The 71,127-nt window shown below is 49.7% G+C and overlaps 1 protein-coding gene across 1 annotated transcript; it reads right to left on the minus strand.

Moving 5' to 3' along the window:
* Positions 1 to 15,651: 15,651 nt before the first annotated feature.
* Positions 15,652 to 55,023, minus strand: SI (sucrase-isomaltase). Its single transcript, XM_068164274.1, is given in 26 exon segments — positions 15,652 to 17,930; positions 19,177 to 19,347; positions 22,669 to 22,718; positions 24,017 to 24,105; positions 25,052 to 25,176; positions 26,970 to 27,026; positions 28,367 to 28,451; positions 28,972 to 29,126; positions 30,000 to 30,116; positions 31,608 to 31,779; positions 32,427 to 32,464; positions 32,466 to 32,554; positions 33,457 to 33,541; positions 34,043 to 34,156; positions 35,672 to 35,791; positions 35,947 to 36,078; positions 36,833 to 36,958; positions 37,761 to 37,873; positions 38,581 to 38,680; positions 40,047 to 40,218; positions 42,524 to 42,675; positions 43,704 to 43,813; positions 43,899 to 44,019; positions 49,791 to 49,864; positions 52,056 to 52,179; positions 54,944 to 55,023. Coding segments are annotated over 25 exon segments (2,778 nt in total). The 5' UTR covers positions 54,944 to 55,023; the 3' UTR covers positions 15,652 to 17,843.
* Positions 55,024 to 71,127: the final 16,104 nt, after the last annotated feature.

The raw sequence follows: 71,127 nt of genomic DNA on the forward strand, positions 1-71,127 counted from the left end.
GGAGTAAGCAGGAGTAGGAGAGCACAGAAGGGGAAGATCTCCCATTGCATGCTAGCCAAGGATCTCTGGTCAGAGTTGCCCACAGGTTGCAGGAAAGCCCTTGAGTGTAGGGTCAAAACTATTTTCCCAACTCACAGTGAGCTGGAAGAGAATCATTCCCAGGAGTGCCACTGGTTTTCCTGGGATTTGGAAATGCTATGTTAGTATTATCCAAGGACAAGTTGTTTACTGATATTAACACAGGAGAAAAAACTTTCCCTTCCCTGACTCAGATTAGCTTCACCCTTTGGCAATGTCTGAGTCAGCTAAAACTGGCCAGGTTCCTCCCCAGCACCACTCATCCCCAGCAAGTGAGCCAGGGAGGGAGTGCAGCACATTAATCCCAGCCTTCTGAATGAAGTGTCCCAGGCAAACAGCAAACCCACCAGCAGACCAGGACAGAGTGAAATCACACACCCCCAACATAAAATTGCCAGAGCAGCTCAGTTAGGAAGCAAATGAAGCTGTGTTTACAAGCAAGACTACAATCAAAGGATGGAATGCAATGGATGTGTACCAAATATGCAAGATTTACACAGATTTACAATTTACAAACTGCACAAGCACCCCCTGGACAAAGCAGCTTCCCCTCCCTGCTCCCTTCCCTCCCCCTGTACACAGAACCAGAGAAGAAAGGGAAGAAAGCAGAGAGCTGGTTGTTAATGCTCAGCCACAGCAAAGCAGTGCAGCCAAGGTCAGCAAAGCCAGCAGAGGCCAGAGCTGGTATCTGCCTGAGTGAAGGGGTCAAAACCAGAGAGTTAGTTTACAGATCTAACCTCATGCTTGCTGTCTGTCCAATTGGTTACTTACACCTTCTCATTATTTCCCTTCCTGCACCCAGTGGTGATTTTTTGACATTCTACTACTTTCTGTTCAAGATCTGTGGAAAATTTTCTAGGCACAGCCTAAAACTACCACAGGCTCCAGAGCTTTTCCTCTGCCTGTTCTAATCCAGACACCCCAGAACAAAGGATAGGACCGAGGGGTTGGGGTGCCACGAGGAGTGGCGTAGATCACAGAGGAGACAACAGAGGAGAGGAGAGATGTTGCAGCTGCTCCTTCACACCATGTACTGAGTGCTGCAGCCCTTGCAGAGGAGCAGCAAGTGTCATAACAGAGCACATGAATCAAGTATCTGAGAGTGCCTGTTACAAACAGGAGCTGAGGGAGTTAAATGCCTCAGGGAAGCAAGCCCAAAAGGAGCAAACCAAGTGGCTGGGCTTGAGAGAGGCCAGCTCTCAGACGTCCATTAGCTGGCTCCATGTCAGACATCACCCTCACAGGTCACAGTGTGTGACTCTCCATCACTTCCATATTCATGAGACACCAGCCACCAGCCATGCAGGTTTTCAGCAGCAGCTCTTCAGGATTCATGACATCACCCTGGGCTGCTCCTGCCTGGGCTTTGGCTCCAGTACCCAGCACTGACAGGAGGTGACTTTTTTTAATCCAGCTGTTTCAGAGTGAACTGAACCTTGGACAGGAACAAGCCCCAAGCACAGGGAATGAGCAGCTGTTCCATCACCTCCTGCACACATCTCAAGTAATTCACAGAACCACAGAATGGTTAGGGTTGGAAGGGACCTCAAGGATCATCTAGTTCCAAACCACAGAACTGGTTTGGTTGGAAGAGGTCTTTAAGATCATCAAGTCCAACCATTAACCCAGCACTGCCAGCCCTTAACCCTCCAATAAACTATGTCCCTCAGCACCACATCTGCACCTCTTTAAAACCCTTTAAGGGATGGAGACTCTACACTTCCCTGGGCAGCCTGTGCCACCTCCATGGAATTCCAATTCCAGTGGCTGCATCCTGATGAGCAGTTTGCATATCCAGATCTACACGCAAGTGGAATGCTCTCTATGTTACACAGCAGAACCTCCAGCTCAGATCTTCCTATGCCAGCAAGGAAAGCCACAGACCTCTGCCCTGGTGAGATCACACTGGGAACACTGTGTCCAGTTCTGGGCTCCCCAGTTCAAGAGAGACAGGGATCTGCTGGAGAGAGTCCAGCAGAGACCATGGTTATGATTGGGGGACTTGAATATCTCTGCTGTGAAGAAAGCCTAAGAGCCCTGGGGCTGTTTAGTCTGGAGAAGAGAAGGCTGAGAGGGATCTGATCAATGCCTATCCATAGCTGAGGGGTGGGTGTCAAAGATGAAGGTGCCAGGATCTTTTGAGTGTTGCTGGAACACATGAGGAGACACTTCTGTGTGGTGAGGGTGACAGAGCCCTGGAGCAGGCTGCCCAGAGAGGTAGTGGAGTCGCCTTCTCTGGGGACTTTCCAACCCCACCTGCCTGTGCTCCTGTGTGCCCTGCCCTGGGTGTCTCTGCTCTGGCATGGGGGGTTGGACTGGATGATCTCTGGAGATCCCCTCCAACTCCTAACCTGTGATTCTGTGACCTGGAGTGACTTATCCAGACCTTTGCTCTCCTCCTTCCCTGTGCTACATTTAAGAAGCAATTTATGGCAAACAATGTTTTTAAGCAAATACTTTTTGGCCCTCCTGCCTGAATGTCACTTTTATTTGCCTTTCCTGTGCTGAGGGCTCAAGGAAAATGGCTTCAGTTGTTAAAAATATCTTGGAATATGTCAGTGTGGCCTGACCCTGAGGATGGCCTTTGTCTCAGTGGGAGTAAATGGTGCTCTGTATCTGCCTGAAAGGCCTCCTGAGATGATGACAAGGGACCCCCTGGTCAGGGACCATTTCTGAATTGCTTATTCTGTAATTATCATGATGTGCATAGTGCCTCATCTGCATGAAACAGGCAGCTCCAATGGCTCTGGATTGCAGAGCAACCCTAGAATGAGTAAAAAAACCCACTCTTATAGCACAGAATGGAAATGAAAAGATTAATAATTTAAAGTCTGCACAGAGAGTGTAAGTGCAGGCACTGAGGCACACAGCTATGTGCAGCACTGACTAACTACCTCTTTAAGCACTTAACCTTTCCACAGGATCATTTCAAGTGGTTTTACCCCACTGGGTTCTTGTTTGATGCTTCAGTTTCAATCCATCATCATGCAAAACTTCATGGAGTCATAGAATCATTTGGGCTGGAAAAGCCCTTCCAGACCACCCAGTCCAACCATTCTCTAACTCTGACAAGGCTGGGGCTAAGCCATGGCCCTCAGCACCACATCTCTGACCCTCTGAAACCCCTCCAGGGGTGGGGATTCAGCCACCTCCCTGGGCAGCCTGTGCTTGGCTTTGAGAATCCTTTCAGTTTCTTCCGTTTTCCAACCTAAACCTCCCCTGGGACAACTTGAGGCCATTTCCTCTCATCCCTACCACTTGTTACTTAGGAGATGAACCTCCTTTCAGGTAGCTGTAGAGAACCTGACTATTGCAGTACCTACATAGGTGTAATAGCAGTGAAACACCATCCAGCTTGACTTCCCAGAACAACAGAATGTTAGGGTTTGAAGGGACCTCCGGAGATACTGAGTTCACCCCCTTGCCAGAGCAGGGGCACCCAGGGAAGGGCACAAAGGAACACAGCCAGCTGGGGTTGGGAAGTTTCCAGAGAGGGAGACTCCACAACCTCTCTGGGCAGCCTGTTCATCCCCAGAATAACAGGAGCCTGGTATGTTCAGCAGATGCCAAGAGGAATGTACAAACCCTTCCTTACAGGTGGAGCTGCTTTCCAGCATTTCCAGGGTTTGCTGAAGGTAACACAAAAGTTCCACCAGCACCAAACCAGAATTCAAGGCCTGGTCTTGGTGCCCATCACTGGAGCTGGGAGAAGCTTTTATAGACCATGCTGGGTTGCACACCCCTTGGAGAGAAAAGGTGATGAAAGAAGATCTGCCTCAATGGCCATGGTGGTCTAAGGCTGATGGTTGGCCTCAGTGATGCAGAGACCTCTTGCAGCGGAAACAATTCCCTGAGTCTGTGTTTGTATGGTTCTACTCAGCCCAAAGGGGAGGTAGAAATGAGCTGTGTGTGCCAGGGGGAAGACACTTCCCCATGCCATCCCCAACAGTGAGATACTGAGCACTCACTTTTTGCAAGCCAGACCATGCTCCCAGTGTGCTGCCAGATGTTGCCATCCAGCTGCTGTTCCCAGGCTCCAAGGAAAAATCCTATTAGCTGTGTGTGTGTGGCAGCTCCATGAGAAGGAGCACAGCCAAGTGTGCACTGTTTAGTCATTCCAGCATGGAGCAGGCATCTCAGGGCCATGAGTGCCTCCTTAGCACAATACTATCCGCTCCTGCCTGACAGAGACACTGCACCCCCCTCACACACACTGCCAGACAGAAGCCCTTCAGAGTCACTAAGTATACCACTGGAAGTCCTCTGGAGCCATACTACAGGCAAATGGGAGCTGTCTTTCCAATTTCCACACCTGGTAGCAGTGGATTTCCTGTTAGCTGCTGTCAGTGGGAAGTTCTCAGCACTGCTTTAAAAGGCAGTGGCTTCATGGGAGAAGATAACAGAAGCACAGAGCCACAGAATCACAGAAAACATCCTATTGGAACAGACCTCCAAGCTCACCCAGTCCAGACTTTGAACCAGCACTGCAGGCTCAGCACCAAGCCATGTCCCTAAGCACCAGCTCCACACTGCTGGAACACCCCCAAGGATGGGGACTGCAGCACTGCCCTGGGCAGAACATTCCCATGGCTGAGAGCCCTCTCTGGCAAGAAATATTTCCTAGCCCCCAGCCTGAACCTGCCCTGCTGCAGCCTGCAACCATTGCCTCTGCTCCTGGCCCTTGCCACCAAGGAGCAGAGGCTGTCCCCTCCTCACTCCAACCTCCCTGCAGGGAGCTGCAGAGAGCAAGGAGCTCTCCCTCAGCCTCCTCTTCTCCAGCCTCAACACCCCCAGCTCCCTCAGCCCCTCCTCTAGCCCAGGGGCTCCAGGCCCTTCTCCAGCCTGGCTGCCCTGCTCTGCACAGGCTCCAGCCCCTCAATGTCCTTCCTGCAGGGAGGGCCCAGAGCTGAGCACAGCACTCCAGGTGTGGCCTCCCCAGTGCTGAGCACAGGGGGATGGTCACCTCCTGGCCCTGCTGCCCACCCTGCTTCTGACCCAAGCCAGGAGGCCTTTGGCTTTCTTGGCCCCCTGGGCACTGCTGGCTCCTGCTCAGTGAGTGCCAACCAACACCCCCAGGTCCCTCTCCCAGCTGCAGCTTTCCAACCACACCTCCCCAGGGCTGGAGCTGCCCATGGGGTTGTTGTGACCCAGGTGCAGGACCTGGCCCTTGGCCTTGTTGACCTTCACCCAATCAGCCTTGGCCCATGGGGGTCAGCTGTCCAGGTCCTGCTGCAAAGGCTCCCTAGCCTCTAGCAGCTGGGCACAGCCACCCAGCCTGGTGCCACCTGCAGAGTTACTGAGGCTGCCTCAATGCCCTCACCCAGGTCATGGACAAAGGCATTGAAGAGGACAGGTCCCAGTGCTGACCCCTGGGGAACACCACTGGTGGCTGGGTGCCAGCAAGACTTAAGTCCATTCCCCACCACTCTCTAGGCCTGGCCATCAGGCAGTTTTTCCACCAGTGCAGTGGGCACTGAGCTGTTACCAGGAGGCTCTGAAGGAGAATGCTGTGGGAGTGAGACCTAATCTAAGGGAAGAGATCTTGCATTGACCAGCTGGTGGCATGTAGTGCCATGGTCTAGTTGATTAGTTCAGGTTTGGTGATGGGTTGGACTTGATGATCTTGAGAGGTCTCTTCCAACCTCGTTGATTCTGTGACCCTTTAGCCACAGCAGGAGACAGGAGGAAGAACAATCCAAAATGCAAAAGATGGGAGCCTCCTGAGTACTTTTTGCTCTGTGAGATCAGAACTCTGTATAAAATCCACTGTGGCACATTCTCTAACTCAGACAGGGCTGAAACCTGTACCTGCTGTCATCTTCCAGGTAGCCAGGGGACTGTAGAATCTTTGAACAGCTTGGGCTGGAAGGAATCATAGTATCATAGAATCAGTCAGGGTTGGAAGGGACCACAAGGATCATCCAGTTCCAATCCCCCTGCCATGGGCAGGGACACCCCACACTACATCAGCCTGGCCACAGCCTCAGCCAGCCTGGCCTTAAACACCTCCAGGGACAGGGCCCCAACCACCTCCCTGGACAACCCATTCCAGGGCTTCACCACTCTCATGGGGAAGAACCTCCTCCTCACCTCCAGCCTGAATCTCCCCACCTCCAGCTTCATTCCATTCCCCCTAGTCCTAGCACTACCTGAGATCCTGAGCAGTCCCTCCCCAGCCTTCTTGCAGCCCCCTTCAGATGCTGGAAGGCCACAATGAGGTCACCTGGGAGCCTTCTCTTCTCCAGACTGAACAGCCCCAACTCCTTCAGTCTGTCCTCATAGGAGAGGTGCTCCAGCCCTCTGCTCATCCTCCTGGCCCTTCTCTGGACACCTTCCAGCACCTCCACATCCCTCTTGCAATAGAGGCTCCAGAACTGGAGGCAGGACTCCAGGTGGGGTCTCCCCAGAGCTGAGCAGAGGGGGAGAATCACCTCCCTTGCCCTGCTGGCCACACTTCTCCTGCTGCAGCCCAGGCTCTGGTTGGCTTTCTGGGCTGCAAGTGCACACTGAGAGCTCCTGCTGAGCTTCTCCTCCCCCAGCACCCCCAAGTCTCTCTCCTCAGGGCTGCTTTCCAGCCAGTCCCTGCCCAGCCTGGATTTGTGCCTGGGATTGCCTCCACCCAGCTGCAGGACCCTGCCCTTGGTCTTGTTGAACCTCCTGAGGTTGGCTTGTGCCCACCTCTCCAGCCTGTCCAGGTCCCTCTGGATGGATCCCTTCCCTCCAGCTGTCTGCTGTGCCACACAGCTTGGTGTCATCAGCAAACCTGCTGAGGGTGCACTCAGTGCCACTGTCCATGGCAGCCACAAAGATGTTGAACAAGCTTGGTCCCAGGACTGATCCCTGAGGGACTCTGCTTGTCCCTGGCCTCCCCTGGGACATGGAGCCATGGACAGCCACTCTTTGGGTGCAGCCCTCAAGCCAGTTCTGTATCCATCTAGTGGTCACCCCTCACACCCATGTGTCACCAGCCTGGAGCCCAGGCTGTGGTGCAGGACAGGAACCTTAAAATCATCCAGTTCCAACCTCCTTGCCATGGAAAGGGACGCCTCCCACTAGACCAGGTTGCTCAAAACCTCATGGAATCATTTGGGATGGAAAAGATCTTTAAGATCATCCAGTTCAACCAGCAACCCAGCTCCACCATGCCCATTAAGCCACGGCCCTAGGTGCTTTTGAACACCTGTGGGAATGGTGACTTCAGCACCTCCAGGAGTGGTGGCTACAGCATCTCCAGGACTGGGCTGCCTGTTCCAATGCCTTCAGTAAAGACATTTTTCCCACTACCAGGTGTGATACTGCTGGGATTCACTCTGCAGCCTGGAGCCCTGAGTTCTGACGCGAAAGCACCATGGAAACCCTGGCGTTTCATTATTGTTTCACAGAGTTCTGAGTCAGAATCTCTTTCAGGTCAGTCACCTTCTGGTTACCACAGGGAGCTCCTGTGCAGGTGTCTTCCAGCTGCTCACTGGGCAAGGATGTAGTTCACAGAGCTGTCACCCTGAGGGTGCCCACCACATTGTTCTTGATAGGAAGAAAGCTCCCAGCTACTTCTAGCCTTGTGCTTCACCTGGTGTTAAAGGGAGTCTTGGATCCTTCCACTTTCCAAGCATGAGGAGGGTACTGAGATCTGAGCACTGCACATTGCTACAGCAGCACAACCCTGTTTGGAACACAAAGATGAACTAGATGGTGCAGGAGCAGGCAGAGGTCTGCCAGACTTGCTGTTTGAGGGCAGGAAGCAACAAGAGTGAAATTCAAACCCACTTCTGCAGTTTTATTTGCTGTCTCACCCTTTAAAATCAAAAGCAGTCTCTTAGCAGCAGGCAGAGGCTGGGAGGGAATTCACCCTAAACCCCTCCGTGGCCTGGCAACCCATGCAGGGCAGCTGCCATCAGAGCAGGTTCTCCTCCGGCTCAGCTGCCTGGGCTCAGTGCACAAGGGCAAAGAGGATGCCTGTGGGCTGATGAATTATTAGTAACTGGATATAACATGCTTTGGAGGCCCTGCTACCTGCCACTGCAAGGCTCATTTTCTCTCTTTTCCTGCTGGAGTTACGGACCTGGTCTCCAGTGGGCCTGGAAGTGGCTGAGCAGTGGCCTTGGTTCAAGCTCACTTGGGGAGCTGAAGCACAGCTCAGGCTTGTAGAGCACCTCCTCTGGTGCAGCTATAAACCCCTGCAGCATTAGCCATTGGTTGGTGAATCAGTCCTTCATGTCCCTTAGAGCACCTGAGAAGATCTGCTGGCAGCTGAGAAGGCAGCACCCGGCAGGGCACTCCCTGGGCATGCTCCCTGTGCACAGAGCTACCACGGCTGCGCTCCCTGCAGCCCTCTGTTGGCCCAAGCTGGGGGGCTCTGTGCAAGCACCACCAGTGCTTCCCAGTGCAACTCCTGCTCCTTGCTAGCACTCCCAAGTTCTTTGCATGCCAAGAGTAGAGGGAGTGGAATGGCAAAGGCTGTGTTTGGTTACAGCTCCTTGCTCCACAGCTACACCTCTAACCTGACCTTCATTTAATCTCCAGGCTGCATATTTGATCTGCAACCATGGATTCAAAGGCCAGTTTTGCTCTGGCAAATGAAGCTGGATCCCTGATGGGACTTGTGCCAGGGGCAGAAGACAGAACTGATCGTTCTGGAGTTGATCCAGAGCCACTGATTTCCTCAGCCAGTCATTTCTAGTGTCTGCAGTGTTAGAGTTTGTAAGAGTATTGTTTGTCACTCAATTGCTCTCCCATATTCACCTTTCTAAGCACATACCAGCAAATTTAGAGGAGACTGTGATCACAGAATCACAGAATGGCTCAGGTTGGAAAGGACCTCAGAGATCATCTGCTCCAACTTCCCCCACCATGCCCAGGGACACCTCTCAGCTACACTCAGCTGCTCAAGGCCTCAGCCAGCCTGGCCTCAAACACCCCCAGCAAGGAGGCAGCCACAGCCTCCCTGGCCAGCCTGGGCCACACTCTCACCACCCTCACAAGCAACAACTTCTGCCTCAGCTCCACTCTCACCCTGCTCTGGCTCATTCCCCCTTGGCCTGTCTCTAGACACCCTGAGGAAAACTCCCTCTGCAGCCTTCCTGCATGACCCCTTCAGGCACTGGCAGGCAGCCCAGTGGCTGAACACCTCCAGCTCCCTCAGCTTGTTCTTGTAGCTGAGCTGCTCCAGCCCCAAGAGCATTTTTGTGGCCTCCTCTGGCCTCTCTCCATCAGCTCCAGGTCCTTCCTATGTTGAGGGCTCCAGAGCTGGACACAGCACTGCAGGTGAGGTCTCACCAGAGCAAAGTGGCAGAGTCCCCTCTCTCCATCTAGCCATAAAGTAAGCACAATATAGCCATGGTAACCCCCCATGCAGCACAGGCACAGCCAGCAGTGAACCACATCTCCTGAGCACCACAGTGGTGCTTGTGTGTCATGATGCAAATCTAAATGGTACATTGTCAGGTCATCTGCCCTGTCCAAAGCTGCAGGAGCATCTCTTTGCCAAGCAGGGCTGTATCCATCTCAGATATGCAGGTTGATATATTCCAAAGGTCCAAGTTTCAGCTGTCCCCTACAGCCTTTACATGATAGCACAGGAAAATCTTCTACTCAATTGCTCCTGCTCTCCAGGAAACCCTGAGCTTCTGGATCTATTAAAGGCTGGTTTGACCAGAGGTGACTGCAGCTGAACCAGAGGGGCCAGTCGGGTGAAACAGCAGCTTGTGATTAGAATCACAACACTCAGTGCTTTGGGTTAGCAGGGATCTTTAAAGGTCACCATGTCCAATCTGCCTGCAGTGAGCAGGGACATCTTTAGACCTAATGAAGTGATTTTTGATGGCTGCTCTTCCTATTACCCAATCTTTTCTTTTCTGTGCAAGACCATGCAGCTAAACCTGCTGCTTTTTCTATTCCAGCACTCTTTATAAAGTCTTGAGGTATAGCATTAGGGGGTTAAAAACTCACTGGAAAAACTTCCCATTAAAGATCTTATTTCACCTTTTCAATTCACCCTGACGCTGGTCATGTCACTAGACAGGAAGTGAGGATGTTTGGATCAGGTGAGTAGATGTTATATTGCTAAGAACTGATGCTGTCTGGAGAACGTGGAGCTTTCTAAGGAATAAATTCTTCCCCATGAGGGTGGGGAGGCTCTGGAACAGGTTGCTTAGAGATGTGGGACTCTGAGCCTGGAGGTTTTCAAGGCCAGGCTGGATGAGGCCATGAGTAACCTGGTCTGCCAGGAGGTGTTCCTGTACATGGCAGAGAGGTTGGAGTTGGATGATCTCTAAGGTCCCTTCAAACCCAACCCATTCTGTGATGTTATGATTGTGAAAGGGAGAGGGAGGGTTTACAACTCACCAGCCGTTGCAAAGGTCACAAGACTCCACTTGGAGTAACAAGTCCAGCTTTGGAGCATCATGTCCAGCTTTGGAGCCCAAACACAAGAAGGTCATGGAACTGTTAAAGTGGGTCCAGAGGAGGCCATGAAGATGAGCAGAGGGCTGGAGAACCTCTCCTGTGAAGTCAGGCTGGGAGGGCTGTGCAGCTTGGAGGAGAGAAGGCACCAATGAGACCTTGGAGCAGCCTTCCTACTACAGGAAGGCTACAGGACTACAGGAGGGCTGGAGAGGGACTTCTGGCACAGGCATGGAGTGACAGAAAGAGTTGTAATGGTTTCAAACTGGAAGAAGCTGGATGTAGAGTAGGTATTAGGAAGAAATTCTTCCCCATGGGAGTGGTGAAGCACTGAAACAGGTTGTGGAGAAGAGGTGTGGAGGCTCCAAGCCTGAAAGTTTCCAAAGGCTGGATGAGGCCTTGAGCAAGCTGGACTGGTAGGAGGTGTCCCTGCCCATGGCAGGGGCTTGAAACTGGATGATCTTTAAGGTCCCTTCCAAATCAAACCAAACCATTCTGTGATTTTATGATTGTGAAAGGGAGAGGGAAGGTTTCCACCTCAGCACCAGTGTCAGCACACCCTGCTGCTGCCTGCACAGCAGAGTGAAGCAGACACAAAGGATGGCATTCTTCAATGAGTTCCTCTCCAGAAATCACAGCAGAGGGCACTGGGTGTGTAACCTTCCTGCAGTGAAACATCCATGGGTTGGGCACCTTAAATCACAAAGAGAAGTGCAACTCAAGTGACCTCAATCTTTTCACAAGCACTTCAAAACACAGCAACTCAGCAATGCTCTGGGAAAGAGAGTTAGGGTTTGACATGCACCAGCAGTGCAGGGCATGCATACATCACAGCTCCGGTGCTTTGCTGACTCAAGGTGCAGCTTGGCTCTGAGATGGAGCCAAAGCTGTGCCCATCAAAAGCAATTGCTCAGGTCACAAAACCCAGCTCCACCTCCACACAGATCCTGTACCACCAGAGAGGGTTCTGGCTTTCAAGTCTATGCAAAAGCCTCATAAGGAAACAATACCCAGATGAGGTCAATATCCAGATGCTCTCTGTCTAGGGGATGGAGAACTACATTGGCATTAAGCTAGATGGAAAACTCATGTTCAGGTTTAGCTTACAGGCTGTTGTGAGTTTTGAGGGCAAGCAATCTTCCTGCTTGCAAGTTTTAGTACTGGGATAAATTGCTGCTGCAGCACGTCTGGGGTTGCACAAGCAGTAGTACCAGAGAATACATTCAGGATGCAGATTAAGTATTGTACTTTTCCCTCTCAAACTCCCATTTTTCTGTGAACTCCAAGTGTCTCAGCTGTGCAATTTGCCATGCTCCTTCCTGCTGTGGGACCTCTCAGAAGAGAGGAAAAGCTTCCACTGTGTTTCAGCTCAGCCTTGATACACAGAAAAATGCTGATGTTGTCGAGTCTGAAATTGTGCTCTCCTCACAGTGCCCAAGCCCCACGAGGCCTGGCTGGCAGCAGAGGCATCAGGCATCCCTTCCTGTCCTGTCAGCAGTTCCACTTCTGCCTTGACTGGCAGCCCTGCCACAGCTGCCCAACAGAGCATCCACCCAGTCAAGCATGCAAGCAGCTCTGCTATTTCACAGAGTATCACAGAGTCTCACAGTATCACCAAGGTTGGAAGAGACCTCGAGGATCATCGAGTCCAACCTGTCACCACAGACCTCATGACTAGACCATGGCACCAAGTGCCATGTCCAATCCCCTCTTGAACACCTCCAGGGATGGGGACTCCACCACCTCCCTGGGCAGCACATCCCAATGACCAATGACTCTGTGAAGAACCTTCTCCTCACCTCGAGCCTAAACTTTGCTTTATGGCAAGAGCAAAGTTGTTACCAAGGGCTCTAAGGTCATGAAGAGCTAGGAAGAAATCCAGACCCTTGCTTGCTTGTTGCATTGGAAATGCAGGAGCACAGATCCCTTATCTTTAGATCAGACCTTATCTAAGGCAGGCCTGGGTGCTCTTCAGATAGCAGCCTTGGAGCTGAGAAACCAATTGCTAAAAGCAAAGCTTTGTGCACCCACTTTGCATCTTAAAAGCCACTGCTTGCCCTCCTCACTGCCACTGCTTTTGTTTAAGCAGAGGATATAACCAAGACCAACCTAAAGCATTCTGCAATTTTATGATTCTCTCCTTGTGCCTCCCAGGGCCTTGGGAGCTACACAAGAAATGGCCTTGGGAACGTTCTGTGCTCCATGCTTCAGCATGCTGTGGAGGACCTTCACCACATCCTGCTATTGATCTTAGAATCATTTAGGAAAAGTCACTTATGATCATCCAGCCCAACCATTACCCCTACCCCACCGTGGCCATCAAACCATGGCCCACAGTGCCCTGTCTACATGTTTTCTGAACACCTCCAGGGACGCCGACTCCACCCCCTCCCTGGGCAGCCTGTTCCAGTGCCTGGCTGCCCTTGCAGTCAAGGCACTGTCCCTAGCAGCCAATCTAAACCTCTCTGAAGTGCCATGGAAGAAAACTAAAAGGATATTTCTCAGGGAACCTTCCCCATCCACCCCCAGTCAGTGCTCCTGCACCATGCAGTGGTGAACTCAACCCTGCTGGAGCAGCCTCTGGCAGGCAGAGTCACTGCATGGCAAGGGCACAAAAGCCAGCCTTAAGGCATGGACAACACAGGGCACGAGAGAATAGGTTGGCATGAAAAGAGCTCAAGAGAAACAAAATTACTCTGGCTTATGGGCCTGCTCCCACCTTTGGATGCCAAAGGTATTTACCTGAACTGACACTTCAGTTTTTCCTTGCCCAAGCTTGCTGGGGAGCTCTTGAGGTTTAGTGCTACTGGAGCCTTGCACTTTGATAACCATAAAGTTGAGAAGTAGAAATTAATTCATTTCAATTGCCCATTGCAATGGGTGCCCGAGGAAGTGGTGGAGTCACCATCACTGGAGGTGCTCAGGAGGAGACTTGATAGGGTGCTTGGTGCCATGGGTTAGTTGTTTAGGTTGAAGGTCTCTTCCAACCTGGTCTGGTCTATTCTATTCTATTCTATTCTATTCTATTCTATTCTATTCTATTCTATTCTATTCTATTCTATTCTATTCTATTCTATTCTATTCTATTCTTGTTTGAGGTCTTACCTATAGTGATAGGAACCTGATGGAAAGTTGCTGAAAACATTGGGTCTTTTATTTCAATTAAGAGTCTCCAATTACAGTATCACAGTATCACAGTATAACTTAGGTTGGAAAGGACCTCGGGGATCATCGAGTCCAACCTATCAACACAGACCCCATGCCTAGACCATGGCACCAAGTGCCACGTCCAATCCCTTCTTGAACGCCTTCAGGGACGATGACTCAACCACCTCACTGGGCAACCCAACTGACCAATGACTCGCTCGGTGAAGAACTTCCTCCTCACCTCGAGTCTAAGCCTCCCCTGGTGCAGCTTGAGACTGTGTCCTCTTGTTCTGGTGCTGGTTGCCTGGGAGAAGAGGCCAACCCCTTCCTGGCTACAACCTCCTTTCAGGTAGTTGTAGAGAGCAATGAGGTCACCCCTGAGCCTCCTCTTCTGCAGGCTAAGCAACCCCAGCTCCCTCAGCCTCTCCTCACAGGGCTGTGTTCAAGGCCTCTCCCCAGCCTTGTTGCCCTTCTCTGGACACGTTCAAATGTTTCAGATGTCCTTCTTAAACTGAAATTCTTTCACAGCTTTTGGTTTGGGAAAAACAAAACACAACACAATCAAGCAAAAAACCCCAGCAACAAAAAGCCAAGCACCTGAACCCAAACCAACCTAACAACCAAAACTAAACCCCACCAGGATAAAGTCACAAACCTTCAGGATTTCTTGTGGATCAGGACTGGTTCTGTCTGATTATTTGTATGAATTTCAAGTCTATAATATAAGGGGCTGTGTGTGTGTGGCAAATATCTTTCTGGTACACCAATTATCCAACTTGGAGAGATGCCCTTTTCAAGGTTTCAGTGCTCTGGATGCTGACAGGAGTCAGTTTTGGATGTGTGACCCTTTTAAAGCATCACATTTCACTCAGCATTACAAAATGCACAGAATTAAGTCCTAGGGTGGCTTAGGCAGCCAGTACCACAACAAGAGGACACAGTCTCAGGCTGCACCAGGGGAGGTTTAGGTTGGATGTTAGGAAGAAGTTCTATACAGAGAGAGTGATTGCCCATTGGAATGGGCTGCCTGGGGAGGTGGTGGAGTCACCATCATTGGAGGTGTTCAGGAGGAGACTTGATGGGGTGCTTGGTGCCATGGGTTAGTTGTTTAGGTGGGTGGGTTGGATTGGTTGATGGGTTGGACACGATGATCTTGAAGGTCTCTTCCAACCTGGGTTGTTGTTATTATTGGTAGTAGTAGTAGTAGTAGTAGTAGTAGTAGTAGTAGTAGTAGGTGGGAAGGGGCCTCAGAGATCATCTGCCCCAATCATGCATACAATATGCTTCATACTTGTGCTTCAGCTGCCTTTTGTGCTCCCTTTGGCTGACCTGTGTCTGTGACAGGGCAGATAGTCTCTACTTGACTCTGATCTCATCAGGTGCCAACACATGAACATCCATATTCACTTTCCCTGACATACAAATTCCAGTTCCTACCCAGTTCATTGTTTATTATTAGATTAAGAGTTCTAACAGTAGAGCTGAACCATGACTGTTATCATAGAATCACAGAATGGCTCAGGTTTGTGCTCAGTAGAGAATCACAGAATCAGAGCAGCTCAGGCTGGAAGGGAGCTCAGAGCTCATCTGCTCCAAGCTCCCCACCATGCCCAGGGACACCTCTCAGCTACACTCAGCTGCTCAAGGCCTCAGCCAGCATGGCCTGAAACATCATCATCATAGTATCATAGTATCATTCAATGTTGGAAGGGACCACAAGGATCAGCTAGTTCCAACCCCCCTGCCATGGGCAGGGACACCCCACACTAGATCAGCCTGGCCAGAGCCTTATCCAGTCTGGGCTTAAACACCTCCAGGGACAGGGCCTCAACCACCTCCCTGGACAACCCATTCCAGGGTCTCACCACTCTCATGGTGAAGAACCTCCTCCTTACCTCCAGCCTGAATGTCCCCACCTCCAGCTTCATTCCATTCCCCCTAGTCCTATCACTGCCTGAGATCCTGAGCAGTCCCTCCCCAGCCTTCCTGTAGGCCCCCTTCAGATACTGATACAGATACAGATACTGATACAGATACAGATACACCCCCAGCAAGGAGGCAGCCACAGCCTCCCTGGGCAGCCTATAAATTTTATTGTAAATAATAGTGCAGAGTGAAAAGAAGCAGAATGATTAAGCTAAAAATAAACTCTACATTCCCAAATAACTTTGTTTCTGCATTATCAAACTGTCTTCATTTCTGGCTTGACACCACACCTGTGCCCTGCGGCCAGACATTTGCTTCACATCATTGCATTGTAAAACTGAGTACAAAATCCTAGGATATGGACAAAGAACAAAAGATGCAAGCTGAAGGCAAGATAACTGATTGGGCATTCACACCAATTATCCCTAGAACACCCCCTGAGAATTCCACCTATTTAGTTAAGGGCTCCTGACTGCAAGCTCAAACCCACTGCCAGGCTCCTGTGAGGGTGGCACAGGGACACTCAGGCTGGCTGCTGGGGGGTTCCTTCAGCTGATGCAGGTAACTGCAGCAGCCTCCACCTCTGCAGAACCCTGCCCACATCTCTTCTCTGCTAATGGAAGTTAATTCATCTGGCAGCACCAAACCCAAAGTGCCTTTTGACTTCAGCACACCCAGCCCATAGCAGGACCAGGGTTTGGCTCCACAGGAAAAGTCATTTCCAAAGGTCCAAAGTTACCAAAAACATTCCCAGCCAGGCAACAGAGTCAGGACAGTCCAGCAGTTTCTTCAGCTGCTTCAGAGCAGCTGGTGAAGAATTGTGGTCTTCATGCCTAGGACATATGTCCAAGCTGTAAAGTTTAGTTCTGGAGGAGCATGGAGTGGAAGGGACCCTCTGAGGTTCAACCCTGCCAGGAGATGCCACTCTCATAAGTTAACAACCAGGGGGAAATGAAAACCTGTGGTGAAGAACTGCACACCAGAGACTGTGATCTGGAAATCCCTCCTCAGCATGGCTACAACCAGCTAAGTGCTCAGCCCAGCCACAGTTTCTAGGGCAGTGCAGGAACTTTTTCAAACTGAAATCCAGAGGAATTGCTTTGACTTCCAATGTGCCTCAGAGACTCTGAGGGTTAGAGGCAGGGGATAAGCCTTGCAGGCCACGGTGCAGGTGAAGCAGAAGAGGTAGCCAAAGATGTTATTCTGGTGTTACAAAACTAGTACAATTCCTATCCATCTTTCAAACCTGCTACCCTTGTCCTCAATTCATGCTACACTTTGGAAGAGCTCACACAGGTGCCAGCTCACACAGGTGCCAGCTACCTTGATTTTAGTGAAGTAAATAAAATCTGCCAGGCCAGGCCAGCTGATGTCTGTGCCCTCATTGCCTTCACCTCTGACACCTCCCCCAGGCTGGTTTTCCCCTGTAACAGCTGTAGAAACATCTCTGACTCTGGAAACACTTCTGTCTCACTAGTTTAGAGAAATACTTGTTGCTAAGGTCCGGGACACATCCACACCGTTCACATTTTCTTTCTGTTGGATCAGAACCCAGATAAAAAATTGTCCTGCTCTGAGCTGGCCCAGCACCAGTCCTGCTCAGAGCTGGGAGTGCTCAGCTCAGGCTCTGCTCACTCAGGCACTTGCTGAAGCTCAGGGCACCTTGGCACAGCCAGGGGCTGCTGCTAGCAGGGAGAAGCTGAGGGGCAAAGCTCCTGCCAAGGCCTGGGGGGCACAAAGGCTTTCCCTAAGACTTGCTCCTCTGCACACATACCCCAGGTGCAGGAAGGCAGAGGGGGCAGCTGTGGGGAGGAGCAGACAGCAGAGGGGAGCCTCAAGTGCCCCCCAAGGGATTGCAGCCCATGGATGGCATCTTCAGCAGCAAGCTGAGGGATGCCCAGGGTCAAGTTCTTCCTCCTCTTCAGCGACCAGCACGCCAGCAGGGCTCTGTCCATTCTGCCTTTGATACATGAGTTCCTGAATTCAGCTCCAGAATCCAGCTCCTCCATTTGCTTCCCATTTACCACTGCATCCAGTCTGAGACTTGCCTAATGCCTGCCCCCAGCAGCAGGGATGCCATCCTTGCCATCAGGGCTTGGGCTCCACACTGGTTTGTGTCTTTCTGTCACCATTTCATTTTATTATCATTTTTATTGAACTTGGTTCAGTTTTGGTTTGGGTTGGGTTTTGGTGTGTGTTTTGTTTTGTTTTCTAATCCGTCAGTCTCTCACCCTTATTCCATTTTTCTTCCATTTGGGAATGCAAAGGGGGCAGAGAGAGCCCCTGGCAGTCACTTAGTGTCTGGCCACACTCGCTTGCTGAGTCCACTGCACTGTGTAAGACTTTCCCAGTTCAAGCTGAAATCCGCTTAGGTGGGCAACCTGTAAATAGGAAAGAAGAAAGAGTCATTCAATGCCAGATGACATTCATCAGTCAGCAGAGATCCCTGTCCTCAGCACCGCTACGCTGCATGACAGCTCACCAAAGAGCCCTGTTCTGCTTCATTTGGTTTAGTCTCACTTTTGCACACACACACAACTGATGCTCTTGTAGATAAAAAAAGGAACAATTAAGGCTCTAGGGAAGTTGATAAAGGTTTAACCAGGGGGCTTGATTTTGGTTTAAAAATCAAGGCATTAACACTCATGCAAAATATCAGTTGCTTTCCTTCCATATCAAACACAATCACAAAGCTATTGCTCCTCATAGAAACTGAAGGTGGCAACAGAAATATCTGTATAGCCAACACCTGTACTGTGGGTCTGAAAGCAAACCTGGGGCACGGGTCCCATGCAGCCAGGATGAGTGCAGCTGTACTTCTGCTGTGTTTTCATACAATCATCACAAAATGGCTGTAATGGGTTGGGATTTCCCCCCAACACTCAGGTTGGAGAGGACCTTGGAGCTCATCTGCTCCAACTTCCCCCACCATGCCCAGGGACACCTCTCAGCTACACTCAGCTGCTCAAGGCCTCAGCCAGCCTGGCCTCAAACACCCCCAGCAAGGAGGCAGCCACAGCCTCCCTGGCCAGCCTGGGCCACACTCTCACCACCCTCACAAGCAACAACTTCTGCCTCAGCTCCACTCTCACCCTGCTCTGCCTCAGCTCCAAACCATTCCCCTTGGCCTGGCTCCAGACCCCCTCAGCAAAAGTCTCTCTGCAGCCTTCCTGCAGGATGCCTTCAGGTGCTGGCAGGCAGCTCTGAGGTGCCCCTGGAGCCTTCTCCTCTGCAGGCTGCACACCCCCAGCTCCCTCAGCCTGTGCTCACAGCAGAGCTGCTCCAGCCCTTGGAGCATCTTTGTGGCCCCCTCAGGATTCACTCCACAGCTCTGTGTCCTTCTTCTGCTGGGGACCCCAGAACTGGAGGCAGGATTGGAGGTGAGGTCTGAGCAGAGCAGAGTCCAGGGGCAGAATCCCCTCTCCTGCTCTGCTGACCACAATCCTCTGGCTGCAGCCCAGGACACTGCTGCCTCCTGGCCTGATCCAGCTTGCTCTGACTTGTTCATCTGCATGCAGCTGGCACTGGGCCACTTCTCAGTCCCAAGCACTGTCCTTTGCAATGCACAGAATGAAGGTGATGAAGACTGAAAGGTGTTTCCTCCCCATGTTCCTGTTGCTGTTGTACCTTCTGCACGGAGTCATAGGTGATGTTAACTTGGTGATCCTCCACAACATTGTTCTGGCTGACAGTGACTGCTGTGATCTCCTGCTCTGCTCCCAGTATCTTGATCTCTTCGAACTTCAAGTTGTTTGGGTCAGAATAGCCATTGGTTTTTGCAGTTATTTGGAGAGTAGTCTGAAAAACAATAGTGATGGCATTGTGATAACAAAAGCCTGCCAAAATTCCTACTGATTTAACCACTTCCTTTATTTCCATAATCACAGTCTCACAGTCTCACAGTATAACTAAGGTTGGAAGACACCTCAAGGATCATCGAGTCTAACCTATCACCACAGACCTCATGACTAGACCATGGCACCAAGTGCCACATCCAATCCCCTCCTGAACACCTCCAGGGATGGGGACTCCACCACCTCCCTGGGCAGCACATCCCAATGACTAAAGACTCTCTCAGTGAAGAACTTTCTCCTCACCTCGAGTCTAAACCTCCCCTGGTGCAGCCTGAGACTGTGTCCTCTTGTTCTGCTGCTGGTTGTCAGAGAGAAGAGACCAACCCCCACCTGGCTACAACCTCCTTTCAGGTAGTTGGAGAGAGCAATGAGGTCTCCCCTGATCCTCCTCTTCTCCAGGCTAAGCAACCCCAGCTCCCTCAGCCTCTCCTCACAGGGCTGTGCTCAAGGCCTCTCCCCAGCCTTGTTGCCCTTCTCTGGACACCTTCAAGTCTCTCAATGTCCTTCCTAAACTGAGGGGCCCAGAAGTGGACACAGGACTCAAGGTGTGGCCTAAGCAGTGCGGAGTACAGGGCACAATGACTTCCCTGCTCCTGCTGGCCACACTCTTCCTGATGCAGGCCAGGATGCCATTGGCCTTCTTGGCCACCTGGGCACACTGCTGGCTCATGTTTAGGCAGCTGTCAATCAGCACCCCCAGGTCCCTCTCTGTTTGGCAGCTCTCAGCCACTCTGACCCCAGCCTGTAGCTCTGCCTGGGGTTGCTGTGGCCAAAGTGCAGCCCCTGGCACTTGGACTTGTTGAATGCCATCCTGTTGGACTCTGCCCATCTGTCCAGCCCGGCAAGTTCCCTCTGCAGAGCCCTTCTGACCCTCTAACTGACCAACATCTGCTCCCAGCTTGGTGTCATCTGCAAATGTGCTGATGACTGACTCAATTCCCTCATCCAGATCATCAATGAAGATGTTAATGAGGATGGGGCCCAGCACTGATCCCTGGGGCACACCACTGGTGCCTGGCTGCCAGCTGGATGTGGCACCATTCACCACCACTCTCTGAGCTCAGCCTCCAGCCAGTTCCTAACCCAGCTCAGAGTGCTGCTGTCCAAGCCAGGGGCTGACAGCTTGGCCAGGAGTTTGCTGTGGGGGATGGTGTCAAAGGCCTTGCTGCAGTCCAGGCAGACCACATCCACAGCCTGCCCCACATCCACCAGGCAGTCACCTGATCATAGAAGGAGATCAGGTTGGAGAGGCAGGACCTGCCACTCCTAAATCCATGCTGGCTGGGCCTGAGCCCTTGGCCATCCTTCAGGTGTGCAGTTATTGCCCCCAGGATAATCTGCTCCATCACTTTCCCTGGCACTGAGGTCAGGCTGCCAGGCCTGGAGTTTCCAGGTTCCTCCATCCGACCCTTCTTGTGGATGGGGACCACATTGGCCAGTTTCAGTCACCTGGGACCTCTCCAGTGAGCCAGGACTGGTGGAAAATGATGGAGAGTGGCTTGGCAGCTCATCTGCCAGCTCTCTCAGCACCCTAGGATGGATCCCATCCGGTCCCATAATGCAGCATGAAGTAAGCCAATTCTTTTTCCCTAACATATCCAAGATTGCCTTGCTTGCTGTTCTCACAATGATGATTTTCTGCCATGTATACAACATGCCTCATGGCCGTGCTTTAGCTGCATGTTTGTTGGTTTGGTTTTGTGCTCCCTTTGGCAACAAAAGAAGGCTGACCTGTGTCTGTGACAGGGCAGATAATCTCTGCTTGACTCTGATCTCATCAGGTGCCAACACATGAACATCCATACTCACTTTCCCCGACCTACAAATTCCAGTTCCTACCCAGTTCATTGCTTGTTACTAGGTTAAGAGTTCTAGCAGTGGAGCTGAACCATGACTGTTATCATAGAATCACAGAATGGCTCAGGTTTGTGCTCAGTAGAGAATCACAGAATCATAAAGTGGCTCAGGCTGGAAGGGAGCTCAGAGCTCATCTGCTCATCTGACACCTCTCAGCTACACTCAGCTGCTCAAGGCCTCAGCCAGCCTGGCCTCAAACACCCCCAGCAAGGAGGCAGCCACAGCCTCCCTGGCCAGCCTGGGCCACACTCTCACCACCCTCACAAGCAACAACTTCTGCCTCAGCTCCACTCTCACCCTGCTCTGCCTCAGCTTCAAACCATTCCCCCTTGGCCTGGTTCCAGACCCCCTCAGCAAAAGTCCCTCTGCAGCCCTCCTTATTGCTCCCTATATATAAATGCTCCTTCATTTTTATATCCCCATCATTACCTCTGGCAATTTGGCTACAAGAGATCCAAATCTCAAAAGGAATTGAGGATTTTTATCTACAAATGATTATGTGATTAGACATGATTAAAGGCACTAACTAATGCATGTGCTTCCCCTTTGCATTCCTTTGCTTCTACTTCCATGTTCCTGTGCAAGCTCTCTCTCTGCTTCCCTGCTCTTTCACCAGAAAAAGAATAAAACAACTTTAGTAGGTAATTCTATTATCAAAACTATCATATTACTTGGAATCCCTCTCATATTGTGTCTCTGCTCAGTGTGGCTGCCTCCTTGCTGGGGGTGTTTGAGGCCAGGCTGGCTGAGGCCTTGAGCAGCTGAGTGTAGCTGAGAGGTGTCCCTGGGCATGGTGGAGAGCTTGCAGCAGATGAGCTCTGAGCTCCCTTCCAGCCTGAGCCACTCCCTGATTGTGTGATTCTGTACTGAACAGGAACACTCTCTGGACTGCACCCTGACAGAAATTAACCCTTCCAAGGCAGTTTCAGCGTAAGAAAACTGATATCAGACTCCAAGTCAAAGCAGGTGCCATGGCTGCAGACAAGAGGAAGGTGTTCCCCTCCCTCTCTGGGAACACCCAGCTGTATTTTTACAGTTTGCAAAGATCAGTTTTCCAATTTCCAATATGCTGAGGATTAGAAGCACTGTATTCAGCTCCCTTCTGACTCTCTTAACTGCCTTTGATGCTCTATGGTTCTCCCATTCAACAAGCATTGCTGCTGCCTCTGGTATGTGAAAGGAAACAGGAGCTCTTCAGATGTTTATATTAAGGAGGAGAAGGCAAATAGCACATTTCCATCCCAGTTAAATTACAGTAATTTGAACATGAATCCATTTGGAGTTTGTCAAACACTTTGCTTCTCAGTAAATCTTACAGGAGAACATGGAGGAGAAAAGAATTGCCCTTTGCAGGCGCTATTGATAAAGGCAAAATTAAAAGTAGGAGCATTTCCAGTAAAATACTTACACTGGAGACTGTAAACTCATAGTAGAGGTAGGCTTCCCTCTCCACTGTACCTGCAAGGCAAAGAGAGAAGTTACCCCTGCAGCGCAGGAAGGACAGGAATCACAGCAAAGCTGTGCCGCTGCTGCAGACCAACAAGTTCCAATTGTCAGCATTACTCCAGATGCAGGCTGCACTGAGCAGCTCAAATATTTACTCATGATTCTCTGGGGAACTGAAACCTCTCTTTTTCTGCTTTCCTTAGGCCAGACTCCCAGGAGATTGATTTTTTTCCCACTTTCCCAAATTCCCTGAAAGCAGTTTTGCTAAAATATGCATTTCTTTTTTTAGACCTATTTCTTCTCATCTTAAATGTAGATGTATGGCTTAAAGTTAATCTGTCACTATACCCTAAAGAAGCCCTTTCTGTGCAAAAACGGCAACAATACTAAGGCTGTGCTGCCCACAGAAGCAGGAGGGAGGAAGGAACACAGCGCTGGGAAAAGGCAAGACAAAAATTGAGTCAATTTGGGAGGTTTGCTCCTCTGGATGAGAAGAAAATCACTGTCATTGCAGCAAACTGTAAAGAGTTTCTCTGAGAAGCTGCAACCTGCAAGTTTGGGGCAGGGAATAAAATCAGAAGATGTTTTATTGGTTTGTTTCTGAAGAGCAGTGAGTGCAATAACAGCTTCGTTATTTTAAGCCCTGACAAAGCAGGACACAGAGCTGTCACCCATACAGCCAGCAACCACCCAAGGCCTTCATATTTATGGCAGCAATAATCAGCTGCATCACAGCTTTATTTCTTAAAAGCAGCCCTAACTTCCACCAACTTTGAAAAATGAAGGCTTGGAAGTTTTGCTGAAGATATGATGAGTGGAGTTAAAATAACAAAAGGGATTTTGACAGGCTGGATGGATGATGTGGAGGCTAAGGTAGAAAAGCAGATTTAGCTTTTGATGTGAGGCCAGGCTGAGGGAGCTGGGGGTGTGCAGCCTGCAGAGGAGAAGGCTCCAGGGGCACCTCAGAGCTGCCTGCCAGCACCTGAAGGCATCCTGCAGGAAGGCTGCAGAGAGACTTTTGCTGAGGGGGTCTGGAGCCAGGCCAAGGGGCAATGGTTTGAAGCTGAGGCAGAGCAGGGTGAGAGTGGAGCTGAGGCAGAAGTTGTTGCTTGTGAGGGTGGTGAGAGTGTGGCCCAGGCTGGCCAGGGAGGCTGTGGCTGCCTCCTTGCTGGGGGTGTTTGAGGCCAGGCTGGCTGAGGCCTTGAGCAGCTGAGTGTAGCTGAGAGGTGTCCCTGGGCATGGTGGGGAGCTTGGAGCAGATGAGCTCTGAGCTCCCTTCCAGCCTGAGCCATGCTGTGATAAATGCCCACCTGTAGATTCCCCATCATCCCAGAATAAGTCCCCAGAAGCTGCATTGTTGTCATCCATGGCAATAATGAGTCCCATCGGATTCCTGCGGCTGTGGAAAGAGAGACTTGTGTCTTACATGGACAACAGACACTTCAGCAGTGCCTGCCCCCTTCACATCCCTGCTAGGAATGCGACACTCAGCGGGGATGCAGTACTTGGAGATTGCCTCAGGTTAGACCTTGGCTGCCTTTCCTTGTCCCACAAGCAGAGTAAAAGGCATGGCAAGGGCACAAAATGCTGCACAAATAAACTTGCCCTGGGTGGCTGAGCTTGCGCTGGAGCCAGCTGTGGAACTGAGCTGTGGCTCACAGCTAGGGCCCCGCTTCTAGGAGAAAATGCTAAACAGAATCATTCGGGCTGGAACAGCCCTGCAAGATCTTTGAATCCAGCCTGTCTCTAGCTCTGCCATGGCTGGTGCTAAAACCACGTCCCTCAGCACCACATCTCTGCCTCTCTGAAACACCTCCAGGGAGGGGCATCCAACCACCTCCCTGGGCAGCCTGTGCTAGTGCTTGAGAAACCTTTCAGTGAAAAAGTTTCTTCTAATACCCAATCTAAACTTCCCCTGGGGCAACTTGAAGCCATTTCCTCTGGTCTTATGATTTGTTGGTACAGAGAACAGACCAACTCCCACCTCTCTCCAGCCTCCTTTCAAGGGACTTGTGGAGAGCAATGAGGTCTCCCCTCAGCCTCCTCTTCCCCAGACTAAACAACCCCAGTTTTATCAGCTACTGCTCACCAGAGCTGCTCTGCAGACCCTTCAGCAGCTTTGTTGCCCTTCTCTGGCCTCACCCTAGCCCCTCAGTGTATTTTATGAATCTATGAATGTCCTTCTTGAGCGAGGGGCCCAAAACTGACCCCAGGGCTTGAGGTGTGGCCTTGCCAGTGCTGAGTAGAGGGGGGAAATACAAGGGGCTGCTACTGCTTTGTAACATGACAGTCCTCAGCTCAGTCTTGAAAATAAACCCGTGAAAGCCATGAGGTTTGAAGCACACCTTGCATCTGTTGTTTGAGATGGTTGCTGAGTAGGGTAGACATAGCCCCCCCTCAGATGGAGTCCCATCTTGTCTGCTGGCAGGAACAGGCTGCTCCATTCTCTTCTTGCTGAGATTTTTTCCCCCTTTTTGGCAGGATAGAAAACAGATCAGGTTACCTTGCACCACTCACTGCTTTGAATGCTTTCAAGCCCTGAGTTTCATCTTGGTGCTTCCTTTTAGAGGATGCTTAAGTTATGTGACTATCTCTGTGCCAGTGGGCACATAAAGCTAAATCAGCTGCACATCAGTGTCATCTAATGTCATAAATCAGCAGCTCTCACTGCTCTGGTTTGGCTCAGTCAATACAGAGAACAAGTCCTGATGGGAGTCTGATGTGAATACAGGAATCTGATGTGAACAATGTTCCTTTTTTTACCCACAATGACCTTTTTTTCCCCCAGCAAAAGGATTATCACAGCAGCTGGAAACTTAGAATCCTAGAATTAGTAAGGTAGGAAAAGACCTCTAAGGTCTCCCAGTCCAGCTGCTTTGCAGAAACCAGACTAGCAAATTATAATTGCAGACTTGTGCATACAGTTATGTGTCATGTGTTGAGTTGAATCTGCTGCTGATATTCAGCCCCATGCTGCTGTCATGCCAGCTACAAAATGAAAGTGCTGGCTAGGGCAAAGTATCCTGGGATTTGCAGTTCAGACTGTAACAGTGTATTGTATTCTATTCAGTCACAGCCTTTGCTCAGGTTTCCACTCATCTCCTGTGCTGTATTCCAGGAAATCAGGCAGTGATAGGACTAGGGGGAATGGAATGAAGCTGGAGGTGGGGAGATTCAGGCTGGAGGTGAGGAGGAAGCTCTTCCCCATGAGAGTGGGAAGCCCTGGAATGGGTTGTCCAGGGAGGTGGTTGGGGCCCCATCCCTGGAGGTGTTTAAGCCCAGGCTGGCTGAGGCTCTGGCCAGCCTGATCTAGTGTGGGGTGTCCCTGCCCATGGCAGAGGGGTTGGAACTAGATGATCCTTGTGGTCCCTTCCAACCCTGACTGATACTATGATACTATGGTATCTCTGTGTCCTTCCTTGAGCGGCTGATTCATGCACTTACCCCACCACCCTTCACCCTTTGCCTCACCATTTCCCTCCTGCAGGCTTGTTTTTAGGTCACCCAAGCTGGGCTGACAACCTGATTTCATCAGACAGCCACTTGGAGACTGCCCATAGCACCCCTGCACTTACTGTCATGGTGGGGCCAAATGAGCCCCAGCACAAACCCAGGCAGACCCTGATGTGTCTAGACATGGTCCCCCTAGCCCCCTCCTTCCTGCAGACAGTCATGGTAACATGGGAAAAGGAACTAAGGGGACAGGACCAGGTGTGTCTGGTAAAGAACCCTGCTTCTGGGGTAAGGACACGTGCTGGCCACTGCTCCTGCCTGACCAGGCCTATCTTGCTGCCTTTGATGGCCACAGCCTGGCACAACCACTTCCCATTGGGCAACTGTGCGCTGGCTTCAGTGCTCTATTGGCTTGGCTGTTCTGGTTGAGCCTCCCCCGTGCAGTCGATGCCATCTGGCTCCCAGGGCTCTCTCTGTGATATTCAACAACAACTTAGCAGAAGAGTAGAATAAACCAGGTTGGAAGAGACCTTCAGGATCATCGCATCCAACCTATCAACTAATCCAACCCACCTATAAAGGACACTACTGCTCACTGCAGGCTCCTCCTGGTTTGCAGAGACTTGTGCAGATGCTTATCACTGCCCAGATCCTGCACATCTCCTTGTAAATACCTGCTCTAACCAGACATGGAACCCATTGAAGATGCTTTTGGCAATTTTGCCTATTGATAGAAGGTTATTAACATTTGTGTTCATGTTTGCCATGTCCTTTGTAAATTAAACAACACATTGCTCAACACTTCCTCACCGTCTCGTAGTCATACCACACCGCATCAGGGAAATAGGCTTGAATCGTGTCCACACCCTGCAAGGAGAGCAAAGAAACACCTTTCAGAGCTGAAGGCACTGCAGTTTCCAGTCAAAACTCAGCTTCACACTGGGAAAAGCAATGATACTTCTCCACCTCACTGCTATCTTTAGTGAGGTTTATGATGCTGTCCAGAAAGAGAGCAATTGCAATACAACTTCTACAAAGCTACCAGCAGAAAAGTGCATCACCTGTCTCCAGGACAAGTGAGAAGAGAAAAGAGGGGAAGGGAAGGGAAGGGAAGGGAAGGGAAGGGAAGGGAAGGGAAGGGAAGGGAAGGGAAGGGAAGGGAAGGGAAGGGAAGGGAAGGGAAGGGAAGGGAAGGGAAGGGAAGGGAAGGGAAGGGAAGGGAAGGGAAGGGAAGGGAAGGGAAGGGAAGGGAAGGGAAGGGAAGGGAAGGGAAGGGAAGGGAAGGGAAGGGAAGGGAAGGGAAGGGAAGGGAAGGGAAGGGAAGGGAAGGGAAGGGAAGGGAAGGGAAGGGAAGGGAAGGGAAGGGAAGGGAAGGGAAGGGAAGGGAAGGGAAGGGAAGGGAAGGGAAGGGAAGGGAAGGGAAGGGAAGGGAAGGGAAGGGAAGGGAAGGGAAGGGAAGGGGGAAAGGGGAAAGGGGAAAGGGGAAAGGGGAAAGGGGAAAGGGGAAAGGGGAAAGGGGAAAGGGGAAAGGGGAAAGGGGAAATGGAAAAAGGGAAAGGGAAAAATGAACAGGGGAAAGGGGAGAAGAGACAAGGGAAAATGAAAGAGGAAAAAGGAGCAAGGAAAAGGGAAAAAGGAAAAAGGGAAAGGAAACAAAGGAAAAAGGGAAAAGGAAAAGGAAAGAAAGGAAAAAGGGAAGCAAACCCCAGGCTTGTTAGAAATATTTCCAGATCTGTAAGTGATGTGATGTAGCCATTCAAGACAAATGTAAGCTAAGGATTTAGCCAAACCCAGTGTTTGCACTGGAGACAGAGATGTGTTAAAGCTAACAAGCAAGGCCTCTGCCATCACTTTACTAACAGTTCTTGCAGGTCTGGTCAAAACAGAAGAGTTCAGACTAGAAGAGGACCAGAGGCTCCTAAGGGAGATGTCAGAGGCTTCTGTTGCAGCTCAACTTCCTCATCACAAGAGGAGAGGCAGTGTGATTTCAGCAGGAGGCACACACACAGCGGAGCAGCTCCATGCTCTGAGCTGCCTAACAGAACTGTCACAGACTGAACAGAGAAAGGGTAGGACTGGAGGTGGTTTGTAATCAGAACAATGGAGGAGTGACAGGAACAGTGGAACTTGGGGATTTTATGCCAGAAAAAAGGGCTCAGACTGGTGTCTCAACCTGACCCTAACAGCACCAAAACAGCCAAACCTACCGGGTCAAGCACAGGGGAAATGAGCAGCCCAGGACCCCACAGGAACTGCCTGTCAATATCCCACGTGTTGTCATCAGAGTAGAACCTGGACAGGTGGAGAAGACAGAGGAAGACACAGCATTAACTGGGTTTAATGAACTAGAGCAGCAGCAGCAGTCCAGATACGGTACTGAGTGCCTACAACCCTGACTGAAGAGCGGTGTGGCAAAACTACTCTTTTACAGTCCCTCTTGGTCTGAGTCAGTCTGAAGATAAGAAGGTCACATCGGGTTAGTTTAGGTAGTGTTTGCATGTGACAAAGTGCAGGGGGCTGTGTCCTTCACACAGCTCACTCAAGAGCTTCCAGGCAAGAAAAGAAGCATTTTGATGGTACGGTGGTGGAGAATAACTTGATTAGCTGACAATAGCATCTCATAGCAGCTTCTAAGTGTGACTGACAACGGTATCTGCAGAAGTAACAGCTGGTTGCTGATTATGGTATTCCATGACTTGGGAACTGTCTATATATACTCCAGTCCACATGGGTGGTTAGCAAGTCCCTGACAACACTGGGTGGGCTTTTCAGCCCTCACTCAGCGATGCCCAAGGCTGAAGGGTGCACTCACTCATGCAGAACTGGCCGCACCACAGTGTCCCCTCGAGTATGGGCTTTGTAGAGCAGGGTGTACAGGTAGGGCAGCAAGGTGTAGCGAATGTTCAAGTAATGCTTGGAGGTGTTCACCAGGAGGGAATTGGCTCCAAACACAGCTGGGTCCTGAGACTGAAAGCAAATGCCACATTATTAATAGCATTTTCATAGGTTCACAGAATGGCTCAGGTTGGAAGCGACCTGAAAGTCCATCCAGTTCCAACCCCCTGCCATGGGGAGGGTCAGGGACACCTCCCACTAGCCCAGGTTGTTCAAGGCCTCATCCAGCCTGGCCTTGAACAGCTTCAGGGAAGGGGCATCCACAACCTCCCTGGGCAACCTGCTCCAGAGTCTCATCACCCTCCCTGTAAAGAATTTCTTCCTAGTCTAGACCTCCCTTCCTCAAGCTTTGATCCATTGCCTCTCACCCTACAAGCCCTTGTTAAAAATCCCTCCCCAGCTTTCTTGAAGGCCCCTTCCTTCTAGCCCCACATCATCAGGCAGAAAAGACTCTGCAAAACATGTGAGAAGTGGCTGCTGCTTCAGAGGGGCTGCTGCTTCTGCTTCAGAGGGGCTGAATCTCAATGGTGCACATCTGCTTGGTGTTTGCCTTTTCAGTGGTGTGACCGAGGTCCTGCTCCTCTGTGCTCCCTGTGTTTTCTGCTGCATGCCCCTCCTTACCCATCTACAAGGAGGGCACCTCGGGGTTAGCTCAGGTTTCACCCTGGTGTGCAGTCAAGCTCCTAAGAGTCAGCCTTGTGGGGCACACAGCAGTGGAGCTTGTCCTTGATGCTGGGCACAGCCAGTGCTGTTCAAAATGCTGCCAAGTAAGCCTAATGGCAATTAGCCCCTTTGAAGGCAAAGCTCTCAGCTCTAAGGTCTCATAAAGAGGTTCTGCTGTCTTCAAACTGGTCAGCTAAGTATTTATAAGTGGCAGTAGTGCTGCTTTGCAAGGGAATGTGCAGTGAAACACCAGAGTGGTTTGAAAGAGAAAGCACAACTTACTGCATATCCCTCAGCATTGTGGTTCCTGGAAAAGGGGTAAAAGGCTCCCACTTGCATCCAGCGTCTGCACAGCTCCTCCGTGGTGTTGTCCAAGAAACCACAGATGTCTGCTCCAATCTGTGGATGCAAACAGAGTGTGCTGGCTGTGCAGAAAGGTGCACCTCCAGTACCTACAGGCTTCTCCTTTGCAGAGCTGCTTCCATTCAACCTTAGCTGCTGGCCAGAACAATCAAGCTGCTCAACACGTCTACACCTTTCTTCTTTCCAGTTCAGACAATCATGGAATGGTTTAGGTTGGAAGGAACCTTCAAAGGTCATCTAGTCCAACCCTCCTGCAGTGAGCAAGGACACCTGCAACTAGGGCAGTCTGCTCAGAGCCCTGTCCAATCTGACATGGAATGGGCCCACAGCTCTGTTTCTTCCAAACCCTCCCCCTCCTGTTTGATGTTCATATGCTTAAATGAGGACAAAGCTTAACAGTAAACAGTTTAAAGCATGGGAAAGAATGTGGCTATTTCCCTCACAAATCGATGTCTCCACTGCATTGGAAATGAGAAGGAAAAGAGCAAAGTGTTTCACATTGGTCACCAGTGCTTAAAACTTACTGGAAGTAACAGGCAGCTTGTGGTACCCAGACAATTACAGAATGGTTTGGGTTGGCAGGGACCTTCAAGGTCATCCAGTGCCAACCCCCTGCCATGGGCAGGGACACCTCCCACCAGCCCAGCTTGCTCAAGGCCTCATCCAGCCTGGCCTTGAACACCTCCAGGGAAGGGACAGCCACAGCCTCCCTGGGCAACCTGTGCCAGAGTCTCCCCACCCTCACTCAAAAGAATTTCTTCCTAATCTCCAGTCTCAATCTCCCCTCTCCCAGCTCAAAGCCATTGTCCCTTGTCCTGGCACTCCCAGCCCTTGTCCAAAGTCCCTCCCCAGCTCTCCTGGAGACCTTCAGGTACTGGAAGGCTGCTCTGAGGTCTCCCTGGAGCCTTCTCCTCTCCAAACTGAACAGCCCCAACTCTCCCAGCCTGGCCCCACAGGGAAGGTTCTCCAGGGTCTGATCATCTTGGTGGCCTCCTCTGGAGCGTCTCCAGCAGCTCCAGGTCCCTCTTGTGCTGGGGCCCCCAGAGCTGGAGGCTGTGCTGCAGGTGGGGTTGGAGCAGAGCAGAGGGGCAGAATCCCCTCCCTGTGCTGCTGCTCTCCCTGCTGTGGCTGCAGCTCAGCATTCAGCTGGCTCTGGGCTGCTAGGGACCAGTGCTGGCTCCTGGGGAGTTTTTCACTAAGTGACGCCCTCAGGGCCTTCTCTTCAGCAGTGGTCTGGAACCACTCGTCACCCAGCCCATATCTGTGCTTGGGATTGCCCCAGCCCAGGTGGAGGTGTATATAAGAGAACTTGTTAGCCACATTTATCTCTCAGGCTACACCCACAGCCATGGCTTTCCAAACAGGTGACCTAACCCAAAACTCAATAACTGGAAAGAAATGTTAAAACTAAATTGCTAAGCAGAATTAATTTGGAGCTGAAACTGTAGGACGGTTATCTGGAGGGCATTTGATTAGCTGAGCTGTTATCCCAAAGCTGGAGTTATCCAGGTGTTGTGAATGCCATACATAAGGGAATCCAAAGAGGTTAAATTCCAGCATTCCAGGTATGGCCCATCTTAAGTGTTCCCAGGTTGCTGCATTGTCTCCCAGCCAGTGTCCTGTGTAATTCCCTGATCCAACAAAAGTAGACCTCGAAAGAAGGAAGCTTCTTTTCCCAGGAAACACAGCTTCAATGGCTCTGCAAAGGAAAGGAGACTGGAATGATGGGAAGGAATGCAGACAACTCAGACATCGACAGTTTCACAGGAGGCAGATTTACACTGCCTAGTTTACACTGATTCTTCTGCCCAGGGATGTGAGATTCTTCTCCAGGTGCCCAAGTGTGTTTTAGTGAAGCTCAAATAATTTCATGCAAACCTTTCCATGCAGCTCTGACAATCAGCATGGAGGTAACCTTACAGTTAGTGGATTTTGCCTTTACTGCACTGGCTTAAATGAACTACAGCATTGGCCAGGAGCTGGGTTCTTACATGTGAAAGAGGCTGTTTGCAAAGGCCTGCAGGGACAGGACCCAGGGCAATGGCTTCAAACTGGAGCACAGCAGATTTAGGTCGGGTGTGAGGAACAAGTTCTGCACCATGAGGCTGCTGGAACACTGCAACAGGTTGCCAGGGAGCTGGTTGGGGCCTCAGTCCTGGAGATATTCAAGGTGAGGCTCAACAAGGCCCTGAGCACCCTGATCTAGTAGACTGCTAGAGGGGGTTGGACTAGAGGTCCCTTCCAGCCCAGACCTACTCTGTGATTCTGTGATTTGCTGTTTTGGAAAAGTCAGGGCATGTGCTCTCCTGAGAGCTTGCTGTAATGATTTCAGGATGCATTACTTACTTCTTTGTTGACATGGCCATGGAATGACCATAAAGACTGTTAAAGACTGTGGACATCATAGTGTTGCCCCCACTTCTGCACAGCATCCATACAAAGTGTCTTGGAATACATGAGTCTGTCCACAATATCTACAGTAAAGGAATGCAAATAGTGCTTTTGAAGGACCTTTGGATTAGGGGTGCTTCCAAGCACTTCTTTCATGCACATTCAGGGCACTCAAGCCTTTTTTCCTCTTTAATCCTTGCACTAAGGCCAGGATGGAGCCAGGCTCTGCTCAGGGATGTCCAAGGACAGCACAAGGGGCACTGAGGGCAAGCTGGAGCAGAGGAGGTGCCAGGGGAAGAGAAGGGAAAACTTTGTCCCTGTGAGGGTGCTGGAGCCTGGAGCAGGCTGCCCAGAGAGGTTGTGGAGTCTCCTGCTCTGGAGACTTTCCAACCCCAGCTGGCTGTGTTCCTGTGTGCCCTGCCCTGGGTGCCCCTGCTCCCCCTTGCAGGGGTTTGGGCTCGATCTCTAGGAGTCTCTTCCAACCTCTACCATTGTGTGATGCTGTGATTACTACTACAAAACCCAAAATGCCTCTTGTGGCTACTTTTGGTTCCTCATTGCTCTGTGACCTTTTCTACTCTTGAGCTTCACAGGAACAACTGAGAACCACACTGGCAATGTTGGATTCAGGGTCTGACACCACGCTGGCAATGGTTACCTGAACCTTCCCCTTAACACAAACTGTGACCTCCATTTTAACTCTCCATGCATCTCAAAATCTACTGATAGTGGAAGAAGCTACTTACTTTGTCAGACATAATTAAGGCAATGGCAATATTCAGCAAGAATTAGAGCAGAAGGGTAGTTACACAAAGCAGGCCTTGGGTGAGGGGCAGAGTGCACTGATACCTTCTGTCAATAGCAACCTTCAATCCCCCACCCGTAAGAACTACACTAACTAAGCTTTGCACCCTTGTAGCCAATGGCAGAGTAATTCACCATCTCCCTGACTGTTTTGCTGTCTGGTTAACACAGATGGACTTACTGGGAGTGTAAGGAGGATAGTTCTTTTCATTCTCTGCACAGCCTTTGTTTGAGCCTTGAACGAAATTGGACACTTCGTTCATGTCCTGCAAAGGTAAGATGTTGAATGTCATGAGGTTTCCTAAAGCACACTTTCCTGACAAAGCTTTGTGTTCTGTCCTCTCAGCCTTTAAGGAATAATGCCTTAGAATCACCATCATACAACTGAGCAAGAGCACTGTAGTGAAGCTACTGCCACAGCTCATTCCTGCAGCAATTAGCTTAGGTCTCAGTGATGGACAGACTTCTATGTGCAGATGAGCATCTGCATCTCACTTCCATCTCACCCCCACACAGAGAGCAATTGCAAGAGGTGCACAGGTGCACACTGGCTGTGCCTATGGCCATCCCCATGTGGCTCTCAATGCAGGGTCTTTGGGATGGAGCAGGTGTGGAGAGGAAAACAGAACCGGCAAAGGCACACTGTCAAAACACACATCCTGTGCTGATCCCAGCGGGTCAGCAGCCATCCCTTGCACATCCAATCAGCACCTGTCCTTGACTGGTTCTGCAAGGAACAATAGCAATGGAAGTTGTGAGTGGCTTACAATCCAGATCCCATCGTAGGGCACGACATCGTAAAACAGTTTGCACTCTTCCACCCACCAGCTCTCGCAGTCTGGGTTGCTGAAGTCTGGGAACACGGCTTCCCCTGGCCACACCTGCAGTGTGCAAGGCAAATAACCATCTAAGCTTTAGTGATACTAAAAGATAGAATAGATTCATAGAATCAGAGAATAACCCAGGTTGGAGGATCATCGGGTCCCACCTTCTATGGGGAATGGAATCTAGATGAGGTCATCTAGGCTCTGTCCAATTGCATCTTGAAAATCTCCACTGATGGGGGCTCTACCATGTCCCTGGGAGGTTGTTCCAATGATTGTTCTAACCTTAAAACATTTCCAGTGCAACTTGTATCCATAGCCCTTTGAATTCTCCACAGGACTCCTTGCAAAGAGAGAGCCTCTGTCCTCTTTTTAGCTTCCCTATAGGGACTGGAATATCACAGTGACCTCTCCCCTCAGGATTTTCTTCTCCAGAAATACTGACCTTCTTCAGCCCTGCCTAGGAGAGCAGCTTCTCCAGGCCCTTCATCATCTTTGTGGCCCTCCTTTGGATCCTCTCCCATCTGTCTGCATCTCTTTTGAATTGTGGGGACCAGAACAGGACACAGTACTCCAGCTGAGGCCTGCAAGGGCTGAGCGGAGTGGGATGATCCCAACCCGCCTCTGCTAAGTAATGGCCCGTGGGTGAAGCCCAGGGTCTGGTTTGCCTTTGCTGCAGTGGTGGCAAACTGCTGACTCACACTCAGTCTGTTGTCCACTAGGACCCTCGCGGTCAGCCACCAAAGGCAGTGCTAATACAATGAAGCCTTGTGAACAGTGAACTGCTGGTGACAAAGCTTGGATGCAGAAGGGAGGCAGAAAGAGCACAAGTTTCTTAATTGTGGAGTTTTCAGTTCCCTTTGTGCCACACAAGCAGCAACAAACATAGTATCATAGTATCAGTCAGGGTTGGAAGGGACCACAAGGATCAGCTAGTTCCAACCCCCCTGCCATGGGCAGGGACACCCCACACTACATCAGCCTGGCCACAGCCTCAGCCAGCCTGGCCTTAAACACCTCCAGGGACAGGGCCCCAACCACCTCCCTGGACAACCCATTCCAGGGCTTCACCACTCTCATGGGGAAGAACTTCCTCCTCACATCCAGCCTGAATCTCCCCCCACATCACACAACTGTGTCAATAGAAGTTGGAAATCTAAGTTAAAAAGATACTGTGGGAGCTTGCTCTTAATTCACTACTGGAAATAAACAGGAATTGGGAAAATAACTGGGAAGGGGGTGGTGAACTGCCTCTCGGCTCACCAAACCACCCTGGCCTGCCTTTTGCATTCAATGGACAAAAACTGTAAAAAATAAGCAATCAAGAAAGGTCTCTACCTTTGGATGTAACTTAATTACCCTTGGCTGCTAATTAAGAGTAATACATGTTTCCATAATTGTCTACAGGACAGTCCAGAGAAGGATCATATCCTAGGTGAGACCTACAAACCTGAATTCTCACCGGCAGCTAATTTTACTGAAGGAAGCAGCTTAGGGAATGGGAGTTCAGAAGGAGCCCCGTGCCCTCAGAGTGCCACCAGAGCCAGTTCAAGCTCATAACCCCCAAATTACCTCCCCAAATAGTGTGGTTTCTCCATCTGAATCATTAACCCAGACTTTGTTGATCTCTCCCCTGACGTAGCTTCCGTAGGGACTACCATCCACCAGATTTTGTGTGCTGATAGCGGGGTCCTAAAACATAAGAAACAACAATGAGCAAACAAGAGCAGCTCCCATACACTCCATCAGTGCCTGCTAGAAGGCTGGGCAGTGGATGCAACAATTGCATAGAATGAGCAAAGTGCATTGAGAAATAGTTACAAGGGGAAAGAAAGAGCTGTGCTGACCAGGATGATGATGTACTTCTGCTCGGCGGCATGCAGGTACGACGCAAAGCTAGGGAGATCTCTGAACTTCACTTTGTCATAGGTAAAATCTTTCCTTTCCTCCATGTAGTCGATATCGGTGACCTGAGCATCCTGAAAGAGAAGGGAGTCCAGCCCTGTGACGAGGAGTGCCAGGGAAAGGCTTTGGATCTCAGCCCAGCCCACCTTCTGCCAGCTCCCCTCCGTCCCACAGTGAATCTGCTGCTGGGATCCCCGTGCAGCCTGGCAGAAAGTGTGCTGTCAGGAGCACTCGCAAACCAAGTGCATCTCATCTCCTACTTTCAGCCCTAATTAATGGTACTGACACATCTTTTGTTCCTCCAAAGAGCCTCATTTCGCAGCAGCAGCATCTCACATTGGCATCCTCTCAGATAGCCCCTGGCCCTGTGCTTGTTTCATTGCAGTTCTGTGACTTCAAGAGCCATCCCCTTGAATCCAAACATTCCTTCCTCCAATCTTAACTTAATACTAGGGCACTTTCATTCCATTTAAGCCATCAGGCTAATGTTATCTGAAACTGCTGTTAATTAAGACTAATATATGTTTCCATAATTGCCTACAGGACAATTAAATGCATAGTGTCGTGGATTAGGTAACAGAAGAAGTGGATCTGGAAAGTGTAACTGAGAAAAGGTTTGCAATCCAATGAAAACCTCCTGCCACCGAGCCCCCCACGGCTCCCATTCTGATCATGGGTCTGCCATCAAAATGCACAACCCCCTGTGCTGCCACAAGCCTGCATATTAAAATCTACTCATTTAAACTGGTGTCAAAGGAAGCAGATGCAGAACACCATGGTCAGAGTCTCCTCTGACAGGATGCTGCCCCCCTCAAGGTCCATACTTACATAGGGGATCCCAGCCGCCCTGTTCCTCTCCACAACTGTCTTCACCTCATCCAGTGAGCCGTAGTTCCAGCGGCTGAGCTGGAAACCCAGGCTCCAGTAGGAAGGGAAATGTGGCAGCCCCACAAACTGCAGGTGGAGAGCAGAAACACCACAAACCATCAGTGGACACTACGTGTGTCACCTCAGCCCCCATCTCCCTGCCCACACTCTAAAATCAATAGTGTAGAGGGAGCTTGAGTGTGTGGAAGGAGCAGCCCACTCCCAAAGGCAATAGTTTTCCTGGCTTCTTTTAAAGCTAAGATATATAAAGATACCCAAAGGCAATAGTTTTCTAGGCTTTTGTAAAGCTAAGACATGTAAATATTTCTGGGCAGTGCCCAATTTTTAAAGTGCTGCTGAAACCTGAGCAGATCTCAGGGAGAACAAAAGACACCTGTGATGCCTCTTGAACACAAACCCATGACATACCTGCAAGCATATTTTGTACCCTATCCTAACAGCACATCACAGGAGTTTGTCCTTAGAGCAAGAGGGACCCCCACCAAGAAAGCTTAAGTCATTCCTTCTCTAGCTCCACTGACCACTGTGTAAATCAATGAGGACACAGAGACTGGTGAATTTAGCAGCAGCTGCATGGCTGCTGCTCCAGAATCTCCAGCAAAAGTAGAGCTAAAGTTTCAGCTGCCTGTAGGAGGTCAGCTAAGCACAGCTACAGCTCATCTTAACTGCAGCTAGTTGTGAGTTATGGCAGCAGTCAGGTCAAGCATGCACTAACAGCTATAGATAGTCAAATACATTAGATATGTGCAGTCCATAGATAAGGTGGTGCAGACACACAGCCATATGTAGAGGTGGAAAGAACAACCCCCCACAAAAAACCCAAGCACATTCTTTTTGATCAGTGCATAACTCCTCTAGCCAAAGGCACCTGTAGGTACTCCTGCACCACTTCCTCCGGCGTGTTCCCCAAGAAGATGTAGAAGTCAAGGATCCCACCAATGGTTCTGTAGGTCACTGCTGGAGCAGGCTGCACCACAAACTCTGCCAAACAGAATTGATTACTAGAAAATTAATTTCAGAAGCATCCACACAGTACAAAAAAACAAGGAACTCAAACCCATTAGCTGAACTTGCAATGAAAGGGAAATGCATTCAGGTAACTCTTTGGCATGCCCATATTTCCATTCCTTTACTCTCTACAGAGGAGACAACAGGAACAAACCCAGTGGCTCAACCTTTCATCTTCACCTTTCAGCACAGCTTCCCAGCCTCCAGAACTGGGAGGAGCTCTGTACAGCAGACTCAGCTGCATGTTCATCTAAAGAGACTAAAGGGCATTTACTTTCAGGTGTTATCCACTGCAGATTGAGGCTTTGGTCCCAGTGTCCTGCACATCTGCACAGGCTTTGGATGAGGTTCTGACCATCAGGCTGCCAGCACAACCTTCATGTTATAGAATCATAGAAAAGTCCAGGCTGGAAGGGGCCTCCAAAGCTCATCCAGTCCAACCACCTGCAGCCAGCAGGGACATCCCCAACTAGATCAGGTTGCCCAGAGCCCTTCCAGCCTCACCTTGGATATCTCCAGGGAAGGGGCCTCAACCACCTCCCTGGGCAATCTGTGTTCCTTGTGTGCTGCTTGCTGCTGGTGTTGTGCATGCAAAGTGCTGTGTTTTTAACCCCAGGCCAACACATCATTTGAAATTATTTAACTGCAACGCCCAAAGCTAGAGAGAAAGCTTTTCTTACCCATGGCATTGCTGTTCATTAGGAAAACACCAAAGGAGGCTCCAGTGCTGTCTTCCAAACACAGGAAGAAAGTTTGAACTCCATATAAATTATGCATTTCCTTGAATGATAGAAAACAAAAAGCAGAAGTAAACTCTGGTAACAGGAACTGCCCTGGGATACTTCAAAACGTATCACAGGTGGAACTTCAAAGTTCACAAAGTAGAGCAAGCCACAAAACCAGAAATCCTGACAACTTCCCCCGCTGGTTTCTCTTTCCTGGCATTCTTCTCCTTGATGAGAACCTTTTCCACTGACTGCAAAGTCTCCTCAAACACACAGGTCACAGAATCAAGCAGATGTGATGGATCTCCAGGCAAGACTGCTTTTACTGCAGTACTGTTGCTGAAGCACACCAAGTGAGCAGCAGCGCTTGAAGGCTGCTTTCATCACCTCTCAGCCTCGCTTAGATCTTACATCTGATCTACACGTCTATGAATCCTGCAAGGGGATCATTGCAATGTCTAATCTGTGGGAACAGCAGAGTGCCTTGCTGCTTTTTTGTGTGTCCTTCCTAATGCTTTTATTCCATTATTGTCAGCAACAAAAGCCTTGAAGATGTTGATTATTGCTGTAATCATTGTGCTTCTTCCCTGGCAAAAGAAAAACTAATTAATCAAAACTCAGCACAAATTAACCAGAAACAGAAGCTGAGCAACTTGAAACTAGCTTAGTTTGGTTCTGCTTTAGTCTTGATTGATTTAATTGAATGAGTCTACACTCAACAGAGCTATTCAGGCAAGAATTACCTTTAAACTAGAGAAGATAGGGAGAAGGTGGCCCAAGGTAAGGAATACAAATGCCCAATGATTCACTAATGACATGGAATGGTCTCACCCTCTGATTTCTGTTAGCAGAGCTCCTGTTGCAGCCAAACACTGATGTGGCCTCTCACAGGCAAAGCAGTGCATTGCTGCCTTGGGGAGGCTGAGGTCACAGGGACAAATAGTCTCACAATTACCAAAATTGGGTGCCACAGAAACTGTTTCATAAAGAGGGAGTGACACAAGCTGTAAAAACAAATAACTGCTGCCAGACAGGGTTAAGCCTGCAGAGAGACAGCTACTCAGGAGGACTTCTCCATCACTTGCTGAACTAGAAGGGTGTGAGCTGCAGAGGCGTCGTGTCCTCTGCACCGAGTGCTGCAGGCAGCAGGGCGGGTTGGTGCTGCTGTGAGCAGGAGAAGCTGGAGGCTCTCAGCTATTAATGTTTAGCAACAGTTTCTCAACTGCACATCCACACAAAACTCAAAATATTTGCTCAAAGTGACTCCTCAGGGGAGGTTGATCAGCTTTCAGCAGCCACATGCAGTGCCTGACGAGCCCCTGGGGAAATTTCAGTGGGGATTATTAATGTGCCTGCTGCATCACAGGCTGGGATTAGAGAAGTCCTCTGCAAAAAGGAAGTGTAGCAAAGCCAGTCCTTACTTCAGAGGGGACAATGTCCCTGCTGAACATGGGCCAGGTCTTCCAGTTGACGTCATGCCGGTACTGCTTGTGGACGTGCTCCCCCACACCATAGATGTTGCTGCTTGGCAGCTTGATTGACAGCTGTAGGAACTGGTCAGAGTACTGCAGAGGCCCTATGGTAGTGTCAAACCTGATGAAACCATGTGAAAAGGAAAGGCAGGAATGTGACCAAGGTTGTTTGCAGTGATTGCTCTTACCCCTCCTGGCTAGAGCTGGGCAGCAGGGTCAGGTCTCCACCCAGAGAGCTGAAGGTGGGAGGCTGCAGGCCTGGGACACAGCAGCCCTTACACTGAGGATGAGATGAGCAGCATCCATGTGTCCTACAAAAACCCTTCTATTGTCAGGGCTACATTTGCAGTCCCCTCTTCCACCAGAGCTTCCCACCCTGCATCTGTTGTGCTGAATCCTGAATCCACTCTCTGTGGCCACTCACAGGAATGGGGCAGATGGGAAGCTTCTGTGGGTGGACAGCAAGGCAAAAATAACCCAACTCCATCAGACTGCAAAGCCATTGCAGCTTCTGCTTGCCAGGGAAACTGAACTGGACTCACTCTTGAGCCCTGCTGGACCAGTCCCCACACGGAGAGCCAGACTGTGGCTTTGTGACAGCTCTCCAATAAACTGAGCAGAGATGGGTGCAGATCCAAGTGCCAGGTTGGCAAACAAAGACACAGGGCCTTGGTGACTGCCAATGCTGCACAAACAGCAACACAACCAGAGGGGTTTGACCTTGCTACCATTTTAATATGCCCAATAACTTCCTTCTTTTCTTAAAGCTAGAAATACTAACACTTGAGTGTGGCTTCAGAGGTAAATTCTTGACTGTTGTATTTCTGTCCAGTTTCAATGATTCCAAGGAGGCTGTCTTGCCCATCTGCTCACAAACTGTACCCAAACTTGCTTTTCTGGGGAGGAGAGTCTGCATTTCCAATGGAACTACGCAGCCCTTCTTGCAAAAGGTGAACCTGAAATCAGATCTCTAAGCCTTTGGTGGGGCTCAAGTGAAGACAGCACACTCATCTCCTATAAACCAAGGCAGACAGGATCTGTCCCTGAGGGGCTGCCCTTACCCCATGACAACCACAGCCTTCTGTATGACATGCAGAGTCCACAGGCACTGCAGTTTCTGTCTTTAGAGACAGAAAATGAAACCACTCCTACCAAATGCAACAGGAGCCTAAGGAAAAGAGAGCCAAGCTTCCAGAGCACTTCCAACAGGCTTCTGCTGGAGTGGCTTTGCTATTCCCCCTCCTTATACCTCTGGAATCAGTCATGCACCTCTGAATACCAAGCCCACCTTTTATGCTCTTCAGAATTGCAAATCAATCCTTCCAGAGGATTCTGAGCAAGAAAAAGCTAATAAAAGCACAAAAATAATCACTAATTGGGTCCTGTTGAAGTGCTGACAATCCAGTTGGCCCAGCACGCTGGTGGGCAATCATCTGTGCACTGACTTAATAAGTGTGCTCATCCTGACACTCCCTTCCCCTGATGGGCCTTCAAGCCATGCCATTAGTTTTACAGGTCTGCTTTATTTATTATATTTAGAACCTGAGAGGGATGAAAGCATTCAAGGTACAAGTCCATCAAACATTAGACTTGCATCAAGACATAAGAAGATTACCAGTGGCTTCCACCAGCTGCTCATGGGTCTAAAGGGCAACCTGGTTTTGGTGATTCAGGGCTTTAGCAGTCTCTAACAAACAAAAGATGCCATGAGGAATGAATGTTCCCATTCCATTTGAAAGAATAATCATAGAATCACAGAATCACAGAAGGGCTGGGTCAGAAGGGACCTCCAAAGCTCATCCAATCCAATCCCCCCTGCAGTCAGCCTGGACAGCCCCAACTAAATCAGGTTGCTCAGAGCCCTGTCCAGCCTCAACTTGAATATCTCCAGGGATGGAGCCTCAACCACCGCCCTGGGCAACCTGTTTCAGCATTCCACCAACCTCATGGTGCAGAACTTGTTCCGCACATCCAATCTCAATCTGGTCTGCTCTAGAATCATAGAATCATAGAATTGTTAGGGTTGGAAGGGACCTCAAGGATCATCTAGTTCCAACCCGCCTGCCATAGGCAGGGACACCTCACACTAGATCAGGTTTCTCAGAGGCACATCCAGCCCAGCCTACCACCTTCCTTCCTTCTACCACCTTCCTTCTACCACGTTCCTGGGCAACCTGTTCCAGTGTCTCTGAAGCCATTGCCCCTGGTCCTGTCCCTGCAGGCCCTTGGGAACAGTCTCTCTCCATCCTTCTTGTAGCCCCTTCAGGTACTGACAGGCTTCTATTAGGTCTCCCTGGAGCCTTCTCTTCTCCAGGCTGAGCACCCCCAGCTCTCTCAGCCTGTCCTAGTAGCAGAGCTGCTCTCTCTGCTTGTGTGGCCCAGCAGTGACATCCCTGTCGTTCAGGAAGAGCACCAAGGTTACTTACAGCACTCTGTTGTTGCTTGTTCTGGTCACCACAATGCCAAAGGGATTTGACTTCACCTCTACTTTGTAGTTTAAATTGGAGGCCTTAGATCCAGTGAAAGATTTCACATGTTCATGAGGGACCTCAAATCGTTGTGCGTTAGGATCGGTGATCTGCATGGTTTTAAACAGCAGAAGTGGTCAGCCTCTAAATCCTTCTGTTTGATCCAAACATTTGAGAACTTTAGATCAGAGCCTAGATGTCCATTTTAGATTTTCCAGCATTAACACACACTTCTGACTTAGCATAATCCTACCCCATCCCAGCCTCCTCTTCTGCCTCCATTGTTCTTCACTTCCAACTTGTATCAGTCCTTTCCAGCCATTTGCAGTCTCGTAAGACTCAGCCCTGTGTTTCTCTGCTCCAGCAGAAGCCCACGAGGAATGTCTCACAGAGGAAACCTTGCTCAGGCCCAAGCACATCAGTATCTCCCATTCATGGCATGGAAAACATAAAGCCCCTGGAAGGTCTGTCCAAATTACTGAGAGACCAGAGAATCATTTCTGTTGGGAAAGACCTCTGAGAGTCTAACTATTGACCCAACACCACCATAGCCACTAAACCATGTCCCCAGGTGCCAGGTCTATGCATTTTTGAGCACCCCCAGGGACGGTGACTCCACCACCTCCCTGGGCAGCCTATTCCAATACCTCATTGCTCTCACAGGAAAGACATTTTTCCTGATCTCCAACCTAAACCTCCCCTGGCACAATTTCAGGCCATTTCCTCTTGTTCTATCACTTTACTATAGACTGATGCCCACCTAGCTCCAACCTCCTTTCAGGTAGCTGTAGAGATGTCTCACCTCACCCTCCTCTTGTCCAGACTAAACATGTATGTCCAGGCCATAAATAAAAAACAACTAAATAAACTTTCCCCCTAAGCTCCTAGATGTTCCTATGGTGAGGGTAAAATGCAGATTTAAAAGCTGAGGTCTCAGCCATTTGTTCAGGCTCTAAAGGCTCAGCTCATCAACCTGAGGCACTGCAACAGCAGGGAGGACAAAGCAAAGAGGAGTCCAGCACTTCAGTGGAAGTCACCATGGGGTTTAATCCATCCCTCCTGAGCTCATTGCACTGCACCAGCCAGCCCCAAATCCCCCACAGAAGGGGGCCTTAGGAGCCATGGGCTAAAGGCTGACCTTGAAGTGGAAGCGGTTGGCTGTCTGGTACTCAGCTGTCAGGAGGACGGTCTCGATGTCCTTTCCAAAGAGGGAGGGTGATGGCAGCCTTGTTAGTGTGTTCTCAAACCCTTTGGAGAAACCACAGGTTGCATGTGGTTACTGTGTTCAGACACCAGCACCTGCAGCAGCTGTGGAGCTCAGCCTGCAGCTTACCTGCCTCAGTGGATCTCTCTTCCCCATCCACTTTGTACCCAGAGTTGGATGCGAAATAACACCAGGGCACGTTGGCATCGCTCTGGGGGCTCCAGCAGCAGCCACGCTGGGTGCAGGTTCTCTGAGTCAATGACAGGAGCAGCACAAATGAGCTGGGGTTACACAAATCCTCTCTGCTGCAGCAATGCAAATGCACACAGAGTGACCCCCACCATCAGAACTCTTCATAGCCTCTGCAGCCAGGCCCAGAGCTGCTGAGCAAATTCAGTGGCACAGGATACAGAGACACAGAATCACAGAATGCTGGAGAGTGGAAGGGACCTCTGAAGACCATCCAGTCCAGCCCCCCTGCCAGAGCAGGCTGCACAGGACAGCATCCAGGAGGGTTTAGGATGACTCCAGAAATGGGGATTGCACCAGCTCTCTGTGCAGCCTGCTCCAGGGCTCTATCATCCTCAAAGTAAAGTGGTTCCTCCTCATGCACATGAAGTAGAAAAGGTATTTTCTGCATTCAGAGTAGAAGTTTGCTCATGAGATAGCAAACCTCTCCTAGGAAGAAGTTCTATACAGAGAGAGTGATTGCCCATTGGAATGGGCTGCCTGGGGAGGTGGTGGAGTCACTGTCATTGGGGGTGTTCAGGAGGAGACTTGATGGGGTGCTTGGTGCCATGGGTTAGTTGATTAGGTGGTGTTGGATTGGTTGATAGGTTGGACACGATGATCTTGAAGGTCTCTTCCAACCTGGTTTGTTCTATTCTATTTGACTCCTATTCTATTCTATTCTATTCTATTCTATTCTATTCTATTCTATTCTATTCTATTCTATTCTATTCTATTCTATTCTATTCCATTCCATTCCATTCCATTCCATTCCATTCCATTCCATTCCAAAACCACAAGATCCACAGCAAAATGCACATTTAAACAGAATTATTTAAGCAATGGACCTGTGACTGCTGAGGTGTAGTCTGACCAAAAGCCACACACTGCAGAGGGACTGAAAGTTATAGCTGGCTTAACAGCTGGTCAACATCTGGTTAAACATCCGTGCATGCATCATTGGTCACCGTGAGCCAAAGCTACCCTTGAATGCTGTTTCCCAGTATCAGGCATCTTCAGATGGCTTCTGCAGGCCCTCGAGTTGGGATGCAGTAACTTTTTAACCCTGTGGTTTGAAGCACATCCCAGGGGAGTGGCACCAACCTTCACACTACCTTGGAGCAGGCTCATAAGCTACAATACCTTTGCTTGGCTGTTAAGAGATAACTTCCACACGTGCTGCCTGAGCTTTATCTCTGCAGATAAGCTTTGGGTACCACACCACTAAGCTCCCACACACGTTCTCACTTAAAAACTCCAGCTTAGTGCAAAGGGCAGCACTAATGCAAGTTTCACTGAGGGCAAAGGGCAGCGTCCAGAGGTGATCTCAGGTGTCCAAATCCAATGGGCAGACCTTCAAGACCTTTCTCTCCACCTAAACACTGGCAGAAGTGGTGTCTGCCTTCACCTGACTGTGCTCAGATGGGTTTGGTTTGTGCCATACTTATTCACACAGGTGGACATTGACCCACATCTCTCTTGCTGCTGTCCCTGGAGACATTTCTGGGGGGCTAATAGAGCCCAACTTGGTTGTTGCAAAGCAAATGCTTTTCCAGAGCAAAGATAAAGCCAGATACAACCCAGAAATCATGGGAGTGCTGAAACAAAGCACAAAGGGCGCTCACAGAGCCACTGGCTTGGGAAGTCCTAGTGCCTTTATTTGGCAGTGATTGCACAGAGCACTGAAATCTCTGCAGAACCACCCCAGGCAAAACCCAGCTTCACCACACAGATGAGTGTGGCCTTTCTGCCACATCCAAACAAGTCTGCTGTCACTTTAGCAAGATCCAAGAAAAAACATGGTTGGAAGGGAGAGACAGTGACTTATTCCCTCCCACATGGATCCCCAAATCTGTGGAAAATCCCATGCTCACTTTCCACCTTCCCACCTCCTTATTTCCCACTGTACAAGCTAATGCAGAGTAAATCAGAAGCACCAAGTCCATCCAAGATTGTCCAGGCCACAGCTTTGCTCCCTTACTCCCTTCCTTCACCCAAAGGGGAATATCCCAAACACCTGAGAACAGAACCTCCTTCCTCTTATCCCTTCCTAGGCCAGTGAATATCCCCTGCAAGGCAGCAGAGCTTGAGCAGCAGATGTTCCTACAGCCTGGCAGCTCAGGCAGCAGCTTCCCCAGCTTCATAAACTTGCTTTTCTTTTTCCCCAGCTTACTTCTCATGAACACTTGTTGACTGTGTTTGGCAGTAATTTCACAGCCCCCTGACATTCTTCTAGCTAGATCTTTCTCTAGCGTGTTTTGGTGGCCTGTTGGGCCTGCTGTATGAGGAATTCAATACGGAAGTGCAAGATCAATTATGCCTGCCACAGGGCAAGGAGCAGAGTTCATGCACAGCCACTGGAGAAGCTGTTGTAAAAGCTATCACTTAGGACAAATAAAGGTGCAAGATGATCATAGCCTCTGAGCTATAAACTCAGCATCATAGATACCAACACCCAATAAAGCCACAGTGAAAGTCCAAACTCACTTAGAAGTAACCCTGGCTATGAGGAAAGAGTTTACACTGGGATATGGCACAGAATGGCTCCTGAGCACCCAGGACAAACAGAGCAGCTTTGTCTGGGTGTTCCTGAGCTAAACCATGCAAACAAATATTTGCCAGCAGCATATTTTGTTTAAAAACCCAAACCATGTGAACCAAAACACAGACACCAACACAGCCTTCCCTCAAGCCTTCATAGGTATCACTCCAGCAAAGGACTACTCAAGCTCTGCTCAGGGTAGTTCCTTTCTCACTGATGCCTTCTCCTTGTCTAATCAGAATTGGTGGCAGCTTCCCCCAGCAGGGACTAGTTAATAACTCTCTTCTTCCCTTCAGCACGTCTGCCTGTCTCACCCCTGAGAGCAGTTAATAACTGCCTATTTGCTTCCCAGACTTCCATCCTCTGCAGTCCCACTCATTGTCTGGCTTCACCCAGGACATCCTCAGTGAGTGCAGAAATCTAGACAGACACTAACCTGCTCTACAAGCTTAGGCAAATCGTCATTTTCCCAGCTGCTGGCAGCTCTGGAAACCACTACAGTAGAGTTCTGTTATTGGAAGCAGCTCCCTGTAGTGTGACAGCTCTGCTGGTGCTGGGCTACAATAACCTAAAGAAGGACGACCAAAATCCTCCCAGGAGAAAATCCAGACAGGAGTGAATGGACACACTTGGGCGGGACTCTGGCTTGTGCCGGGTGTGCACCCAGCAGCTGCCATCAGCCCACAGGGTGAGGAGAGATTTCTCTCTTGCCTCCACTAAGGGCAGAACAGGTCCAGGAATCATTTATTCATATCCAATTCCAGGGCATAGTCAAACTTGCATCTGGCCCTATGGGTTGAAGTTTCCCCCCAGCATTACCTTTGCCAGAGCAGCTCAGTCAGGGGCAAATGAAGCTGCATTTACAAGCAAGAGCTGCACTCCCCGATGGAATGCAATGAATGTGTACGAAACACCCAGGAGTCACAACCTTATGCAGGTATTTACAATTAGCAAACCACACAAACCCCCTGGGCAGAGACCCCCAATCCCCCTACCCCCTGTCCCAAGAGAGAAAAGGAGCAGAGAGAAAGCAGTGAGTTAGACTCAACTGAACAGCCCAGCCCAGGCCAGTTGACAAGCAGGTTCCTCTCTCCCGGGCAAGCAAGCAGAGAAGAGACCAGAACAGAGAAAGAATGGTTTTGGTACAGCCAATCTTAGAGCAGGTATTTCCCCAATGAGTCTCGAAATCTGTAACTAAATTGTAGAGGCATAGCCTCAGCCCACCACACCCTACTTTAATCCAAGTAATCTGACTAATTTTCATTCATTCTGCCATCAGTGATGCTACAAAGCAAAGACAGACTTACAGCAGGGCTTACAGTTGCAACCAGGGCAAAACTGTTTCCCTCCCTGCATGATGAGTGCACAGTAATGTGGGGGGACTGCTTCAAAGGCAGCAATTAAAGTCATTTGCATGACTGCCCCTACCATGGTGTGCTTGCTCCTGGAGGGGTGAAGGAAGTGAAAGAGCAGTGGAGCAGGCTGCAATGTGAGCCTCTCCTAACCTGCTAACCAACAGCACTTTGTTGAACTGTATACCAGAACCAGCCCCATGGCAGGACAGAAGCTTTACCGGCTGTTAGTTCTGGAATTGGACTGGGAATTTCCTCAGAGACCGAGGCAGACAGCTAATAATTTTTGGTACCTCTGTGGATGACATAAACATCACACATCAGAATATATTAATTATTTTTCCTCCTAACCTGCCCCCCTAAACCACAGAAAGATGGCAGGCAGCCCTCAGCTTCCCTTGGAAATTGAGAGCATCCATCGTAGAGATGACAACTAACAATGACAATAAACAGCAACAGCCTTCCGAGACCAACAAACACAAAAGAGTTCTGAATGTGAAAAATTAAGATGATTTACAGGGATCTGCTGGAGAGAGTCCAACAAAGAGCTATGAGGATGATTAAGGGACTTGAACATCTTTGCTGTGAAGAAATACCGAGAGACTTGCAGCTGGAGAGGAGAAGGCTGAGAGGGATCTGATCAATGTCTATCCATATCTGAGGGCTGGGGGTCAGGATGAAGGGGCCAGGGTCTTTTGGGTGGCGCCCAGTGACAGGACAAGAAACAACAGGAGCAAGCTGGAGCAAGCTGGAACCCAGGAGGTGCCACCTGAACATGACACTTCTGTGTGGTGAGGGTGGCAGAGCCCTGGAGCAGGCTGCCCAGAGAGTTTGTGGAGTCTCTTTCTCTAGAGACTTTTCAACCCCAGCTGGATGTGTTCTCCAGCCCTGGGAGATGATGCTCTGGCAGCGGGGTTGGACTGGATGATCTCTGGAGGTCCCTTCAAACCCCTAAGCTTTTGTGATTCTGTGATACTTTTCACTGTGAATTTTAACTCGCAGCTTCTTAAGTCAAAAGGTAATTTCTAAACTCTCCCAGGTAATAGATAACCAATAAAGGAAGATTCTGAGATTCAGATTGGCTCTGAAGGGAAACTGTGTCGATGTCTCTTACAAAGGTCTTGTCCACCTGCTATTGCTGACCTACCTTACGCCCTGCGGCTTGACTGTTAGACAAAAAGAAACTGCACAAAGTTGATAAAAGTCAAGAGTGTCTATTTAGCTGCTGGATGTCTGACTAATGTTGTTTCCACCTATCCCAGGACAAACCTGCTGGAGAGTACCTTGGCAGCGATCTTTAACCTTTGACAGCAAAGTGCTACAATGGCTGGAATCATACAATCCTGGCATGGCTCAGTTTGGAAGGAACCCCAGAGCTTATCTGCTCCAATCTCCCTGCCATGGACAGGGACACCTCTCAGCTACATTCAGCTGCTCAAGGCCTCAGCCAACATGGTCTGCAACACCCCCAGCAAGGAGGCAGCCACAGCCTCCCTGGCCAGCCTGGGCCACACTCTCACCACCCTCACAAGCAACAACTTCTGCCTCAGCTCCACTCTGACCCTGTTCTGCCTCAGCTTCAAACCATTGCCCCTTGGCCTGGCTCCAGACCCCCTCAGCAAAAGTCTCTCTGCAGCCTTCCTGCAGGCTGCCTTCAGGTGCTGGCAGGCAGCTCTGAGGTGCCCCTGGAGCCTTCTCCTCTGCAGGCTGAACACCCCCAGCTCCCTGCCTGCTAGTGGGTTGAAATGAGTTATATATGGGTTTGCTTCCCTGAAAAGAGTTCAGGCAATCAGAGATGAAAAGAGTTTAAGATCACAACAGACTTAGCAGAGAGCAGTTCATTTGCTGTAATGAAGCAAGAGGCTCTGTGAGCTAATTAGTGGTAGAATATTTCCAGACCTTTGTAGCTATTTGATCTGGGATGCAGTCAATCCTCTGTGCTACTGCAACTGCTGGGCATTGTGGTGTAAACACTGTTAGGGAAGGAAATGAACAGGTTATCAGCAGGGTTTCCAAGCAGTAGGAATAACTTGACTACCTCTTACCTCAGGAGCTGCTTCTGCTGCCTGCTTCTCACCATCAGGAAACTCTAACCATTAATACAGGTTCAAATGAGTGTGAACTTTAAGCTGATTTTACCATTGAAAAACTGCAGACAGCTGTTTGAGATCAAGGTAGGAGAGCTTCCCTTGAAAGCTTATGAAGAGATGGGTGACACTGATAGTTTTATTTCTGAAGGTATTGATCTGGTTTTCAGTAAGCCCTGCAACTCACTGTGCAGTGCCTCTGAGGAAAATGCATCTCAAATGCAAATTGGAAGGACTTTTATTTCTCTGCAGTGATATTGTGCTGCTGCTCCCCCTGAAATTCTGCTCTCCCACAGGAGCTGGAATTGAAGCTCCACTAGAACGCTCCATTAGATATTATGTTTGTCACACCAAATTTGAGGCGACCTCTTGGCAACTTCAGCTGACAAAAGGCTGCCTGGTGGTGGTTTTCAGTTTCTCCCAGCACTGGATAACTTCCACTACAGGTATTCTGGAGCACTGTATGTTTAGAATGAGAGCTGTGACATAGAGCAACCCTGTCCCACGCTGAGAGACTGTTAGGTTGCACCCATCCTGGATGGGGGCTGAAAGAACCCAGCCCCCTAGGAGGACAAAAGAAACTTGATCTGGGTGGGCTGAGGAAGACTTCTTTTCACCCTCCCAGGAGGAGGGGTCCCCTGGGTCAAAAGTGGTCTATTGCACTCCCCCTTCCTGTCCAGCAAGCCTATCAAAAGGAGGACATTTGCTGCTCTTGCCCTCTTCTCCTGCCTTGCCTGCTCTGCTCGAAAGATCAGCAGTTGCTGCTGCTTGCTGCTTGCTGCTTGCTGCTGCTTGCTGCTTGCTGCTTGCTGCTGCTGCTGGTGCTTGCTGCTGCTTGCTGCTGCTTGCTGCTGCTGCTTGCTGCACTGACCATGTGCTTAGGCCTGGTTCTCCAGGCTGCATCCACACTTTCTAAAGGACTGAATCCACTTACATCCAGTGAAAAACAAGGCCATCCAGGCTTGGGTTTGTGTATTTTCCTATTTATCCTTATCCCTCACCCTTGTGAACCCTCCCTGGTATTTCTATATATGCATTTTGTTTAAAAGTTTACTTCTTCTACTGCCAAACCGATTCCAGACTATTTCTTTCATAAAGTCACCTCCTCCCCTTTTCCCTACTCCTTTTTTGACTTTTTCCCCCCTTTTCTTACTAGGGAAAGGGCAAGGGGGTAGGGGGGGTGGGGGGTAGGAATCTTAATCTGTTATCATTAGAGCTTTTAAACTCCAGTTAAGGCTCAAAGCAGCACAGAGACACACAGAACCTTGCCTGTTTGCATTACCTGCAACGCAGGTGCTTTGCCTTTTCGCTCAGGCAGGCTCCTGCTCATCTTGAGGCTGATGCAAATATTTCCTGCTTGGGCACTTCTAGTAAAACACCAAAATGTTTGTTGTGTCTTATTGACTATCTTTGTTGTACTGCCAAGCTCCCAGCTCGTTGCTTCAGTGCTCAGGTGTAAAAGGAATTACTCACACAGAGTAGAACTGTGTGCAAAGCAGGGTGCCATGCACAGCACCCCTGCTAGAGAAGTGGTTTGCAACATGCCAGTGCAGGAGCAGGATCACTGCATGCTGTTATGGTTCCACACCAGGGGGCTGCTCCTACACAGTCTCTCTGATCTCTGATCACTTCCTTCTTCATTTCAGTTTTGTGTTCTTTGTACTCAAAGCCATTGCCATCATGCCAGCTCTGTGCCTATTGGAAGTCCAGTCTTGGGAGAAAGGCTTCTGTGATAAAAGTCTTTTGCACAACAATAAACTCTGAGTCATGCTGTTTGCTACGCTCATCATTGGTAACTGCACTCGTCTTATCTGCAGGAAGGCTTTAGCAGGATTCATTTGGGCACTGATAAGAACACCACAGTCACGTGGAGGGGCAGGGCTTTACAGTGCTGAGTTTGCTTTTTTAGGGCACTTCTCACCTGAACATCCATGTTCTTGACAAGTCTGAATCAGCGACCGAGGTGGTGCCAACAGGTAGCTCTGTGGCACTCAGAATACTTCCAAGCAAGCAGAGGTGAGCAGTTCCCACTCAGGGTTTTTGCTCTGGTCCCACAGCAGCGCTGGGGAGTCCTTACCTCTAGGTTTGACTCCGGATTGCCCTGATGCTAAGAAGCCGATGAGGATGCAGGCTACGATCGTCACCAGGCAGACCATGGCAATGAGGGTGATTTCCAGCCCACTGAACTTTCTTTTGCCCATCTAGACCAGGAGAAACACCATTGGTCAAAGGAAAACACAAGTAACTGCTGTGAAAACTCCACAAATTACATTGCTAATTCAATCAGTCACCAAAATCTGTAACTTATTGAGGTTTCAGGCCATGTCCCCTAGACCCAGGATTTAAATAATGACTCCTTAATGACTGTGAATGAAATTGCCTGCTTAGGAGGATTCACGTGGTGCAGGTTGTTGCATTATTGCACCAGTAGGCAATTGCTGAGGAATGTAGTTTGTTCCTTGCAAACCATATTTACAGATAAAAGAAGAGCATTCTCCGGAGATTAATGATGGATTTTCTCATGGTACTGAAGCTCTGGAGAGACAAAAGAAAATGCAAAAGCAAAACCAACCCAAAATCTCCTTTTCCCCTTCTTTTTACTTTGTATCTTTTAAAGTTTCCTTTCTTTCTTCAGAACAAACACCAGCTGTATCCTGCTTTATCACAGAGTTAGACAATCACAGGACACAAGGATGGAAGTGACCTTGAGGATCATCTGTCCCATTGGCTTCTGTGAGTGAGCTGATGCTAACATCTGGTATGGAAGACCTCAGTACCATCACAGACTTCAGTCTACTTAACCAATATAAAGGAAGATGTTCATTTGATACAAGCATTCTTGACAAAAGCATCTAATAAGCTCTGATAGTGTGGTCATGTGATGTGCAAAGGCAAGACAGAGGTGACAGCAAATTACTTGTTTGTAAATCCCAGAATGGCTCAGGTTGGAATCAATCTCAGAGCTCATCTGCTGCAAGCTCCCCACCATGCCCAGGGACACCTCTCAGCTACACTCAGCTGCTCAAGGCCTCAGCCAGCCTGGCCTCAAACACCCCCAGCAAGGAGGCAGACACAGCCTCCCTGGCCAGCCTGGGCCACACTCTCACCACCCTCACAAGCAACAACTTCTGCCTCAGCTCCACTCTAAGCCTGCTCTGCCTCAGCTCCAAACCATTCCCCCTTGGCCTGGCTCCAGACCCCCTCAGCAAAAGTCTCTCTGCAGCCTTCCTGCAGGATGCTTTCAGGTGCTGGCAGGCAGCTCTGAGGTGCCCCTGGAGCCTTCTCCAAGCTGACAGAACAACCCCACGTTCCTCAGCCTGTCCTCACAGCAGAGGTGCTCCAGTCAGAACACATCCTGTGTTACAGCCCATGCCATGCTGCTAGCTTTTAAGATCACAACTACAATGAGGGAGCTTGTGTCAGTGGAGTCAATGCCTTCAAATGCTTGGTAAAAGTAATTTTTTCCCCAGCCTTGGTGTGCTGGGAGTCAGAGTGGCACAAGGCAGACTGTGCCAAGGGGCTGTGCTGGGGCAGAGCCAGCTGCCCAGCCACGAGCAGGGGACAACACGTTGCCATCAATGCTGAACTGCACACCAGCAATAAAACTAATTAGAGCTAATCTCCAGCACCCGGATCAATAGGCACTGGCAGCAGCTAACACGTGTTGGCTTTCCTTAGGAACATTGAACCTTACAAAGCAGCCTTAAATACAGAGAAATTTGCTCATTTCAGTTAAAGCAAGAAATTGTGGGAGCACCTCTGCATTGTAGTGGCTTGGCAAAACTGTTCTACAGGTTTTGGTGATGACCCAAAAGGATCAAAGCAGCTTTGTGTTTGTCTGTAATAACATTTTAAACCTATTTTATATTCTTGCCTCCCATTTCTTCCAAGTATAACCCACCACCTTACCTCCATCTCTGTTGATGCAAGTGCCACAGCCATGACAATGAATGAAGAGTAAGAGCAGTACTGGCCCGTTAAGAGCCCCCAGAAGATGAAAGCTGCTGCTTGGCTAACTAAGTGCTTCACACTATGATGAATAAAGAGCCTTTTGTAAATAACTTGGTTCTAGCCCTGTCTTCTCCATCCATAGCAACATCTGTAGCCATTTTTAATATGACACTGATCTTTACTCCTCCAGGGAATATTGTCCTTAAAGTCTGCATTCTTAGGGCCTGTTCTTTGTGATGAGGCAATGATTCGCAGAGTCATGGGATGGCTTACATTGGAAAGGACCTTAAAGACCATGTAGACCCAATTCCCCTGACACAGGCAGGGACAGCTTCCAGCAGGCCAGGCTGTTCAAGGCCTCATCCAACCTGGCCTTGAACATCTCCAGGAAGGGGACATCCACAGCCTCCCTGGGCAACCTGTTCCAGTGTCTCACCACCCTCACTGTCAAGAATTTCTTCCTAATCTCCAGTCTAAATCTCCCCTCCTCCAGCTTCAACCCATTCTTTCTCATCCTGTCACCAGAAGCCCTTGCAAGAAGTCCCTCCCCAGCTCTCCTGTAGCCCCTTCAGGCACTGGAAGGCTGCTCTGAGGTTTCCCTGGAGCCTTCTCCTCTCCAGGCTGAACAGCCCCAACTCTCCCAGCCTGTCCCCATAGAGGAGGTTCTCCAGCCCTCTGATCATCTTTGTTGCCTTCTCTGCACCCACTCCATCAGCTCCTTTCTTGAGGTTCCTTTAATATTGCTTAAATAAGTTGACTAGGAACCCTAAAAAGTCATTTCCCTGAAAACAAGAATTTTATTAAAGTTCTTATCAAGCCCTGCCCACCCTCTCCCTGCCACCTTCAACTGAAATGTTGCATTTCAGCTTCAGCTTTCTGACAGCCTCCTCCAAGGCCTGGAACTTTGGAAATAAGGCTTTATTATTTCTAAAGGTAAGTTCTGCTGTGTGATGGGCTCTCAGCAATGGAGTAAAAGTGACCAGAAGCATGGATGCAATAGAAAGGATGACATACCTTAGAGGCTCTCTGATTCCTTCATCTGCTGCTCCTGGTTGTGAAGCTTACCATCAAGCCCAATGCTTTATCCTTGGCTGTTATCAGCTCATCGCTCTGTTTACTAAGCCCTCTGCCAATGGCAGGGACGTGATTGCAAGGCAGATTGCAGTGACTCTTTGGACTAAAGAGAGTGGCTGTGCTTATTGCAGCCAAGGAATAGCTGGTTAATTAATAATACTTTGCTTCGATAGGATGTATCAGACTCTGGAAATGAGAGAGGAGCAGCCATAAATGCCAGCCAGCTTATTCATGCTGCTTAACTAAACAGTTCCTCTTCCATATCTTTGCTAACTGAACCTTCACATTCCTTGTCTATCACTTCTGCTGTAAGCACCACAAGAAGTCATTAAACGTCCCCAGCTAAGGGAAAGAGCTATGCAAATAGTTACAGGAGATAATTGAATTCGTGGCCATCAGAATTTTCTAGGAATGAATCTGAAAGTATTCTATTCAGCATTAATTTAAACAGCCATGCAGGATATTAACAAAACATGTCAGAAGCAGAAGAAAAAGATGGAAGATGGACCTGGGGAAGAGCTTGCAGGGAAGAGGCTTCAATCATAACCTTCATAAGAAGCCTTTGTACGTATGTGGGGTTTTGTCTCACAGCAGACTGATAGAAGCTTGGCATTTCATCTTTATTTCCCAAAGGAAAGCCTTCACTTCAGACCATTAAGGTATTTACAAGTTATAGAAATGGCTGAGAAGTGCCACTTGTATTTGTTGAGCCACACAGATTTCTGCAGCTTCCTCACCTCAGCCTGTGAAGTCAGGATTGAGCTGTGTCTCCTGAGAGCACCAAGGGAATCGCTCCTTTGTCCTTAGTCAGCACTCAAGAGAAGGAAGATCAATCCTACGCACGGACCTGTGAGAAATAGTTTGTAATATTTGGCTTTGGCAAGGGGAATTGCTGGGGACTGTGAGGTTCGATCTTTGGGCTGATTGGTTGGTCCTGGTCTTTATTGTGCAGGGATCCTTGTGTATTGGGAGAGAAAGGTGAGGCACTGACATGTCTGAAGACTGACCAGGTCAAAAGTGCAGGTGTTGTCCCAGCCGTGATGGAGAAGGGTGGGGATGGTGCCAGTCACCAGTGGCATCCCCCAGGGATCAGTGCTGGGCCCCATCCTCATTAACATCTTCATTGATGATCTGGATGAGGGGATTGAGTCAGTCATCAGCACATTTGCAGGTGACACCAAGCTGGGAGCAGATGTTGGTCAGTTAGAGGGCTGAAGGGCTCTGCAGAGGGACATCGACCAACTGGACAGATGGGCAGAGGCCAACAGGATGGCATTCAACAAGTCCAAGTGCCAGGGGCTGCACTTTGGCCACAACAACCCCATGCAGAGCTACAGGCTGGGGTCAGAGTGGCTGAGAGCTCCCAAACAGAGAGGGACCTGGGGGTGCCTGTTGACAGCTGCCTGAACACGAGCCAGCAGTGTGCCCAGGTGGCCAAGAAGGCCAATGGCATCCTGGCCTGCATCAGGAAGAGTGTGGCCAGCAGGAGCAGGGAAGTCATTGTGCCCCTGTACTCTGCATTGGTTAGGCCACACCTTGAGTCCTGTGTCCAGTTCTGGGCCCCTCAGTTTAGGAAGGACATTGAGAGACTTGAAGGTGTCCAGAGAAGGGCAACAAGGCTGGGGAGAGGCCTTGAGCACAGCCCTGTGGGGAGAGGCTGAGGGAGCTGGGGTTGTTTAGCCTGGAGAAGAGGAGGCTCAGGGGTGACCTCATTGCTGGCTGTACCTACCTGAAAGGTGGTTGTAGCCAGGAAGGGGTTGGTCTCTTCTCCCAGGCACCCAGCACCAGAACAAGAGGACACAGTCTCAAGCTGTGCCAGGGGAAGTTTAGGCTGGAGGTGAGGAGAAAGTTCTTCACTGAGAGAGTCATTCACCATTGGAATGTGCTGCCCAGGGAGGTGGTGGAGTCCCCATCCCTGGAGGTGTTCAAGAGGGGATTGGATGTGGCACTTGGTGCCATGGTCTAGTCATGGGGTCTGTGGTGACAGGTTGGACTCGATGATCCTCGAGGTCTCTTCCAACCTTAGTGATACTGTGAGACTGTGATGTACTGGGGAAAGGTGTGAATGTGTATGAATGTGTATGGTTGACATCTATATAAGCTCAACTGGTGTTGTTACGGTGCCTCTAGCAAACCTGCTCTGCACCCAGCGCTGTGTTGCCTTTATTTGATGATAAACTGGTTGTGTTTAAAATTTAGCAGTGAGCTCATGTCTGACAGAGCGCTGGAGCTCTCCTGCAACCAGCCACCCCTCCTGCACAGGTCAGTGCCGCCACTCTCCGCACCTCTGGGGCAGAAACGCAGCTCTCTCCCCCTTTACTTCACGGTACCATCCCCCACGGCCACGCCCGCGCAAGGAACCTCTGGCAGTGCGAGGCTAACCTCTCTCTCCGCGTTGCTAGGCTTGTGAGTGCCTATTGGGAAGCGGTGGTTCCACGTGGCTTACGCAGGTATCAATGGTCTGGGTGACCTGGGGGATTTATTTGATGGGTGTTTGTTCTCTGAGCTTTACATCTTCATTTAACCGTTCCAGGAAGGTGCTCAGCCCAGCAAAGCACAGGGCCATGTGTTTCAGTGAAGCACGTCTGCAATCACCTTGCCATCAATACAACCATTTCCTTAAGTGCTCTCCTGCATTCACAGCGCCACAAACGCAAATCATCAATCACCCAGTCCACATTTCCTGTGCGGCTTGAGAGCCTAAAAGCAGGGCACAGCACAGCAAGGTCTGCCAGAGGGTCAAGCAGCAGCTTTCCCAGTCGAGTGTATTGTCATTAGTGTACAAAGGATATCAACAACTGGGCTCTCAGCTCAAGCGGTGATATTGAACTCATAGGAGGAGAAACGGGGAAGGCTCTTCAGCTGGGGACAGTGAGAGACCGTAAATACAACGGAGAACTCTATTAAATCAAGAGCTGGAACAGCGTGGGCTCTGCTGTGTCCTGCTTTGGTTTGCAGGAATTAAGAGCTGCTTCATTTCTGACAGGTGGCAAGCCCAGGAGTAGAGGCTGGACTGTAAAGAACGGCACAGCAACACAAGGCAGGAAATGAGGCACTGTTAAAAACTGAGTCATTTAAAAAGAGACCTTGATTTCTTCATTTTGAGCAGCTCCATTGCCAGCTAAAGCACAGAGAGCTTGAAAAAGTAGTTAGCTGGTCACAGTTAGCTCCCTGGCTGTATTCGTGCAGCAGTTGAGTTTGCAGCCAAGGGACCATGTTAAGAAAACCAAACAGTTTGTGTCTGGGGCTTTTTCCCTCTACATTTTTATGACATTATTTTTTTCACTGCTTTGGTAAAAAAATATTTATTTTTAATTACAATGTGGAGCCCTTAATCCCTGAATCATAGAACCATAGAATTGTTAGGGCTGGAAGGGACCTCAAGGCTCAGCCAGTTCCAACCCCACTGCCATGGGCAGGGACACCTCACACCACAGCAGGTTGCTCACAGCCACCTCCAGCCTGGCTGCAAACACCTCCAGGCAGGAGGCTTCCACCACCTCCCTGGGCAACCTGGGCCAGGCTCTCACCACCCTCACGGGCAACAACTTCTTCCTCACAGCCAATCTCAATCTCCCCACTTCTAGTTCTGCTCCATCCCCCCCAGTCCTATCCCTCCCTGACACCCTCAAAAGTCCCTCCCCAGCTTTCTTGGAGCCCCCTGCAGATCCTGGAAGGCCACCAGAAGGTCTCCTGGGAGCCTTCTCCTCTCCAGCCTGCACAACCCCAACTCTCTTAGGCTGTCTCCAGAGCAGAGCAGCTCCAGCCCTCTGCTCCTCCTCCTGGCCCTTCTCTGGACACCTTCCAGCCCCTCCAGAGCCTTCCTGACACAGAGGCTCCAGAACTGGCCCCAGAGCTGCAGCTGTGGTCTCAGCAGAGTGGAGCAGAGGGGCAGAATCCCCTCCCTGGCCCTGCTGGCCACACTTCTCTTGCTGCAGCCCAGGCTCTGCTTGGCTCTCTGGGCTGCAAGTGCTCACTGATGGCTCCTGTTGAGCTTCTCCTTCCCCAGCACCCCCAAGGCCTTTTCTCCAGGGCTGCTTTCAGCCAGTCCCTGCCCAGCCTGTACTGGTGCTTGGGATTGCCCTGCCCCAAGAAGAAACCTCTGGCAGAGCACCAGTTCAGTCAGGAACATAATCATTATCAGATTATTAGGGGAGGTCTTATGAATGCTGATCAATACTTAAAGAGTAGGTGTCAGGAGGATGGGACCAGGCTTTTCTTCAGTGGTGCCCAGTGACAGGACATGAGGAAACAGGCACAAACTTGAACACAGGAAGTTCCATCTAAACATGAAGAGGAACAACTTTGCTTTGAGGATGGTACAGCCCTGGAGCTGGCTGCCCAGAGAGACTGTGGAGTCTTCCTCTCTGAAGTCATTCAAAACCTACCTGGACACCATCCTGTGCAACCTGCTCTTGGTGAATCTTCACTGACCACAGGGCTTGGCCTGGATAATCTCCAGAGCTCCCTTCCAAGCCCTATCATCCTGTGGTTCTGTGACTGGCATTAGAGATCCTGCATGCATTGGGTACTTACTTGCCTTTCCTGAGACAACCCAAATATCCTGCCTGGGCAGAAGTGAAGCAATTGGGTCAGTTAACATTTGGTAAGAGGCTCAGACTCTGCTTGACACAAGTGAACAGGTTATTGGCAGGAGACCAAAGCTGTTTCTGCTGAAACTCTATTGCCCTAAGCTGGTGTATACTGGTGATGAATTTATTCCCAAGAACTTCAGGGCATGATGGCAAACTGATAAGATAGATGCATGCAAGCAGAAAACTGGTCCAGCACAGGTCTTAGAGGATGCCTGGGGACCCCGAGATAAAACAAACAGATCTCATGGATGTTACTCCTGCCCCCCAAACCTTCCTCTTTGACACTGAAATCACAGAACATTTGTTCCAGTGTTCAGCTAAAACAAAACAAAACGAAACAAGACAATACAAAACCCCCCAAACCAAACAAAGCCCACCCCAGCTTTCCAAAGTGGAAGCACAGTTCCTCTGCAGACTGCTTTAGAAACTCCATTAGAGCCATCCCAGTCCTTTGAGAGAGCTCACAGGAAACACAACTGCACTTTTCCTGTTCCTGTGTTTAGCTGGAGAGAAGACTGGGTGCTTTCAGGGCTATCCTCTGTTTTACACAGTGAATAAAACACCCTGTGCTGAAACAGAGGCTGGAGACCAGGAGTCCTTCATTTGAGAAGAGTGCCTCAGCCCTTCAGCAGAAGTTGTTGCATGTTCTCTCTGGCTTGATCAGCACTGAGCTAATAAACTACCCTGGCATTGCTCAACAACAGCGAAGGAAGCTTTGGGTTGTTCTCTTTTTCCCTTTACCTCCTCCAGTTTGTACCTCCTGTCCTCCCAATTGATTTGGAGAAACTACCCCCAAAATAAAATTTCCAGACCAGCTCATTTTGGGGTGGGAGCAAATGGAGCTCTATCTACAAGCAAACTACCATCTAGAAAGATCCAGTGCAATGGATGTGTACAAAATGTACAACAGCTGTACAACAGATACACAACAAACACACAGACACTCCTCAGACCCCCCCTGGATGGACCCAGGGGACCATTTACCTCCTCCCCCACTCCCTCCATCCTTCCCATTACCTCACACAGGAGTCAAAACAGAGATCCCCTGGCAAGGCCATGGGAGAGAGAGAGAAGTTGCAAGCAGAAGGGACAGGAGAAGAAAAGAGAGCAAAACTGTTTGTGCCTCTGCTCTCTATCCCATCAGCAATCCCTTAACATTAGTTTTTTATATATATCCAATGGTCATTTATTTTACTTCTAGTTTCTGCAGGCAGGGACCAGGCCAAAGTTCCCCCTTCAAACTGTAACATGTTCTTTATCACATGCATGAATGGAAGCCTGCACAAAACCCCCACGAACAACTAACTCCATGAGCAATGTGAGGTGTGATGAGTTTGGTGGGATTCAGTGTGGAGAAGCTTCAGCTCACACCATAACCAGTTCTTTAGCACTCCCCAGGACTGCAGTGAGTGTCTGCAATCAGCTCTGGTCATGGAACAGCTTTGTCTGCTATACCAGTACCCTTCAGGACTCTACCAGCTCCTGCGAGCTCAGTAAGGAGATGAACTGCAAAGAAAACAGCTTCAGAGTGTTCATTAATGGCTGTAACAAAGTAGATTCTTCCCACAGTACAGGCAGCTCACTCCTCTGGTAAGTTTCGAGAAGCAGTGCTCAGAAGAGAGCTTTGAGAAGCAGTGAGGCAGCTTTTTAATCGAAATTTCTAGACAGAAGCCTTACCAGAGCTCCCTGGGACATCTTTATTGCAGCTCCAGAGTGTGAAGGCACAATGCTGTTCAGCCTTGCAACGTGTTGCAGGCTGCTGAAGAGGACACAGAAGATTTCTGTGTTTAGGGGAAAAAACCAAACCCTCAGCTGTGAATCAGATTTAAGGGGAAAGTGAGCAAGAAAACTTCTCATAAAAAACCCCACAACAGAATAAAAAGTGTGTAGGTGCCCTTGAGTCTCCTTCAGACACCCAAACCAGCTCAATGCAAATCTGGCCCAGCAAGACAAAGACCTGGGAATGCTCACAAATGCATGGCAAACATTCTTCCCCCCCTCCCTAAAGAGACGGTGGAGAGAATTAATTTGAATTCACTCAAAGTCATCTCCTTTTGCCAAAGCACCTCACAACTCAGGAGCAGGCACTGTGAGCCTGGGCTCAGGCATAAGTGGTTTTCATTTCCAGTGACTGACAGCCAAAAGATTTTGATTTTGTTTACCAAGCAGGTACAGCAATAAGGTCAGCTGAATAATTTCATTGTCATGGAAATGCAGGAGATGACTGCAGTTCATTTTCAAACTAAAAGCAATGCAATTAGGCCTTGCAGAAACAGCATCTTTGGCTAGCTGGAGGGGTTTGTGTGTGTCTAAGCCATGGGGGTTTATCCCATTCTGAGCCAATGGAGTATAGCAGAGGCAAAGACCACCGTGCGAAGTTGAGTCCCAGAGTTAGCCATGCATTTTTACTGGGGCAAGCTACAGAGCACAGCAGTGATTACAAAGAGAAGAGTCCACTCAACATCACAGTCTATCAGACTCACAGTCTCACTAAGGTTGGAAGAGACCTCAAAGATCATCAAGTCCAACCTGTCACCACAGACCTCAGGACTAGACCATGGCACCAAGTGCCAAATCCAATCCCCACTTGAACACCTCCAGGGACGGTGACTCCACCACCTCCCTGGGCAGCACATCCCAATGACGAATGACTCTCTCAGTGAAGAACTTTCTTCTCACCTCCAGCCGAAACTTCCCCTGGCACAGTTTGAGACTGTGTCCTCTTGTTCTGGTGCTGGTTGCCTGGGAGAAGAGACCAACCCCCACCTGGCTACAACCTCCTTTCAGGTAGTTGTAGAGAGCAATGAGGTCACCCCTGAGCCTCCTCTTCTCCAGGCTAAGCAACCCCAGCTCCCTCAGCCTCTCCTCACAGGGCTGTGCTCAAGGCCTCTCCCCAGCCTTGTTGCCCTTCTCTGGACAGCTTCAAATCTCTCAATATCCTTCTTAAACTGAGGGGCCCAGAAGTGGACACAGGACTCAAGGTGTGGCCTAACCAATGCAGAGTACAGGGGCACAATGACCTCCCTGCTCCTGCTGGCCACACTGTTCCTGATGCAGGCCAGGATGCCCTTGGCCTTCCTGGCCACCTGGGCACACTGCTGGCTCATGTTTAGGCAGCTGTCAACAAGCACCCCCAGGTCCCTCTCTGTTTGGTAGCTCTCAGCCACTCTGACCCCAGCCTGTAGCTCTGCATGGGGTTGCTGTGGCCAAAGTGCAGCCCCTGGCACTTGGACTTGTTGAATGCCATCCTGTTGGACTCTGCCCATCTGTCCAGTCGGTCGAGAACCCTCTGCAGAGCCCTTCTGTCCTCTAACTGACCAACATCTGCTCCCAGCTTGGTGTCATCTGCAAATGTGCTGATGACTGACTCAATCCCCTCATCCAGATCATCAATGAAGATGTTAGAGAGGATGGGGCCCAGCACTGATCCCTGGGGCACACCACTGGTGCCTGGCTGCCAGCTGGCTGTGGCACCATTCACCACCACTCTCTGAGCTCAGCCTCCAGCCAGTTCCTAGCCCAGCTCAGAGTGCTGCTGTCCAAGCCAGGGGCTGACAGCTTGGCCAGGAGTTTGCTGTGGGGGATGGTGTCAAAGGCCTTGCTGCAGTCCAGGCAGACCACATCCACAGCCTGCCCCACATCCACCAGGCAGTCACCTGATCATAGAAGGAGATCAGGTTGGTCAGGCAGGACCTGCTCTTCCTAAATCCATGCTGGCTGGACCTGAGCCCTTGGCCATCCTTCAGGTGCACAGTTATTGCCGCCAGGATAATCTGCTCCATCACTTTCCCTGGCACTGAGGTCAGGCTAACTGGCCTGGAGTTTCCAGGTTCCTCCATCCAACCCTTCTTGTGGATGGGGACCACATTAGCAGTTTCCAGTCATCTGGGACCTATCCAGTGAGCCAGGACTGGAGGAAAATGATGGAGAGCAGCTTGGCAGCTCATCTGCCAGCTGTCTCAGCACCCTAGGGTGGATCCCAGGAACATGCATCAAACAGAAAGAGGAATTGCTGGTGCAAAGGAGGAAGTGCGTTGTTGTGAACCTCTGCAACACAGCAATCACAGCTGGGTGTCTCACGGCAGCTGACAAAGGACTTGTTTCTCAGGGGCTTGTGGGGATCCAGTTGTTGAGGCCTGAAATCAGAACAGAAATGCTAAGAAAGCTTCTAAAGGATTACAAACCCTCTCATTCTTTCAGCTGGCAAACACAAAAAGCAGAAAGTGAGAGGGCATCTGAGGCAGAAGGAACCAGTGGCAGAGTGGTTAAACCATAATCACTCATGGAAATTGCTCAATGGGGTCTGTGAGTCAATGACTGCTCTTCAAGAAGGCAAATGGTTGGTCCTAGAGGAGCCAAATCTTATGTGCTGTCAATATTGAGTATCTTGGTTTTCAGCTGAGAAAGGAATCACAGAATTGCTTGGGGAAAAACATGGTTTTCTTTGGCCATTTGTGCAGGAAGATGTTAGAAACATTGAAATGTGTTTGACACCAAATCTGTTCTTATTGTCATTGCTGTTGGTAATGATAATGATAATGATAATAGCTATTATTAATAACTATATTTATTTGTTTGTTTGGGACTAGTAAGAAATGTAAGATGTCCTGCCCTGAAGTGATTTGAAATTGCCTCTTGTAGTGTTAGCTTGAGGATAGACTTCATTGCCTCTATATGAAGGGGAAAAGGAGAATTGATACTTGCTTCCAGCTAGTCACTTGCTGCATAAAGTTCCAAAGTTTGTCACCAGCAGCTCCCAGCTACACCCCCACAGTTCTGCTCTGCCACCTCAAGGATGCTCCAGAGGACAACACTGTCTGTGTCCTGAAGGAAGCTTTGGGCTGCTGCAGCACAGCTCCACTGAAGGCTGCTGACCTGGGGGACTTGGCAGTGTGGTACATCTGAACTCCTCGGGAGGCATGCCGCACGCTGACAGACCAAGCCCATTGGGGGTGGGGTGTAAAGGTCTTACTGCTGGGACCAGCTTTTAGGTTTAACTCAAGTCTCCATTCTCTCAAGTTCTTCAGCTCCATGTGACTTTTGTCTCTGTGTGTTCCTTCCTCTCTGCACTTCCCCAGCAGAACAGGGATCTTCACTTCTGCAAGCAGACCTAGAGACATCAGAGACATCTTCTGACAATGTGCACATCAAGGTTAATGTTCAAGTTTCAATTTACTGCTTGGAATATAAAACCTGCACTGCTTCTCATGAAACCTAATGGGTGAACAAAACAAAAATGTATCAAGCACTAAGCTCTTTAAAAAGAGAATCCTCCCCCTCCATTGTCTCCATACAAAGTGGGCAAAGGGCTTCTTGCATCTCCCAAGGAATGTCACTAATTTTTTTTGCTTTCTAGAAATGTTAAGTCTGCATCTGTGTAAGCTTAACTAAAACACACACAGTCTGGTAATACTTGATACAGGCTGGAGCACCTCTGCTACAAGGCCAGGCTGAGGGAGCTCAGGGTGTTCAGCCTGGAGAGGAGAAGGCTCCAGGGGCACCTCAGAGCTGCCTGCCAGGACCTGAAGGCATCCTGCAGGAAGGCTGCAGAGGGACTTTTTACAAGAGTGTCCCTCCACAGGACAAGAGGAAATGGATTTAAATTGAAGGAGAATAGGTATAGATTGGATCTTAGGAAGAAATTTTTCACTACAAGGATGGCAAGCCTCTGGAATGGATTGTCCAGAGAGTTCGTGGATGTGTGTGTGTGTGTGTCCCTGAAGATGTTCAAGGCCAGGCTGGATGGGGCCTTGAGTAACCTGGGCTAGTTGAGAGGTGTCCTGCCTAAGCTGTTCTATGATTCTATGATAAATCAACCACAACCAAGAGAGTCTTGGATTCCAGGGCCCAAACCACCCCAGGCTGCGTTCAGGCTGTCAAATGCACACTAACATGAAGTAAATATTTACACCACTGCCTACTCTACCACTCCCTACTGAGTACCCACCATATGTGAGCACACATATGCACACGCCACCAGGCAGCCCAAGGACCTGCCAGCTCCTGAAGGCTCTTGAGTCATACATCAGGCAGATCCAAATTAGCCTTTGGTGTCTTTTCTACTGCTATTAAAAACTAACAACTAAGGACTCTCTCACTTTCTGGGCTGCTGAAGTTGCAGAAGAGTTTTTTGTCTTCCCTCTTTCTGGCCAGAAGTTCCTCTTTCACTAAGTGACTAATTTTTGTGAAGTGACTCATTCTAATGATGTGTCTAGTTTTTAGTGAAGGTTACTATCTCCACTTCATTAGAAGACTAAACACAAATAAATAAACCAAAAGCTGGAAGTATTTTAAGGTGAAATTACGGAGCTGCAATCCTGACAATAACCTAAAGGCAGTAAACCACTCCAGAGAGTAAATAACAACTCAAAACTCACCTGATTAAGCCCTAACTTCAGTGGAGACACTGAAGTCTCTTTTTTTCTTCTATTCTATTTTTCTATTCTATTCTATTTTTGTTTTGTTTTCCTTCATGACCATGGCACAAAGCTGGAATGACAGATTGTCTCCCAGCTTTTGCAGGGAGGAAAAAGACAATTCTGCGAGTAGCTGCTTAATGAAATCACTGCTTTGACCCTTTGCAGGCTCTGTCACAGCCTGTCTGCTGCCTGTGCCTCTGACCTTTCATCGTCCTTGCTGCAGATGGTCCTGCAGCCAACGCCCGTGCTGCTGGCTGCTGCTGAGCAGGAAGCAAGGCAAAGCCACCACCATGAGACACTGATTCCTTGCCAGCTTTTTACTTATTTAGGTGCTTTATTACAGGGCATTATTCAGCTTTGCCACTTCTTTCCAGTAAAAATAATAGATGCTCACTGGAAGGAAACAAAAGGACTTAAAGGCTCAGGAGGCTCCTTAAGAAAGGCTGAAGATTGAATATTCACATATTTGCACTAGTAACTGAAGGACATGAATATCATCAGTGCCAGGAATCTAATGTGTCTGCACCTCCCTTTCTAGATGGCAATTCAGCAGGCAGGCTGCTCTGCAGGAGTGACATGTGCAGGCAGCCTGGATCAGCTCATGCTTAGATCACTCAGGAGACAGGAAGCCTCAAAGTTCAGAGACATGTGATCTCCATTAACTTAGAATCACGACATCATACAATGGTTGGGGTGGGAAAGAACAGTAGGGACATCAACAGGTCAGCAGGGACATCCTCCACTAGATCAGGTTGCTCAGAGGCTTGTTGAGTCTGACCTTGAAAATCTCCAGGGATGGGGCCTCAGCTACCTCCTGGGCAACCTGTTCCAGGGTTCCACCACCCTCATGGTGTAGAAATTGTTCCTAACATCCAATCTAAATCTGCTCTGCTCTCATTTCAAACCATTGCCTCGCATTCTGTCCCTGCAGGTCTTTGCACACAGTCCATCTGTAGCCTTCCTGTAGCCCCCTCCAGTCTAGCTGCCACCTGCTGATCTTGCCAGTGGAGTGAGCCCCTGGTGCAGAGCAGGGTGCTAACAGAATTGTGACCTCCAGAGAACCAACTCAGAAGATCAGCAGAAGACAATGGCTCCTGAAAGAGAGGAAAAGGAGGGGAGGCACAAAGAGAGACAATGGAAATACAGGAGCAGAGAACTTGCCCAAAGCCTCAGTGCCATCATTTTGTGCTCCAGCATGGGTGTCTTCACAGGGCACAAAAGTGGCTGAAGGGCTTTTGCTTTTTTCCTGAGAGCAGGATAAATTTTATGATAGGTGCTTAGGTGGCTCCCACAAGGAACCAAGGTAGCTGCACTGTCAGCAGAAGAAACAAGCACCTGACACATCACAGCATTCTCCTGCAGACCCTCCTGGCCCAGGGCTTGGCCCAGTGCCCTCTGCCCTGGAGGAAAAGCTGCCTGATGGCCAGGCCCAGAGAGTGGTGGGGAATGGAGTTAAGTCTGGCTGGCACCCAGCCTCCAGTGGTGCTCCCCAGGGCTCAGCACTGGGACCTGTCCTCCTGAGTCCTTTATCAATGACCTGGGTGAGAGCATTGAGGCAGCCTCAGTAACTCTGCAGATGGCACCAGGCTGGGTGGCTGTGCCCAGCTGCTAGAGGCTAGGGAGGCTTTGCAGCAGGACCTGGACAGCTGACCCCCATGGGCCAAGGCTGATTGGGTGAAGGTCAACAAGGCCAAGGGCCAGGTCCTGCACCTGGGTCACAACAACCCCATGGGCAGCTCCAGCCCTGGGGAGGTGTGGTTGGAAAGCTGCAGCTGGGAGAGGGACCTGGGGGTGTTGGTTGGCACTCATTGAGCAGGAGCCAGCAGTGCCCAGGGGGCCAAGAAAGCCAAAGGCCTCCTGGCTTGGGTCAGAAGCAGGGTGGGCAGCAGGGCCAGGAGGTGACCATCCCCCTGTGCTCAGCACTGGGGAGGCCACACCTGGAGTGCTGTGCTCAGCTCTGGGCCCTCCCTACAGGAAGGACATTGAGGGGCTGGAGCCTGTGCAGAGCAGGGCAGCCAGGCTGGAGAAGGGCCTGGAGCCCCTGGGCTAGAGGAGGGGCTGAGGGAGTTGGGGGTGTTGAGGATGGAGAAGAGGAGGCTGAGGGAGACCTCCTTGCTCTCTGCAGCTCCCTGCAGGGAGGTTGGAGTGAGGAGGGGACAGCCTCTGCTCCTTGGTGGCAAGGGCCAGAAGCAGAGGCAATGGTTGCAGGCTGCAGCAGGGCAGGTTCAGGCTGGGTGCTAGGAAATATTTCTTGCCAGAGAGGGCTCTCAGCCATGGGAATGTTCTGCCCAGGGCAGTGCTGCAGTCCCCATCCCTGGGGGTGTTCAAGCAGTGTGTGGAGCTGGTGCTTAGGGACATGGTTTGGTGCTGAGCCTGCAGTGCTGGGTGGAGGGTTGGACTGGATGAGCTTGGAGGTCTCTTCCAACCAGATTCTGTCTGTTACTCCGTGGGTGTGTGATCCTTGAGTGAACAAGAAAACTATGGGTGCTGCTAGAGCCAAGATGAGTTGGCAATTACCTTCACAGTGACCACTAAAAGAGAAGCCCACTGAGAAATAACCCTTAAATGTCCAAAACATTGGCAGCAGCTGTGCAGAGTCTCAGTAAATAGTTACCTTTACATTTGATGTTGATCTGAGCTCTTAAGGAGGTATTGATACAGGAGGCATTGATAAAGGAAGAAACTTTTACTAACCCTGCAGACCTACCAGAGCATCATACATACTAGAAGCACTGCTCCATGGACCCTGACTACCAGAATGACCTTGCTCACTACAGCTGAATAAAGACTTTCACTGGTAGCACACTTTTGTGAGCACACAGAATTGCCCCAAGTTAATTACAGTATCACAGTATCACAGTATCACTCAGGTTGGAAAGGACCTCGAGGATCATCGAGTCCAACCTATCAACACAGACCCCATGACTAGACCATGGCACCAAGTGCCATGTCCAATCTCCCCTTGAACGCCTCCAGGGTCGATGACTCAACCACCTCCCTGGGCAACCCGTTCCAATGCCGAATGACTCGCTCGGTGAAGAACTTCCTCCTCACCTCGAGTCTAAACCTCCCCTGGCGCAGCTTGAGACTGTGTCCTCTTGTTCTGGTGCTGGTTGCCTGGGAGAAGAGGCCAACCCCTTCCTGGCTACAACCACCCTTCAGGTAGTTGTAGAGGGCAATGAATAAATAAATTGGGAATACAAAGGAAATGAAGTTGTTACTATAGCAATGTAAACCTTCCCCAACAGTACTAATTTCTCATGAAAGGAAATATGAAAGCTGATGAACCCAGTGCATGGCTTGTCTGTTTTGTTTTCTCACAAAGGAGCATGTGACCGTTTGAGATTGTGCCTTTAAGAAAAGGGACATTGTGGCTGAATGTTTTATAAACAAAGGACAGGTCTAAACTAATTTCATTGGTGGATTGGTAGAAAGCAACTTTGCACTCTGAGTTCAGCAGAGACTAGTCTCAGTCTTGCACTTTTTCCTTCTCCTTTCGCATGCTTGCAGCTTCTGGGCTTTTGGCCAGAGTGACCTTGGAACTGATAAAGCGTAAGGCCTGCACTAAAACTTACTAACATATTTTGCTTTAATTAACAATTGCTCTTTTTCTCTCTTTCTAACCCTCTCTGGGGAAAAGGGGGAGAGAAGGGGGTACAGGGGGGAAAACCCTTCCTCCTGGTGGGGGAGGGGAATCTCATTCCTGTGTTACTTTGCTGTATATTTCTGTGTATATCTTGTAAATACTGTAAATTGTGTATATATCCCCCTTGCATTTCCTCAACCGATTGTAAATACAGCACATTCCTTTGTTAATCCAGCTGTGGTTTTCTTTCAATTTTCTTCCCTTCACTTACAGGGAGGGAGAAGGCTGGGCCTTCCCCTCAACCCTTGACAGAGCAGCTACCTGATTTGGGCCTGAGGAGGCTGGTTTGTAACTCCTGTTGAAATGCTGTGTCACATAATGCAGGGCCCCAGAGCTGGGTAGTGTTACTAGCAACATTTTCAGAGTGTGAGCTGAGCTTTATCTCCTTGAAGCATCCCCAAGTAGACCTCTCAGTGCTGATGTGTTTCTGTTTTGTCAGAGAATCACAGAATACATCTGGTGGGAAGAGACTTACAAGGTCATCCAGTCCAGCTTTTGACTCAGCACTGAAGGGTCATGAAGACAAGAAGCATCACAGAGAGCAGTGCAAACCCATTCATCCCCATGAAGCTGTCCTGCTCCAAGCACAGTTTGCTAATGTGCACAAGACTTTGCATTTAGCATCTTTCCTCTTTCAGTTTACACTCCTCTCAAGCCTTCCTATAGGCTGTTGGTATTAGCAGTGATAAAACATGCATCAAATCAACACAGCAAGACAAAGCCGAGGGAATTCCTCTGCCAAACCAGAGTGCCTTCGTTCAGTTATTCTTTAGTTCAGTGCTACTAAACCCAGCAGCTATCAGTCAGCCCAGAGAGGGGAACCAAACAGAAGGAAGAGGAGAAAAGCCTGGGGTGAGGACTGCCAAAAATGTTTAATGCAAAGTGTCCCAAAGGGCTGACATGTCCCGGGGCACAGAATTTATGATCCCTCTTTCACAGAATCATAGAAGTGTTTGGATTGGAAAAGACCTTCAAGATCACCCAGTCCAGCCATTCTCTAACTCTGCCAAGGCTGGTGCTAAACCATGTCCCTCAGCATCACAGCTCTGCCTCTCTGAAACCCCTCCAGGGATGGGGAGGTGATGAGAAAGTTGTTGAGGTAAGATGGAAAAAAAGAAACAATACTAAGAAGCAAATCTTTCTCTTAGTTCTCCAAATGGTGACCACTAGGTAGCAATAAACACTTAGTACTGTAGCTCCTGACAGAGCAAGCAACATGTTGCACAAGTGTGGAATGGATTTCCACCAACACCTCATCTGGCACCCCTGCTTCCAATACAAGCATTAAACCAGACAGCTTCAGGGTACATCTGTTGGTTTAGGAGATAGGGAGAAGCCAAGCTTGGCAGACTGTGACTCTGCTTTGTCTTCTGTAAGGGGCAGAGGGAACAGAGGGGCCAGAGGGGCCAGAGGGGGCAGAGGGGGCAGAGGGGGCAGAGGGGGCAGAGCATTTGTCTCAAAACT

Source organism: Melanerpes formicivorus, unplaced genomic scaffold (assembly GCF_026170545.1).
Source record: "Melanerpes formicivorus ecotype bairdi unplaced genomic scaffold, bMelFor1.0.p_v2 SCAF_78, whole genome shotgun sequence".
NCBI classification, from domain to species: Eukaryota; Metazoa; Chordata; class Aves; order Piciformes; family Picidae; genus Melanerpes; species Melanerpes formicivorus.